Consider the following 72,089-nt stretch of genomic DNA (forward strand, 5'->3'; position numbering starts at 1 on the left):
TTGGTAGGCTGGTTTTGGGGAGAGCATATCTTCAAGAAGATCCGCGGCGGTACCAGCAACAAGAGGATGATCACTAGCAAGATTAATTGTGGCGGCGGCGACGAAGACGGTAATGACAAGCATGGTGCTGATAGCCAAGGCATTGATGATGATTTGGGTGGTGGTGGCGGCGGCGGCGGCGGCGGCGGCGGCAGTAGTATTAATATGTTAATGGACGACATTATGTTGCAGATCCTTGGTAGATTTCCTCCTGAAACTCTCATCAAATACAAGTGTGTTTCCAGATCTTGGCGCCGCTTGATCATTGAACTCTGCAATCACCAGCTGATTCCTAACGATGGTGGATATCCTTTTTCCGGGTTCGTCTTCTCCCTAAGAGGGCTCTATCCTACCCCACTAGGCATGTGGTCCTCCCAGCAGCAAAAACAACTTCTTCTGGGTGCCGAGGATCAATTGAAGATGGTTGACAACACAGAATTCCTGGATTGCTGCAATGGGTTGTTGCTATTTCGCCACTTGACTCTACACCCAATAAGAACCCACTTCTCTCTATACAAAACAAGAGGCGACTTGACTCTACACACAACACCAACAACTCCTCTCAACTACAACTACATTGTTTGCAATCCCACCACAAGTGAGTATGTGGAAATTCCTGGGCACACCAAATCGTCGTGTGATACCCCTATTGAAATTGGTGCACTTGCTTTCAATCCTTGCGAATCCAATCACTATAAGCTCGTCATCATCCCAAACCTGCGTTTCTTTTCTCAATTGAATATCTTTTCTTCCGAGACAGGGAGCTGGACTACATCCCACTTTCGTCTCCAAAATAAGTTTGATCTTCTAAAAGGGATTGGGACACAATCTGTCTACCTAAAAGGGCAACTGTTCAAACTCTCTGCCACAAGCCACATTATTAGGATTTTCATAAACATGGAGGTAAGCAAATTCGATCGGATTCAATCCATTGATCTTCCTCTTTATCGATTAAATCTTGAATCACCTTTCAAAAGAGATTGTATTGGACTCCACAATGGGCATACTCTACAGTATGCTCTGTATAATGGTCATCGTCTGCTGATTTTTACACTTGAGAACACGAGTGGTAACATCTACGCCTCTCTGAATAAAGATGACTTCTCTTGGACACTAAAACACAATATTACCGTCAGAATTGCTTATAATTTTTTCCAACCTAATGTGGAAGATCCATTCATGTGGCCTGAGATGAGAAATTATTGCCAGTCTACACATCCATCCTTGTGGTGTTACCTTCATGCTTTTTATCCTGATTTAGATGTTATTGTTTTGAGTTATAGAAAAGTGAATACTCAATTCTGTATATATTTCTACAATTACAAGCTTCAGAGGATCGAGGAGGAGCGTACCAATATGCTAAACTTCAAACTCACAGAAGAAGAAGATGACAATCTAGTGGTGTTCCCTTTTGCTCGTTGCTTTCTTTCATTGCCCAAGCCCAAATGCACATCACAATTTTGATTCCATTTTTTCATCTACAGAGATTACCAATAAATTCATTTGAGTTGGTCCGATCAATTGTCATTGCTTGTTTTAAATATTGTTTATGCACAATGGACTTGGTTTTATAGAGGCAACACAACCCATATTAGTACATATATTTGGTACTTTTATGATTTGTTTTGGCAAGTTTATTTCGGGGTCTATTATGCTATGTTTTTTTCAATGGTAGAGAGAGTATATATACAGGTTATTCTCTGAGGTCCTTGTTCTGGTTTTAAGTGGAAGTGGGCGTTCATGCTGGGCTTGGCTCGACTCATCACAGCCACAGAGATGATTGAGATTTGACTGCCCATGATTGAGTTCATATACAATCTGAGGTATATATAAATTTGTGTCTATAGAGCTACCCGTATCTTCGACTTTCATATCAATGTTCTCTCGTTTTGACGTCTAATAATTTTGTTTGAGCGTGATTAAATTAGTATAGACACGAATCAACCTTATATCAAATTGAGTCTAAATAGTTTGGGAATGACTCGACTCATTTGCAATTCTTTCGCTGCACATTTCATATCATAGTTTTGTGGCCTAAAAGGTGAGGAATGAACGTATTTTTGTTGATATTATGTTGATCTAAAGAAGAACGAACCATGATGATAAACATGGATTTTTAATTATTTTTTTTGGTACCTTTTTTTTCAAGTTTATTTTTGAATTAGCATTTGCCTACTAAGTAAGGGATTGTTTCTACTAACGGGCTAATGTGGTTGAATTACAAATACACACATAATCTGTAATTACAAAATCGGGAAATCAGAGAGAGGGTGACTGAATTTATTTCAAAAAATTTATTGTCCTTATTTATAACTTTCCTGATTTTATAATTATAAATTATTTGTACATTTGTGATTGAACCATATTACCAGTGGGTAGGGAGGCAAGTCTTGTCCTATCACTAAATGAAAAAATCTTATATAAATCATTGAAGATTACCCATGAAGCAATATATATATATATATATATAACTAGCTTTTGAGTTTGCAAGATTTGCCACATTTGTTGATCAAAACCCTCACAACTCATCTGCATTTGCCTTATTATATATATATATATATATATATATATATATATATATTGATGTTAAGAGCACAATCTTGTGTATTTTGCTTTTTCACTTTATTCTTTTTCAATATGAAATTATGCATATTGTGTGCGCTTCACTCTTCAATGCTTTATTTTAAAAAAATTATTTTATTTTATTTTTCATAATTATTTGTTTATTCAGAAACCCAAAATTCTCTTAAGCATCAGTATTCTTTTTACTTTTGAATCTTTGCTGTTACATTCTTTTATTCAAGTTAAGTAAAGATTCTATAAATTTCAGAAATTATGTGACCTGTATAAAATTTGTGCTTTTAATATAGGTTTACTCCTCCTAATCCCAATTGAAATATCCACCAGAAGTCCTGGAGTTTGATGGAATCTGCTTAGAAATCAAAATTGTGCGCCATAACAGTATGAGAAAATAATTAAATGGTCCATTAGGTGAAAACATTTACAAATCCAGGGCATGGACAATGCCAACTTAATTGTAATGCCTCTTAACAAATGAAGGTCCAACCAGACATTGTCAGAATTTCATTTTACAGTTCAAATTACATGAATTACAAGAGCTAGATTTTGAAGGTAAATATTATACATAAGGTGCACTCTTATATATCTTCAAATCATCAGGTTTCCACCCTCCCTCTTTTGCCTTCTAGTCTCTGTTGAGATTGGATGTAAAACATTCCTTTTGAGCCCCGAAAAAGCGTTCTTATCTTTGCATACAAAGGCTGCTTCAGCTGAAACACGCTGATTAATTAGAGATCATGATGCAGAAGGTCCTCTCGGTGGTGGAGCTAACAATAGCCTTCGACCAGCGCGGCTGACCATCTGATCACTTTTGGGGGAGCTAGAAACAGTCTTACCATACATCATCGTTGTAGAACCCAAGATGTCATCCCCAAATCCGCATGCTTCGAAGAATGAGCTGACGAAAATATAATAGAATCACAATCAGCACCAAAGTTATTTCATAACTGGGATCTATGCATAAAATTATCTAATGTAGAGGACAAAAATATAAAATCACTATCCTTATTTATCTCTAAAAGGACAAATTTAGCGGTGCCCAACCAGGAAAATCACCTAAAACAATCCTGAACCGAAAAGCTCAGCCATTCCATAACTCAAGTTTCAAGTTCTTTGAGCTAAAGTCTCTGGAGATAGGGTACTTGGTCGACCTTTTGATGTTTACAAAGTCAACAAGAATTAGCTGCATTGTTGTAGGTCATAAATATAATTTATCTGCATGCATTTGCAGAAATACCAAAGGGCCTATAGTTTAATGGTATGATCTCTTCTTTACAAGCGAGGAGGTTGAGAGTTTGAGTCTTACTAAGGACATATTATGAATAAAGGGTGTGTGTTTGCATTAATTTTGTGCGCCGGTTAGGAAAAGTGGCATAGTCCACATTGAGCGTAATGCTAGGGGAAAAGGAAGACCAAAGTTAACGTGGGAAGAGTTACTAAAGAAAGATATGATAGGATGTGGATTGACTGAGGCTGGCTATAAATAGAACGGAATGGAAACATAGGATTCATGTAACCAATCCCGAGCAATTGGAAAAAGGCTTGTCGTGGTTGTTGGAGTATGCATTAGCAGAAATGGTGGATACAACAAATTGATAAATAATCCGAGCAATTAGGAATAAAAATAATTCAACCAAAGTTTTGAGCCCAAGAGTTGAGGTTTACATTGGTTACAAGCAAGATTTAGCAAGTTTACCTCTCCTTGTCTGAGCAGAGGGCTGCTATGTCATAAATGTCTCTACTTGTGAGCACTCTGCACGGGAATTTGAAAATATCAGGTGCTAGAAGAAGTGAGCTTCCGAGTGTCTAAACTATAAAAATGCATATCAAAGTACAACGCTAACCACGTATACAATTTCAATACAGATACTCAAAAAAAAAAAGTGTTATCACAAATGATACGAACTTCAATGTTCGGACTTGAGTCACGTCAAATGATGCAGGTTATACTGCATGTTGAAGCACATTGAAGACAAATTAAAAAATTTACTGAACAAACTAGTCTTTAATGTATTATTTACTCTTAAACTGCAACTTCAATTGATTTCAAAATGAGTATCAACAGACCTTATAATCCTTTTAACTACCATCCAGCCAATTCCCATGCCTCGTAATGCAGGAATAACCTGGAAGGCACTGAAACACAATTACATGAATGCATGCAAGATATCTATCTGTTCCGAGCTAAATACAGTATATTCAAGAAACCAATTGGCAATACTAAGGATGCGTTTTGAAATCGAATGACATTTTTACTTTATTTTTTCACATTACATGCATAGACTTTAGATGTGGAGAGAGAAAAGTAGATAGAGAATTGTGGAATTGGAGAGAAAAATAAACAAATCCAAAATCTTCACCTGCAATGTTGATGATTAAAAAGCAAGCTCCAGTGGTTCATTTGCTTCGTTTTTTTTTTTTTTAAATGGCGATTTACTTACATAGAACAGAGCAATATAAGTAATATTTGAAGTAAATAATACCTTAAACAAGTAGAGGTAATAATAATTAGCAATAAATCACTATACAATTGCTACTCCAAATCAAAAGACACCCTAATAATAATATGCATATAACAAAAATTGGAAGCTTGGAAGCACAAATTGTATTGCAGTCAATTTGAGATGATCAAATTATTCCCAATATACCTAATTGAGTCCAATGAAAAACTGGTTTATCATCATTACATTAAATCACTATACTAAAATTCTAACACACGGTGTAGACATACACATCACATTTCAACGCATTGAACCAAGTATATACATATTATATTATAATATATACTGTGTGTGTGTGTATATATATATATATGAGGAATATTGTTGGATAATTGGTGTCTGACGACTCTCACCATGACATCTTAGATTGAAGCAGTCAATCCACAATCGGTAACGGCTCGGCCAAAGCCCACCAACCGACCGTTTGACGGCGTCACAGGCATCACTCTCTGGAACCAATCAATGCCCACAAGACTCGAAATTTCCGACGATGACGACTTTTTTTGTGAATCTGGAGAAGATGAAGAGTAAGATGAAACGACCTCGGGTTTGGCGAAGACGGAGACGACGACTGAGCTGTGGGAGAGGGCGATACGGAGCTTGTCGAGGTCGACGGGTTCGCCTCGGCCGGCCGAGTCGAGGTTGGGGAATCGGTGGCAAGAGTGGTTGGAGAGGCTGCAGAGGTCTCTGAGGTGGTTAGGGTTTACGTGAGTTGGGTTTGTGGATATGAATATTGGAGGCGGTGGCGGTGGTCTTCGTGTCACTCTCTTCCGGTCGCTCTTGCTAATTGTTGTCGATAGTTCCCGGAATTTAGAGGGGAGGTAGCCGCCGTGCACGGCAGTTGCAGCTGCCATATCTCACCCTCTCCTCTCTCTCTATAATTTGTATATTTTTATTTATGTGATAATCCTCACTGTCTAGGCCCACTTAATCCGTAAAATTGGACCACGGTCCAACGGTTATGGGCTCATCCCCCCGTTACAATGTAATAGAAACAAATCATGTTTACAAGTAGCGTGTTTGTGTTGTTTATTTAAAAACGATAACAATAATAATATATAATAAATAAATGCTACATGTACTTGATAAACTCAATGCTTTATTGAGACACTAATAATTTTTATTTTTTATTTTTATTTTTTACTTTCTAAAGTAAAGGTTTGAGAATTCAAATTTTTATAAGAACAAGTTGAAGACTGAGTTTCATTTTTATTTTTCTTTTGTCGGCAAGAAACACACTCCCAAACTCATTTTTGCCCCTAAAACTAAAATAAGTGAAATAAGCTAAGACAATATCTTACAATATTTGCAATTTACTAAAACTAAGAGGTAGTTCTTCAGTCCCAAAATTCTTATTCATCTTTCTATTTTGAGATGTCTCAAAATACATGTTTTATTATAAAGTATTATTTTGTCTTTTAATAAGGATAAATTTAAAAAAGAACTCTTATTAATACAATAAAAAAAATATTAAAAACACAATAACATAAAAACTTAAATTCTCCAAAAATCCCAAAAAAATTTAAGACAGACGGAGTATTTTATTTATTTATTTATTTATTATTATTACTCCGTATTTTTATTTTGACAAATTCACTCACAAACCTACTTTGCCTTTAAAGAAGAAACTTTGGAAGGCCCAAGGACGGACCCAAGAAATTATACCTAGCATATATGCTTAGGTTCAAGTCAGCCCACACGTCCACACAATTGCTGGTAAACAAAATGGTATTTTATCGATATTTTGTATGTATGAGATGACAATTATGAGCGTTTGAGTTCCACGATTAGAGATTCACCTAATCTAATGTCAATTCACTAGTAAATTATGAACTATGATGTGCTACAGAATTGAAAAGTTTAGGGCCAACATGCTCAAATGCAGGAACTTATATAGCAAAACAAGCCTTTATTGGAGATGGCTTGTGAAGAGATTTAAATTTGAAGAATATCTCCGTACCTTTGTAAATAAAGAGAATCCTAAAACAAATCCTTGAGATGACACACTCCTCCAAATTTCTTCCATTCTCATCCACCATCTTGGCTTCAACACACAGTTCACCCATTTTCTCATTAATGGCTTTGTCTCTAGTAGTAGACCCTATTCCCTGTCAATTAATTAAAGGTCACAATCATATGTTTCTTTTAGTAAGAATGTGTATGGCAAAATATACTCACACTAGATGAATTAATGAATTATGGTATGGATTTTTAAAATGTTTAAAACATGGTCTTAACCTATGGGGTATATCCTATAAATGTTTATATATGTTAAAGAATCACTCTTATGACATGAAGTCATTTATACAAAAGACTTTGATCTTTTTCACTTGGTTGATCTTGATTTGACACTATTATCATCTTTTTAAATGGATCACTGTGTTGTGTGCATCAAGTGTGACACAATACTATTATATCAAAGTCGTGACACAATAATTTTTTGAATAAATAAATAAATAAAGGCGTCTCAAAGTTGTATCGAATATGTAATACCGATGCAAAATTTTTTACATTATTGTGTTTGGATATAATTTATCATTTGAGTATTGGGCTATCAAATAAAATGTACATTGCATGATTTGTTGCATGGGTGTTACATTTCTCGATGTAGCGTGTTACTTCCTCAATTTAATTTTGGTGATCGATAGAGGATTACTTTTTTTATTTAAATTAGGGATACCAATTAGTTAGACTTTCTGACTTAATGGTTTGGTTTTGATTAAAAAAAAATAATGAAATGGTTAGAACTAGTTTGGTTCACGATTTAGAAGAAAAAGAACAAAAAAGAAACTAGAATTAGTAAATATACACTTTTTATTTTTGTCCCAATAATTGGATTAAACAAGCCTTGATTTACACTTACACAAAGAGTAAACTCCCTGTGCCCCTATGAGCTGGTTAGAACTAGTTTGGTACGCTCCACAATATCCGTTTTTCAAAATCTTTTTCCACAAACATGGAAAATCAACACACTCACCTTATGCAACAATGCAGGGTGAGTTGTGAATGATATGATCATGCTTTAGCTCATTATAATCATCATCAAATGATCAAGAATTATAAGATAGTACAAACTCTGTTATACACAATAACAAGAATAGGTTCTAATAGGCATTTTATAAAACAAAAGCATGCTAGGGATCTAAGGAATTTGAAGTGATTAAGGCTCCTTTTGTTTGGATGTAAAATATTTTTTAGAAATATATATTTTGGTGCTTGGTGGTTGTAAAATATTTACAAAGAAAAAAATATTGAAATTTAACTAAAATAACTTACCCATTAATTTTTGGCAAATTATTTTACACAGCCTGCCCGATGGATTAGACTTAAATCTCGACCTAAATCTTTGCCAAACACCTCAAAAGTAAATACATATACATATATATATATTACGTGATAAAAGCATGCTAGTGAGATCCCCTAGGTCATGAGTCATTGACAATGTCATACAATTGGCAAATTACTTCGAGAAGTTAGTTCACAATTCTACATTAAAGCATATGCAAGTATTCACGTATCACCTCAAAAGTATAAGAATTAACAATTTGCAATAATTATCACTAGTATAAGCTAGAATTAGGCATATTTTCATACATAGAGCAACTCTAATAAGATATTAGACATCAAATGGCAACATTTAGACATGAATCAAGCTAGAGTAATCACACACAAGCATAATCACATATGCTCCATGTAAAATTAAGTAGATAGACTACGTTAAATTTATGGAAAAACACACAATTTACTCACCAAGCCAAAGAACTCCCTTGTTAAACACCCCTACCTTAATTAGATGAGAAAACCCTAAATGTTCCAAATATGAAGATGCACCAATTTGTAAATCAATACCACTGGAACGTAGCTCTTGAAGCGATCTCTCACTTTCCTAACTATCACTCCTTCAAATTCTCACTCTTTTTTTTTTTTTTTTATATATATAAGTAATAATTGAAATAAAAAGGCGTTCAAGAGGGGAACGCATCCCTTATACAAAACTGGAACTAGGGATTAAGATCCCAAAGAAGCCAAAAAAATAATTAAATCTTCGGAAGAAGAACATAACTTCCTCTTCACATAACTGAAAAGAGAGCGTATGATATGAAGTTTCAGAATCGGCGTGGACGATTCTTTTCCTTCGAACAATCTATTATTCCTCTCCTTCCAAATGCACCACCAAACACAATGTGGTACAACTCTCCAATAATCGCGAACAACGCTACTCACACGACATCATTTTCATATACGAATCAAATCCTTAGGATAACGAGGCATAACCCAACACATACCAAACAGACAAAAGATAAGATTTCAACAATCCCTCACCATAGGACAATGCATGAGAATGTGAGCAACTGACTCACCATCTTGTTTGCACAGGCAACACCAGTTAACAAGACAATTACCCCTTTTCCTTAGATTATCAATCATAAGGATCTTACCCCAAACAGCGGTCCAAATAAAGAATGACACTCTAGTTGGAGCCATAGAACACCAAATAGTCTTCCATGAAAAATCAAAAATATCGAAATCATAAAGACATAAGAATAAGGAACGAACTTCAAAGCGACCATAGGAAGAGGAAATCCATGTCATATCATCACAACCTCTGCCAATTGCCTCCTGTCGATACAACAAATTTAGGAAAACACATACCTCGTCCACCTCCCAATCCTAAAAAGAGCGTCGAAAGTGCACATCCGACGTAATCCCTCTGTTATCAAGTTGATAAAAGTTGGCTACGTAGGCATGTCTATCAACTGCAATACTGTATAACCTGGGAAATAAACAAGATAAAGGCTGGTCTCCACACCAAAGATCCTCCCAAAAGCGTACAAATCTGCTATCACGAACTTTGAATCTGATATGAGTAGAAAAAATGTCCCATCCCTTCCTTATGAATTTCCACGCCCCAACTCCTCTCACGAGAGAAACCGGAGGAGTAGACCAGCCACCACTTTCTTCCCCATATCGACATAAAATAAGCCTTCGCCAAGGGCGATGTCTTTACCTTCTGTACCTCCATAGCCATTTTCCCAGAAGAGCTTGGTTAAAGGGGAACAGTCTTTGTGATACCCCTCGATTCTAGAGCCACGGGTGATCAAGTCCGAGCACAGAATACAAGGGATATCAAACAATTAATATTTAAACAAGCATTGGAATACAAGATGAATTAAAAATAAACAGATAAGCTGAAAGGAAAACTAAATAATAAATTCTTATTTAAAAATCCTCAAATAAATAATGATTAAAATTCCATAATAAAATCCTCCAATCTTCTGATACCAGTAATTAATTAAACTACAACTCGGGAATCCATACTGTGGACCCCTAATAATATCCTAACTGACATAACTGAATCAAAAAAATAATAAGTTACTAATGAAGAAAAGTCCTACGTAGAGTCGGAAGAATGAATGGCTGTCTCTGCTCGGCACGAACAATCTCTAAGACTGGAACTGACGAACACCTGAAAAATAATGGTGGGTCAGGCCCACATACAAGTTCTAATCTACTACATCCCAAACAGAGACCCGATACACGTACACATCCTAATTAATTCAACAATAACTAAGTAGTCCATATATAGATATATACACACACTAAAGGAACCTCACTAGACTATAGAGTTGTCTCAACCTGAATAGTAGGCAACATGCAAAACGCACATATAGTGGGCATGAGTACCTAGACCTACCAGGGTACACAACTACGCTATATCTAGCTACACATCCCTGGCAATATACGCACCCTAACCACTGATCCTGAGACTCAAGCTCATATCATGGTGTATAATTATATATTTAAAATCCGTCCTATCCAACCATCAAAAATAATCTATCCAATTATTATTTCAATACTATGTCATCCAACTATTCCGTTGACCTGACACGAATAAGTAGGACTTAACACTATGGTTAATCCGTTCCCTTATTAAAAATAGGTAGGACTTAACTCGTAAGTTAATCCGTCCCTAATATGCCCCCATCCCATAATGGTGCATTAATCCATAACATATCCAAATAACAGTTTCCAACCCAAGGATAATGTAAATATATATATATTTTTACATCTAATAAACCAAATAAATATGATATAAATCTTATACACGTCCTTTGCATTTATTTCAGCAAAAATATCAATTCTAATTAGCATGCATTTAATTTACATCACAAGAATTTAACATGCATCTCAATTAAATTGCACATCCCCATGTACTCATTAAATTAATTTAAATCTAAACAATTGATTAAACTAATTTAATCCAACAATATTTAATTAATTTATCCTTTCTAAAATTAATTAAACTCCATACTTAGCATGTACACTTAAAACATGCATTCCAACTCTTAATGAATCTAATTAAATTAACTAAATATTTAATTCAGATTCAATCAAAAATATATTAAACTGACTTATACTTTATACAAATTTCGTTCTGCGTGTACACTTTATGAATAAAACAAATTTCAATTATAATTATATAATAAACTAGTTTATGTTAAAGTCATATCTTGCTACAAACAGATTGTTGCTTACAATTAATGCTTAGAATTCTAGAATGCAAAAGTGACCAAAACTAATGGTTACTTCCTTTTTCGGCGTGCCAAATTTACAAAGAAAATTTAGTTTTGAATTCTTATATACTTCATTCATAAACTGATTAATGGAAACATATATAGTTGACCTCGTTCGGCGTGTATACAAGGAACCACACTGATTCGTATCTATATATATAACTGGTGCATGCCAATTTGATTCATGCTAATGCTAAAAGAAATTTCTCGTGACGCGTGCATGAAGTAAACAAACAGAAATTCTAATTAACATTAAATTACAATCTGTTTGTTTGTTTTTTTTTTTCAAAAACAACTATCAATGGCTTCCTTGTTCGGCGCGTGTGAATCAAATCTAATTCCATCTGAATTATATAAATTACTCTATACTAAACCCATAATATATTACAACATAATTAAAACCCAAACTATAATACAACACATGAAAATTTAATTTATCAAAATATGAAAATTATTTCAAACCCATTAGTAACACATGAACTGAATTTTTCAAATAAATTTATATAATTAGATTCAATTAATTTATTTAAAGAACCTAGAATTAATCGAGCATGCATAGGGTACGAATCAAAGGAGAAGAGTTAGAAAAGAACTTGCCTTTAGGGATTAGATAAAAAAACCCTAACCTCCTTCTTCCTTTTCTCTTCCTTCCTCTTCCTTCTTTCTCTCTCTAAAATATAGTACGTAATATATTTTCTAACCTCTGTCACAACCCTATAATTATATATTTATAGTCAAATAAAATAACACTAATCCTTTTCCCAATCCAAGCCAAACTAATAATAAAAATAAAATAAAATCTAAATACTAAAAAGGTAACTAAAATATATGGTACGTATAATCTATGTGTAATCCTTTTTATATGTAATATATAAATATATATGACTTTCCTTATATATATATATATATTTAAATTCCTAAATAAATACACATCATCACACACAATTTCATTTAAACAATTAAATCAATTAACACATTTAACAAATAATTAAATCAATTAAACAAGTAAACAATTAGCCAATCAATTAAACAAGTAAACAATTAGCCAAGAAATCAACTAAATAATTAAATGCAATTAAAAAAAATACCGAGACTATCCTTTTTAAAATCAGGGGTATTACATTCTTCCCCCCTAACAAAAGGAATTCCGTCCTCGGAATTCGCCCTTACCTTCTTCCATTATATTTGGAAACTGTGAGCGAATGACATCCTCTTGCTCCCAAGTAGACTCAGCCTCATTATGGTGACTCCACTGGACACGCACTAACGATATGACTTTATTGCGAAGAACATGATCCTTACGGTCTATAATGCGACACGGTGGCTCCACATAAGTTGCATCCGGTTGCAACTCAATCTCACCCACATCTATGTGCTGATACCTATCCTCATCGCGCAGAAATTTCCGCAACATGGAAACATGAAACACGTTGTGGATGCGATCCAAATGATCCGGAAGTGCCAACCGATAAGCTACAGCTCCCACGCGATCGGTAATCATGAATGGACCCACAAACCGTGGTGATAACTTCCCTTTCTTTCCAAAGCGCATTAAACCTTTCATAGGAGACACTTTGAGTAGAACTTGATCCCCAACCTGAAACTCCAAAACACGAGTACGACGATCCGCATAACTCTTCTGCCTACTCTGGGCAGTGCGCATGCGATCCCTAATAAGAGCAATCTTCTCAGAAGTATCCTTAATGAACTCAGGACCCAAAAAACGACTCTCGCCAACCTCCATCCAACAAACAGGAGATCTACATGGTCGTCCATATAATGCCTCAAACGGTGCCATACCAATAGTCTTCTGAAAATTATTGTTATATGCGAACTCCACAAGTGACAAATACTCCTCCCAATGGCCCTTAAAGTCAAGGACACAAGAACGAAGCATATCCTCCATTATCTGATTAACCCTCTCGGTCTGTCCATCAGTTTGAGGATGATAAGCAGTGCTAAGATGCAACTCTGTACCCAAAGCCGGCTGAAAACTCTTCCAAAACCCTGATACAAAGCTCGAATCCCTATCCGATATAATAGATAACGGAATGCCATGCAACTTCACAATTTCTGTAATGTAAAGTTTCGCCAACTGTTCCGAAGTGTAATCAGTGCGAATAGGCAAGAAATGAGCAGATTTAGTCAACCTATCAACGATGACCCAAATGGAATTGTGATTCTTAAACGAGTTAGGTAATCCCTCCACAAAATCCATAGAAATGCTCTCCCATTTCCACTCCGGTATCGGCAGTGGCTGTAAAGCTCCTGGCGGCCTCTGATGATCAATCTTGACCATCTGACAAGTACTACATCGTGAGACAAATAGAGCAATGTCCCTCTTCATACCTGCCCACCAAAACTGCCGCTTCATATCCTGATACATTTTGTCACCTCCAGGATGAACCGAAAACTCAGAGTGGTGAGTCTCAGTCATCACATCCTTCCTCAACTCATCAGCAGAAGGTACCACTAACCGTCCCTTGTACCTCAAACCTCCATCAGCCCCAACATAGTAGAATGGAACCTCTCCGGAAGCTATCTCTGCAACTTTATTAATGCACTGCTGATCCGTGAGTTGTGCCTTCAAAACTTTGTGAATGATAGAAGGTGTAACTACCATGCAAGCCAAGAAAGTATCCGACAATTCATCCACCCTCTTCAACGCATTCCACTCAGTAATGAACAGAGTGGAAAGACTACCAACAGGTCGACGACTGAGTGCATCTGCCACCACATTCGCTTTCCCTGGATGATACTGGATAGAGAAATGATAGTCTTTCACAAACTCCAACCATCGGCGCTGTCTCATATTCAGCTCTCGCTGAGTGAACAAGTACTGCAGACTCTTGTGATCACTAAATAATCTGAAGGATTCACCCAACAGATAATGCCTCCAAATACGTAAGGCAAAGACCACCGCTGCCAACTCCAAATCATGTGTTGGATAATTAAGCTCATGAGGCTTAAGTTTCCGAGATCCATACGAAATTGGTCGTTCCTCCTGCATCAAGACACATCCCAGACCCTGCAAAGAAGCATCTGTGTAGACAAGATACTCAATCCCGCTCTGTGGGGTAGACAAAACCGGTGCAGAAGTCAACTTAGTCTTCAGTTCATCAAAAGCTTTTTGACAATGTTCATCCCACACGAACCGTACACCCTTCTTAGTCAGATGAGTGAGTGGTCCCGCTATCTTTGAGAACCCCTGGATGAACCTTCTATAATAACCTGCCAAACCGAGAAAACTCCGAATCTCGGTAGGTGATGTAGGCTGTCCCCACTCAACCACCGCTGAAACCTTGGCTGGATCCACCGCTATTCCCCTTTCTGACACCACGTGACCCAGAAATTTCACTTCCCGCTGCCAAAATTCACACTTCTCAAACTTGGCATACAACTGATGCTCACGAAGCGTCTGTAAGACTATCCGAAGATGTCTAGCATGATCGTCCTCTGACCTCGAGTAAATTAAAATGTCATCTATGAAGACAATGACAAATTGATCCAAGTAAGCTCTGAAGACTCTATTCATTAAATCCATGAAAACCGCTGGTGCATTAGTCAACCCGAATGGCATCACCCGAAACTCATAAGATCCATATCTAGTGAGAAACGCTGTCCTCGGGACATCCTGCTCCCGAACCCGAAGTTGATGATATCCAGACCGCAGATCAATCTTAGAGAAATAAGTAGCTCCCTTCAACTGATCAAACAAGTCATTAATCCTGGGCAAAGGATACTTGTTACGAATAGTAACCTTGTTCAACTCCCTGTAATCTATACATAAGCGGAGCGAACCATCCTTCTTCTTCACAAATAAAACCGGTGCTCCCCAGGGTGAAGTACTCCTGCGAATGAAACCCTGGCTGAGTAGCTGCTGAATCTGATCCCTCAGCTCGCGCATCTCCACTGGTGCCATCCTATATGGTGCCCTAGCAATAGGCGTAGTGCCTGGAGCTAAGTCTATCACAAAGTCGATCTCGCGACTAGGCGGCAACCCTGGAATCTCCTGAAAGACATCCGGGTAATCCTGTACAATTGGTATGTTATCCAATAATACAGTAGTCCCCTCATCCGTTTCCTCCTCCATATGAAACAAATAGGTGCTAGTGATCCCCTTAGAACGCGGCATAGCGACGACGTACATGTCCTGACCAGGTGTAGTGAAAATAACTGATCTATCATAACAATTAACTTGGGCATGGTAATGCGATAACCAATCCATCCCAAGTATCACGTCATAAGTGTGCATGTCCAGGACCAATAGATTGGCTAGAAATCTGAGTCTACCAATATCTAGTGTCACAGGCCCATCACTCTCATGTAAAATGGCTGTATCGCCCAATGGTGTAGAAATACCTTGAGGTTTAGTGCATACCCTCGTCCTCATCCCAGATAAAGCAACAAAAGTCCTAGCTACAAATGAGTGTGTAGCACCAGTATCAAATAAAACACGTCCATGTAAACAATAAATAGGAAACTTACCCTCAATAGCCTGAGGTGCCCGAACATCCTGTGGCATGAGGTTGTACACCCTGCCATAATGTAACTGCTGCGATGCCTGTCCCTGAGGCTGCGGCGGCTCTGGTAAAGCTGGATATGTCTGTTCCTGAATCCGTGGAACCTGTGGAGCTGGTAAAGGCACTGGTGCCCTCTGCCCCTGCTGCACATGTTGTCCCTGTCTCAGTCCCTGTCTTACTGTAGGACACTGCCTGGAAGTGTGACCATACTCTCCACAAGTATAGCAACTACCCTGGAAAGTACCAAATGGCCTCCTCTGTCGGTTAGCCTGTGGCTGACCCTGTCCTGCCTGTGGTCCCCCATTCTGCTGCCTCTGAATAGGTGCCCCATTCTGCTGAGCATCTGAACCACCCTTGTGCTTCTTCCAAGGCTGATGTCCCTGGAATTTGCCCTTGTCATTCTGTCGGTGTCCGTTCCCATTCCCTTTCTCAGCTGACTGATTAGCAGAGTCTCGATCACCCCGCTTCTCACCCTTGGCCTGTCTAAAATCCACGGTCAACTGATACTGCTGTAGAGCGGCGTCTACCACCTGAGCATAAGTAGTATAGGCTGGACTACCCGTAATAGCTCTCTTGATAGACCACATCAGTCCCTTGACGAAACTGTTGCGCTTCTTCTCCTCTGTATCCACCTTCTCCGGTGCAAAGAGAGACAAGCGTGTGAACTGCTGCTCATACTCCGCTACTGTCATGTTCCCCTGCTGCAGATTAAGAAACTCAGTCTTCATGGCTGCCCTGATTGCATAAGGGAAATACTTTTCATCAAAGCGTGCACTGAACTGATCGTAAGTCAATGCCATCCTCTCCGCTACGGTGGTAACTGACTCCCACCACTGTAGTGCATCCCCAACTAGCTTGAAAGTAGCAAGCATCTGCTTCTGAACCTCCGTGCACTGAACCAAGCGAAGATGTCGCTCGATATCCTGTTTCCACTGATGAGCTGCTCTCGCATCGGTGGAGCCTGTGAACTCAGGTGGGCTCCCCTTTGTGAAAGAACTCCTAGCCTTCTCCCAAGTATCAATCCGAACAACCGGTGCCGGTAACGGTGCCGGCTGTACTTGAGGCTGATTCCGAAGTGCAGCGGTTACCCCCGCTTCTATAGCCCGAGCAATAAGGTCATTGATGTGAGGAGGAAACTCTGGATCTCCTCCCTGATCCCGAGTCTGCTGAACTTCCTCATGCTCCTCATAAAACTGACCCTCATCCTCCTGACGCTGCCTACGAGCCGCCTCCCTTCGTTGCCTGTTTCTCTGATTGTCGCGTCTTCTTCTAGCGTTAACCATTCTGTTAACATAGAAAGACAGACATTAGTACGATTTAACCGAACCGTAAAGAATACAACGAATCCTAATCTTAGGCTCTAAATAAAAGAATACGCTACGCGGAAGTCTTAAAACGATAGATCCCTAGAGACACTTGAACCTGGAGTGCTCTGATACCAACTGTGATACCCCTCGATTCTAGAGCCACGGGTGATCAAGTCCGAGCACAGAATACAAGGGATATCAAACAATTAATATTTAAACAAGCATTGGAATACAAGATGAATTAAAAATAAACAGATAAGCTGAAAGGAAAACTAAATAATAAATTCTTATTTAAAAATCCTCAAATAAATAATGATTAAAATTCCATAATAAAATCCTCCAATCTTCTGATACCAGTAATTAATTAAACTACAACTCGGGAATCCATACTGTGGACCCCTAATAATATCCTAACTGACATAACTGAATCAAAAAAATAATAAGTTACTAATGAAGAAAAGTCCTACGTAGAGTCGGAAGAATGAATGGCTGTCTCTGCTCGGCACGAACAATCTCTAAGACTGGAACTGACGAACACCTGAAAAATAATGGTGGGTCAGGCCCACATACAAGTTCTAATCTACTACATCCCAAACAGAGACCCGATACACGTACACATCCTAATTAATTCAACAATAACTAAGTAGTCCATATATAGATATATACACACACTAAAGGAACCTCACTAGACTATAGAGTTGTCTCAACCTGAATAGTAGGCAACATGCAAAACGCACATATAGTGGGCATGAGTACCTAGACCTACCAGGGTACACAACTACGCTATATCTAGCTACACATCCCTGGCAATATACGCACCCTAACCACTGATCCTGAGACTCAAGCTCATATCATGGTGTATAATTATATATTTAAAATCCGTCCTATCCAACCATCAAAAATAATCTATCCAATTATTATTTCAATACTATGTCATCCAACTATTCCGTTGACCTGACACGAATAAGTAGGACTTAACACTATGGTTAATCCGTTCCCTTATTAAAAATAGGTAGGACTTAACTCGTAAGTTAATCCGTCCCTAATATGCCCCCATCCCATAATGGTGCATTAATCCATAACATATCCAAATAACAGTTTCCAACCCAAGGATAATGTAAATATATATATATTTTTACATCTAATAAACCAAATAAATATGATATAAATCTTATACACGTCCTTTGCATTTATTTCAGCAAAAATATCAATTCTAATTAGCATGCATTTAATTTACATCACAAGAATTTAACATGCATCTCAATTAAATTGCACATCCCCATGTACTCATTAAATTAATTTAAATCTAAACAATTGATTAAACTAATTTAATCCAACAATATTTAATTAATTTATCCTTTCTAAAATTAATTAAACTCCATACTTAGCATGTACACTTAAAACATGCATTCCAACTCTTAATGAATCTAATTAAATTAACTAAATATTTAATTCAGATTCAATCAAAAATATATTAAACTGACTTATACTTTATACAAATTTCGTTCTGCGTGTACACTTTATGAATAAAACAAATTTCAATTATAATTATATAATAAACTAGTTTATGTTAAAGTCATATCTTGCTACAAACAGATTGTTGCTTACAATTAATGCTTAGAATTCTAGAATGCAAAAGTGACCAAAACTAATGGTTACTTCCTTTTTCGGCGTGCCAAATTTACAAAGAAAATTTAGTTTTGAATTCTTATATACTTCATTCATAAACTGATTAATGGAAACATATATAGTTGACCTCGTTCGGCGTGTATACAAGGAACCACACTGATTCGTATCTATATATATAACTGGTGCATGCCAATTTGATTCATGCTAATGCTAAAAGAAATTTCTCGTGACGCGTGCATGAAGTAAACAAACAGAAATTCTAATTAACATTAAATTACAATCTGTTTGTTTTTTTTTTTTTTCAAAAACAACTATCAATGGCTTCCTTGTTCGGCGCGTGTGAATCAAATCTAATTCCATCTGAATTATATAAATTACTCTATACTAAACCCATAATATATTACAACATAATTAAAACCCAAACTATAATACAACACATGAAAATTTAATTTATCAAAATATGAAAATTATTTCAAACCCATTAGTAACACATGAACTGAATTTTTCAAATAAATTTATATAATTAGATTCAATTAATTTATTTAAAGAACCTAGAATTAATCGAGCATGCATAGGGTACGAATCAAAGGAGAAGAGTTAGAAAAGAACTTGCCTTTAGGGATTAGATAAAAAACCCTAACCTCCTTCTTCCTTTTCTCTTCCTTCCTCTTCCTTCTTTCTCTCTCTAAAATATAGTACGTAATATATTTTCTAACCTCTGTCACAACCCTATAATTATATATTTATAGTCAAATAAAATAACACTAATCCTTTTCCCAATCCAAGCCAAACTAATAATAAAAATAAAATAAAATCTAAATACTAAAAAGGTAACTAAAATATATGGTACGTATAATCTATGTGTAATCCTTTTTATATGTAATATATAAAATATATAAATATATATGACTTTCCCTATATATATATATATATTTAAATTCCTAAATAAATACACATCATCACACACAATTTCATTTAAACAATTAAATCAATTAACACATTTAACAAATAATTAAATCAATTAAACAAGTAAACAATTAGCCAATCAATTAAACAAGTAAACAATTAGCCAAGAAATCAACTAAATAATTAAAGGCAATTAAAAAAAATACCGAGACTATCCTTTTTAAAATCAGGGGTATTACAGTCTTCTAATACCAAGACCACTAAACTTCATTGGCTTGCAAACTTGTTCCCAATTGACAAGGTGATACTTAAATTCATCACCTCTACCACCCTAAAGGAAATCCCTTTGAATTTTTCCAATCTTATCAGCAACAGAGCATGAAATTTGGAACATAGATAAAAAAAAATATATGTGGGAAGGCTCGATAAAGTGCTCTTTATAAACGTAACTTTCCCTCCCTTAAATAAGTATTGTTTTTTCCATCTTACTAATCTCTTCGCATACTTATCAATCACAGGGTCCCAACTCCACAACGTTCTAGATGAAACCCCTAAAGGCAAGCCCAAATACAGAATTGGAAAAGAACTCGCCCTACACCCAAGGACTTCCGCTAAAGATGAAATATCCTGAACATCTCCAACTGGAACAAGCACATTTTTAGCCATATTAACTTTCAGACCAGAGACAGCCTAAAAACAGGCCCAAATGCAACTCAGATATCTAAGTTGAGACACATTAGCATCACAGAAAACTAAGGTGTCATCCGCAAAAAGTAAATGAGAGACCTCTATCTGATGGATAGGATCTCTTCCCACCATAAAGCCCTTGATCAGATCAAGATCCTATGCTCTTTGCATAAGTCTACTTAATCCCTTCATAACAATAAGAAAGAGGAAAGATGATAAGGGATCTCCTTGTCTTAAACCTCGAGAACACCCAAGGAAACCAGTAGGAGACCCGTTCCCAAGAACAGAGAATTTGACAGACAAAAGGCATGTCTCAATCCATTTCCTCCATTTACTTCCAAACCCCATTCTCTGAAGCATATAAAGCTGAAAATTCCAATTCACATGATCATACGTTTTCTCAATGTCAAGTTTGTACAAGACTCCGTGAACACCACTTCTCAATCTGGAGTCCACATATTCACCTGCAATAGGAACTGAATCAAGAATTTGTCTTCCTCCAACAAAAGCATTCTTGGAGTCCGAAATAATCTTATCCATCACTCCCCTCAACCTAAGAGCAAGGACATTAGCCATAAGCTTATAGATACGTCCCACTAAGCTGATAAGACAGAAGGCTTTAATGTCAAAAACACCTCCCTTCTTAAGGATAAGGGTAATGAATGTTGCATTAAGCGACTTCTCAAAGGCACCAGTAGAATAAAACTCCTGAAAAGTGCCCATCACATCATTTTTCACAACTGCCCAACTTTCCAAAAGAAACCGCATAGTGAACCCATCTGGCCCCGGAGCTTTGTCCCCATTACAACTAGATAAGGCCTTTAGAACTTCTTCAGTAAAACGAATCTCAAGCCCTTCCCTATCGATCTCGAAAATGGCTTCAAAATGAAGACCATCAAGTTTAAGTCTCTAAGCAAGTGGTTTGGTATAAAGCTTCTGATAAAAGAAGCAATCCTATTACGCACATCTTCCTCTATCCACCTCCATCCACATCTCTACACCTTCCACCCGAATACGTCCTATATGATTACTTATTCTATAAGCGTTAGCGAGTTTGTGAAAAAAATTTGTATTGCGATCTCCCGCTTTTAGCCAAAGAGCCCGAGATTTTTGTTGCCAAGATATCTCCTCCATACTGGCAATTTCCGCAAAAGCTGCCTGACAAGAAGCTCTTCTAGAACGCAAAAACTCCACATCCCCACCCTTCTTTTCTAAGCGATCAATCTCATAAAAATCAGCAAGAACTCTATTCTTCTTCCGTTCAAGATTCCCAAAAACGTCTTTATTCCACTTCTTAAGATCGAATTTGAGAGCCTTCAACTTTGTTGTTAACATGAAGTTAGATGAGCCTATGACAAGAACGCCCTCCCACCAAGACTGAACTTTCTCTTGGAAGTCCTCCGCTCTTAACCACATATTCTCAAATCGAAACGGAGACCTTTGAGAACTCAATATCAAAAGAAAAAAAAGGAAGAGAAAGAGGGGGTACGGCTGGTAGCAAATGGGGGACTAAAATTGTCTCTCTCTTATATATCCATTAGTTCCACTATAATATCAACAAATTCTCTACACATAAACATACACAACTTAAGGCCTCACAACATCAAATCCAATTGTCCCAACAATAATACTAATAATATTGATATAAGGGAAAATTCTCGAACACGGAAACCAATCTAGACCCACAAACCTAAAATGACTAGAGTGGCTCTAAATGCATTTATAAGAGTCAGTTCCTCGAATAAATGTCTCTATCGAATCCCGGAACCCTCGTGGAATGTATCCCAACATATAAAATATGCAAGGCACAAAAAATGAAACATGCGGTAAAACGGAAAAATAGTACCCTGTCCTCACACGAGTTGCCTCAATCCATCTCTTCCATCTCTCCTCGAAGCCGAGCCTCTACAACAAATACAACAGAAACTCCAACTAACATGATCATAAGCTTTCTCAACATCAAGCTTACTCAAAACGGAACACCAGGGACACCACTTCTCATCCTAGAATTCACACACTCGCTGGCAATCAAAACGGAATCTAGGTTTTGCCGGCCTCTAATGAAAGCATTATGGGACTTTGAAATAACTCCATCCAAAACACCCCTCTTTCTCTAAGTAAGGACTTTAGCTATAAGCTTGTAAATACATCTCACTAAACTAATAGGTCTATAATTCTTAACATCGGACGCTCCACTCTTCTTAGGGATGATATGGGCAATAAAAGATGCATTCAACGACTTCTCGAACCGCCATGAGCATGGAATTCCTTAAAGGTACCCATCACCTCACCCTTAACCATATCCCAACTCTCCAACAAAAACCTCATAGTGAATCCATCCGAACTCAGAAACTTATCACCATTATAGCTCTTCAGAGCTGTCAACACTTCCTCTTCAACTCTAAAATCAAATCAAAGTCAAGTCTGCCTACCCCTACTCACCTTTTCCGCCCTACACAACTCCATCCCATTAACACGAATCCTCCCAATATGATTACCACTCCTGTGAGCATTTACAAGCCTATGAAAGAATGGTCACCCTCTTTAAACCATAGAGTCCTAGATTTTTGTCACCATCAAATCTCCTCCAAAATAGCGATCTCAACAATCTCCGTTTGACAATCTGCTCTACAGACTTTCTGAACCTCAACAATACTATTCATCTCTTCCATCTAATCAATCTCAGCAATATCAGAAAAGGGCCCTGTTTTTCCTCCATTCTAAATTCCCAAACACCTCTTTATTCCATCTTTTAAGCTCCGTCTCCAAGAACCAAAGCTTCGCAGCCAAAACAAAACTCGAGTTACCAACCACCATAGCCTCCTCCCACCAAAACCGAATCCTCCCCTGGAAGTGCTCCGCTCCGAGCCACGTATTCTCAAATCTGAAAGGAGTACACCGAAATCTCAAACCACCACAATCCAGGACCAACGAAATATGGTCCGATGTCACCCTGGCCAAAGCTGCCTAAACAACATCCGGAAATCTCTCCTCCTAGTCCCCGAAAATCAAAAATCTGTTCGATCGGGAGAGAGTGGGGGACTCCCTACCGCCAGACCAGTTGAAGGCCATACCCTGCAACGGAAGGTCAAAAAGGTGATGGCCATCAATAAACTCCGAGAATTGCAATACAGCCAAAGATCACATGCCACCTATAGATCTCTCTGACGGGGATCTAACCACATTGATGTCCCCACCCACGCACTAAGGAAGGGACCACATCCCCCTCACAAGACTGAGCTCCTCCCACAGCAAGTGTCTCTCTCTATCCTCTACCGGCCCATAAAACTCCGTAAGAGCCCATCTAAAGCCATCCCCTATCACAAAAGCGCATGAAATAGAAAACCTCCCTTTCCAACTGTCCTTATTCTATCCCACATAACGAGATTGCCCCTAGAAGACCCCAAAGCATCCAACGCCTCCCGCTATACAAACCTTCCTCCCCAAAGACTCCTTGCCACCCTATCCGTCATTCAAGCAACCTTTGATTCCTGCAAACGAACCACATGCACCCCCCACTTCCTCACCCCTAACTTCACCACCTTCCTTTTATTCGAATCATTGAGACCCTGGACATTCCAAGAATTAATTCGGAGCTTCATGATGAAACACTATCATTGCCCTCCTCCCCTACTCCTCCCTCTGCCCCTCTCACTTCCCCTCTCCCTCACCAACCTTTCCTTCCCCTTATAGTTGACATAAGAGATGAGATTCCTCACCTCCCTCTCTTCTCTCCACAAAGAAGGATTCATCTTCCTCCTCCCCCCTCTCTGTCGTCGCAAGAAGAATCTCCAAAGCCTGCTCCATGTTTCCCTCCCAACAATTCACTTTTCTCACCAGTATTATCCTTCACCCACCCCTTATCTAAATCAGCAACTCCCTGCCCCGTAGTACCCATCCCATCCCTTCCGGATGCACCACAGCCAAAGGATCAACCACTCCCAAGTTTGAGTGACCCATTCCCTCCACACCATTAAGTCAAGAGACCCATCCCTCTTGTCCCGCAACTCATTTCCCTCACCTCTGTCTAGCCCCTTCTTCGTCTCTTTATAAGACAGCCAGTCATTGGAGCTATCCCATCCACAATCCGACCAATCAGACTGGGCATCCTGAGCCTTGCTTGGCAACTCATCAGACAAAGGTCTATGTTTTTATAGTTCCTATATCAACAGAGCTGCAGACTCATCACTAAGAGTGATATGGATATTGCTACCAACGCAAACAGCCATCTTCTCAAAGTGACCAATCTCACCATCAGCCTGAATGCTCAACACTCTCTGCTCAGCAGCCTTGCATACATCAGGACCCTTGTCCCTTTGAATCTGAACCTCTTACAAGCTCCCCATATCCCTACCATAAGAAGCAAATGGAGAACAAGAAATATCTGGAAGCGAGCCAGCTTCCCCCCTGCAGCTCATATCATCACCTCATTCAGAGTTGAGCCCAGTCGTAACAGATATAGTCACACCCCTTTTTGACTTCTCCGAATCCGGATGCTGAGTTGAATCCAGATATTGCTTTTTTGATCAGCCCTTTCAAATTTCAGCCATTTACCAAACTGGAGTTCTGCTTCACCGTTTGGATTTGCCAAGCGCCTTTTCATAAAATGCCCAAAGCAGCCACAATGAAAGCATATCTTCGGGAGACATTCATAACAAAGTGGGAGCTCATCATCTTACCTCCATAGTTAAGTTTTGCAAATCTTCTAATAGGTTTTGTTGTAGGAATATTTACTTGCATCCGAATGTATTGGTCCCTATGTTCCCCAGCATCCCTGATCTCTATCATTTCAGCCGCTTCGAAACTCACTGTAATTTTCTGTCTGACTTCCTGTGTGATACAATCGATTAGTAAATGAGTAATATGAACCCAACACTTTACTGAACAAAAGTCCATCTCGTGAAGTTGCAGACCTTTCTTCCATGGAATCAAACATAATTGATGGTTATTGAAAGTTCCATGGACTGGATCTTTGAACGTTCAGGACATCTTCAGGCGTCAATAAGATAAAATGGTATATCTTATATGTTGCCATCGATACTCTGAAGATCATTACAGCACCCCCACCATGAACCCATAACATTCCTGGGTACAAAGATGCTAATAGGTTTCTTACCAACATAAATCCCCTGTTTCTTAGTTGCATGATTCTAGGTCCAAATTTTGGAAAGTGTTCTTTTGATTTTTTTCTAGCATTTTAACTTCATTTTTGGTCATAATGCTTCTAAAGAGCATGCCAAGTGCATTTGCCAAGTGTCCCATTATTATTATTTTTTGAACTTTGTTTATTGCAGGTTGGGCTGATGAACCGGCATGAGTTATGATGCTGGTTTTTGCAGTCTGGGTGATGTACCCTCCTCAGCCGATGTAATTAGGGTGTTGTACCCTCACCCCCCCTCCCTTGATATATACATTACTCTATGGTCTATACCATATATATACAGGGTGTGATTGAGATCTGATATATACATTGCTATGGATTGTTTTTCTTTACTAAAATTTGATATAAAATTTTGATTGACGTGAGATAGAGATTTGATATATAGATTGCTATAGGTTGTTTTTATTTACTGTTGTGATGTTTTAATTTTTGTTTTTCTAAAATTTGAAAATTTTAGCAATTTTGATTGATTTGAGATTGAGATTGAGATTGAGATTTGATATATGGCTATCGGTTGTTTTTCTTTACTGCTGTGATGTTGAAGTGGTTCTTTTAAAATTTTAGCAATTTTGATAGATGTCAATTTTTGCTGAAATAAGACATTTAACCACTATTGGAGAAGGCGATGGTAGAGAGGAGTATGAGGTTTTCACGGTCATTAGACCTGCACATTTTTGGAAATATACTATTATTCAAAACATTTGACAACTCAGATGCATCTTGAGATTTAGCAATCTACAGTTTCTTCGTTTGCACCATGCCTTTTATAAGTTGCATTATTTATGAAAGGTTATTTGTCGTGGGGACTGCCAGACAAAAAATTGGATTTTTATATGGGAATTGGTCTTCCAAATATCTTCGACTTTTTATGGTATTATGACGAGGCATTACTATTTTTATTGTTATTGGTTAAAATTTATTAGTTATCATATGCAATTATAGGGTCCTGGCCCGTTGATCACTAATGTGTTTTGGAAGATTTTTAAAAGAGAATTTTGAAATGTGAATAAATGTATTAATTATTAACGAATCTGCGTATGCTAAAGAAAAAAAGATCAAGTTGGAAATAAATTAGATAAAGTGGTTCATTCTTTGTCTTGATGATTAGTACTAGATTTGTGTGCTAGTTTGAGACCGGTTGAACTTATTTTATTGATTTACTAAGATAGCAACATATTTGATTTCGGTTTATTCAAAAAGGATGCTAAAGTTGTTTTGATTTGCATGATTATCTTGCTTGATGTGTGGAGGACCATATTTGTTTGCTTGTTTTTAAAATTTTTGGAAATTGCTTAAAGGTGGTTGAAAAATGACATACTTGAGGTAGTTTTTATTCGATACTTGTTTGGAATGTTGGTACCTCTCTAGTGAGAAATAGCTTAATATTTGTGTGTATCATTCCTGTAACCCTCACGTGACTTCACTCGTCTACTAGAGGTAACTTAGTGATTTAAAAGACTTGTTACATATGCTAAATGCAATCGTGACCCCTACGAAAACGGTGTTATTCTTTTATTACTTTTTAGTTCGTAATTATATAGTTCATTTCATTTTTTTTTTTGTTTCAGAGTTCATTGCTATGGATCAGTAAATATCTAAGTTTGGACATTTTTGTACAACCGTATCCTATCAGTTACAAAGTCAAGTTGTTGCTAGAAACAAAAGGAAACTAGGAATTGGTGGGTCATCTTATTATGATAAGAATATAGTCAATCAGGCCATCTGTATTAGCCTCTCCGGATTTTGGCTCTCTAAAAATGTCATTTCAGCTTTTTCAAGAGTTACGTCAGCAATTCCAAGAGCCACGTCAGCAACTTTCGCTCTCCAGAAACATGCACTCCATTAGGCTCTTCGAATTTTCGCTTTCAAAAAAAAAAAAAAATTAAATTAAATTTTAACATTAAAAATAATGAATTAGAATAAGAAAATAAGAATTACAAAACCCTATGGGAATAAGAAAATGAAATTTTAATTTTAATTATTATTTTTTTAAAAGTTTTACAAAATTGAATTTTTAAAAAAAAAATTTAACATATTATAACCTTTAAGGCACTGTTTGTGTCAGCCAAACAGTGCCTTAACGGCCAAATGCATTGTTTATGGCAGTAATTTAAAATTTAAAGCAAAAATTTTTTTAAAAAAATCAAATTTTAAGGAAAAAAAAAAGGTTTTTTAATTTATTTTTGGGACAAATAATTTATTTTTTGGACAAACAATATATTTTTTATTTACTGAATTTTATTTTATTTTATTTTTTAAAAAATAAGCTCAAAATAACATATTTTGGGTTTTTTCAAAAAAATATTCTACGATCGGGCTCGGGCTTGCGGTATTCCACGAGCCGGGCCGCAAGCTGCTGTGGGCCCCGCCCAGTTATGCAAGGCTACTAGAGTGAGTTTGGTCCGTTTGGCTCTGGGAAAGGGCCTTCCGCGAGCCCACTGTAGCTGCTCTCATAACACAATCCAAATCTTTCCCATTCATTTCACTATATTTGTCATTATATATATATATATATATATATATATATATATATATATATATATATATATAAACACTGCGCCTTACACATTGTGAGACTTTGCTTGATCAAAATCATTCATAACTCAATTAACAGTGCTCACACGAGTATTAAAGTTGAGGCCAAATTTATGTGCCTACATAATGAATAAATGTTGATGTCTCTATCTCTCGAACCATTTTTTCTGTGAGACATAGCTTGATCAAAATCATTCAAAACTCAATAAACCTGCACTTCAAAGAAAGAGTATCTAACAACCAACTCGATAAAAACATCAAATACTTATGACCGGTAATACCTCTAATTTTTATAATATTTATTTATTTATATTTAATTTAAGAGTTAATTACAATGACACCCTATGAAATTTGTCATAATGACAGTCATATATAAATTAGTCTCTTTTTTAACAATGAGACCCCTTCAAGTTTGATAAAGTTAATAAAGACATCCCTGTCATCTTTGACATAAGTTAAAAAGACCTTAATACCCTTTCACATGTGAATTAATTCATTTGAATTATAAAATTACATTTTTAACCTTTATAATCATTTCAATGGACCAATTTAGCCCTCACACCACCACTACAGCAACTGAGAAGCCATACCAAAGGAGAAATTATTAGGTAGTCTTCGGACCACCAATCTATGGTCCCATTCAATCCTAGCCACACATCTAAGAAAATATGTCCAAGAAGATTATAGTTCAGCAACAACCATTACACGTTAGCCTTCTGTCTTCTCTCTCCTCCCAATTTTCTCTCTCTACACTTTCATTGGGTTCGAGACTCTGATTCAATCAACTCTGTGATAATGGATTCTTCGTCAGATAGATCACATTTCTACGACATCAGCCTTCCATAATCTCTATCGTCCAAAAACCCCTCAAACAGCTCCTTCTCAATCGCCGCCCCAACTGCCTCTTCACCGACACATTCCACCGTTGGTCCAGTGGTTCCCTGACATTTAGGGGTGTTGGCGGCAGCGGTGAATGCCCAAATTGAGGCGTGGATGCCCATGGCAGATCACGAGGTCATCGTCGTTGACGGAGATGAAATTTGTCGCTATGAGATTTGGTGAGTCAAAGAACAAGATACATTCGTCGGAGAATCGACGACCAAACCTACGTATGGCGACATGGACGGCGAAATCTGACCCACCGATCCTTCCCGATGCCGACCTAGCACTGGCTGCAACAACTCTAACGGTTTTTTATCCTGCAACACTGGCGGCCGCCTCGAGTGCAACAGCCTCGGCGGCGCCACCCTCGCCCATGCCTCAGGTGCATCAAGTGAGCAAAATAAAATTTTCCCTTTCCACAACCAGGGCGGAGCCAGAAATTTGGTTCCTGCGGGCGGACGGAGAAATATAATAGTGTAACAACTGTACATTAAAATAAGTAAATAAAAAATAAATTAGAAGAGAAAAAATAAAAAAAAAATAGAAGAAGTTATTGCATATAAATTATGCATGAGTGTAAGGGAAAAGAAATTTTTAAGAAGAATAATGAATTTTTTAAGAAGAAAATGAAATAAAAAGAAATAACTAAAGACATTTTTAGAAATAGATAATTTTATGGCATATTTTAAAATTTTATGAGGGTGTTTTATAAATATTTACAAATTATAAGCATAAAATAAAATATAATTTAGTGGATTTAGGGGCAGAAGGGCCATTTTATTAATTTTAGGGGGGGCATTGTGTCAATTTTTATAAATTTACATATAAAAAAATAAAAATTTCTAATAGGACAGCATGGGCAGGGGGCAGCTGCCCCCCTGGGCACATGTTGCCTCATGTTGCCTCCGCCCTTGACCACAACCACAACCACCATTTCTTTTTCTATATATATATATAACCCTAGTTGTCGTCGACGTCGCAACTGCATCACCGCCGTGTCATACAGAAGGTGACGAGGAAATAAAAAATGGGTCGCTGGTATTGATCTCACACAAAGGGTAATTTGGTCTTTAAAGAGTTTTAATATTTTACCATTAAAAGTAATAAAATATTAAAGGATAATTTCGACTTTTCATAACCTTTTAGGGGTTGCTTGGATGCAATTTTTGACAAGAGGGTGTCATTGTTCAAAAAAGTTTCAACTTGTGTATAGCTGTTAATATGGCAAACCGCAAACCTCAGGGGGTGTCATTGTAATTAACCCTTAATTTAATTATGTAATTATTTGTTTATGTACATTATTTTAATTGTTAATGTTTTAATTATTATTTAATTGATCATGTGATGTGATGATGTGCTTATTTGTCATGAGTTTAATTGTCTAATTTTTAAATGATCATTGTTAGTTTTAAAATGTTTATTTGTTTAGTTAAATGTTTAATAAATTATTTGTTTAGTTAAATATTTAATTATTTTATTTTAAGCATGGGTTGAGCTTGTAGTGTGCGGACCAATTAAATAGGTCTTAGGCTACTTGGAAGGAAGCCTAGATGAATGTGGGCTATAGAAGCAAAACAATAGTAACTGTAGAAGCAAAACAGATAAAATGAATTAAAAATTGATAAATCAAAAATTAAAAAATTCAAGTTACATAAAAATATAAATACTTTCATGATATGGAAAAATTAAAAATAAATGACAATGCAAACTATATTTACAAGATCAACCATTGTCGTCACCAATCAAACATTAAACAAAGAATAAAAAATAAAATACTTTCATGTTGTTTCTGAGAAAAAATTAAAATTAAAATTAAAGAAGAAAAACATAATCTTACCAGATGGAGCACAATTGCCGCCTTCTAAGGAAAAATCTAAACACCAATTACAAAGAGAAAACGAGCTGATGTAGTGAAGGTAAAATATAGAATTAAAAAAAAAAAAAAACTTTCATAATACTTTTGAAATAATAAAAAAATAAATCACAAGCAAACTAACATTGTTGTCACCAACCAAATATAAAACATATAATAAAAAATAAAATATTTTCATGATGCTTTTGAAAAAATAAAACACAAAGAGAAAATGGGCAGGTATTGCAGAAGTAAAAGTAAAACATATAATAAAAAATCAATTTCTTCTTTCTAATTGTGTTCCCTTATTAAATATTTTGAATTCAAGTATATAATATCTCTAGACTTTTAAGTTTTTTTGGTAATACGGAGTATTATTTATTGGAAAAAGCTTGCCTTAAGCCGCATCAGTAAGCCTCTTCTTCTGATGCTGATATGGACCAACAATAACATGACATGTGTCCAAAAAAATTAAACTTCAATCATACAAATCTTTTCATAGGTCATCCAAAAAGAAAGAAGAATTTTTTTTTCTCCACAAATGAATTTCCTTACAAGGAAATTTATACACCAAAGCATTAGATCACCCAACTCTTAAAATAGAAAGAAAAACCTTCATATTGCAATTCGTTACTTTAAGAAACTAAACAAATAGTCCAAATAAAAAAAATGGTAAATCAACCCCCAATTGATTTTATAGAAATTTTAAAGAAGTCAATTCTCCTTCAGATGAATAGTTGTTGTCTTGTGTCATTTTAGAGATGGAATTGTAATAGATATGGCAGGCAATGAATAATCTCTAAACTCTAAAGCTTGCAATTAAAATATTAGGGTAAGTTTGAGAATGGAGGAGTTCCGCAAGCAATGGGGCGGAACAAATGATAAATATTTGAGTTTCAGAATTGGGGAGATGGTGGGCATCAATGGCAATTTGGTGTGAATATATAATACATGTATTATCATTTCTATATATAATTAAAATTAATAAGTTTTAATTTTGAAACATATTTCTACGTATAATGTTATATTGAATTGGTAACTTGTTTTAGCCTTCAAGAATTCCGAGTATAATATGATATATTTTAATTGGTAACTTATTTTGTTATTTGGTATATTATTATATTTAAAAGTTTTTTTCATTTCTATAAATAATTAAAATTAATAAGTTTTAATTTTTAGAACACATTTTTATATATAATATTATATTTAATTGGTATATTATTATTCCAAGTATAATTGATAACTTTGATTACCTAATTTATTTTAATTGGTAATTTATTTTAGCCTTGAAGAATTCAGAGTATAATTGGTAACTTTTAATTAATAATTTATTTTATTATTTATTTATTTTTAATAATAATTTTAAAATTTTGGCACCTTTGTACTTTTAATTTAAAATAATAGTACATATAGTATAGATTAATATTATTTTATTTTATTTATATATTTTTGCAAAGGTGCTGTGAAGTCTTTTCGGTATTGCAGAAGGAGTCTATTAGGAATGACAATTTGTACTTTGAAAGGTCAATCCGCACGAGGGATATTATAAATAAAAATAGGACGGGCACAGGCGCCTCATTCTTTAGAGTATTCAGTATTGAATAAGTGGCTGAAAACTCTTCAACCCAATTCATCGTCAAAACTGTGTATAGGGCTTACAGCCCAGGCACCACTCATGGAATTAATTGAAACATCTTCTGCTTTGATTTTATTGGTAGGCTGGTTTTGGGGAGAGCATATCTTCAAGAAGATCCGCGGCGGTACCAGCAACAAGAGGATGATCGCTAGCAAGATTAATTGTGGCGGCGGCGACGAAGACGGTAATGACAAGCATGGTGCTGATAGCCAAGGCAATGATTTGGGTGGTGGTGGCGGCGGCGGCGGCGGCAGTAGTATTAATATGCTAATGGACGACATTATGTTGCAGATCCTTGGTAGATTTCCTCCTGAAACTCTCATCAAATACAAGTGTGTTTCCAGATCTTGGCGCCGCTTGATCATTGAACTCTGCAATCACCAGCTGATTCCTAAAGATGGTGGATATCCTTTTTCCGGGTTCATCTTCTCCCTAAGAGGGCTCTATCCTACCCCACTAGGCATGTGGTCCTCCCAGCAGCAAAAACAACTTCTTCTGGGTGCCGAGGATGAATTGAAGATGGTTGACAACACAAAGTTCCTGGATTGCTGCAATGGGTTGTTGCTATTTCGCCACTGGACTCTACACCCAAGAACAATCCACTTCTCTCTATGCAAAAAAACAAGAGGCCACTTGACTCTACACACAACACCAACAACTCTTGTCAATTCCAACTACATTGTTTGCAATCCCACCACAAGTGAGTGTGTGGAAATTCCTGGGCACACCAACTCGTCGTTTGATACCCCTATTGAAATTGCTGCACTTGCTTTCAATCCTTGTGAATCCAATCACTATAAGCTCGTCATCATCCCAAACCTGCGTTTCTTTTCTCAATTGAATATCTTTTCTTCGGAGACAGGGAGCTGGACTACATCCCACTTTCGTCTCCAAAAAAAGTTTTATCTTCTAAAAGGGATTGGGACACAATCTGTCTACTTAAAAGGGCAACTGTTCAAACTCTCTGCGACAGGCCACATTATAAGGATTCTCATAAACATGGAGGTAAGCAAATTCGATCGGATTCAATCCATTGATCTTCCTCTTTATCGATTAAATCTTGAATCACCTTTCAAAAGAGATTGTATTGGACTCCACAATGGGAATACTCTACAGTATGCTCTGTATACTGGTGAACGTCTGCTGATTTTTACACTAGAGCACACGAGTGGTGACATCTATGGCTCTCTCAATAAAGATGATGACTTCTCTTGGACACTAAAACACAATATTACCGTCAGAATTGCTTATAATTTTTTCCAACCTAATGTGGAAAATCCATTCATGTGGCCTGAGATGGAAAATTATTACCAGTCTACACATCCATCCTTGTGGTGTTACATTCATGCTTTTTATCCTGATTTAGATGTTATTGTATTGAGTTATAGAAAAGTGAATACTCAATTCTGTATATATTTCTACAATTACAAGCTTCAGAGGATTGAGGAGGAGCGTACCAATATGCTAAACTTCAAACTCACAGAAGAAGATGACAATCTAGTGGTGTTCCCTTTTGCTCGTTGCTTTCTTTCATTGCCCAAGCCCAAATGCACATCCCAATTTTGATACCATATTTTTTCATCTACAGAGATTACCAATAAATTCATTTGAGTTTGTCTGATCAATTGTCATTGCTTGTTTTAAATATTATTTATGCACAAAGTCCACAATGGACTTTGTTTTATAGAGGCTGGTTTTGGGGAGAGCGTGTCATTTCTTTGGTTCTTTTATGATTTGTTTTGGCAAGGTTATTTCGGGGTCTATTATGCTATGTTTTTTTCAATGGCAGAGAGAGTATATATACAGGTTATTCTCTGAGGTCCTTGTTCTGGTTTTAAGTGGAAGTGGGCGATCATGCTGGGCTTGGCTCGACTCATCGTAGCCACAGAGGTGATTCAGCTCCGCCCGAACTTGATTGAGATTTGACTGCCCATGATTGAGCTCATATACAATCTGCATATATAAATTTGTGTCTATAGAGCTACCCGTATCTTCGACTTTCATATCAATGTTCTCTTGTTTTAAGTCTAATAATTTTGTTTGAGCGTGATTCATTTAGTATAGACACGAACCAACCTTATATCAAATTGAATCTAAATAGTTTGCGACTCATTTGCAATTCATTAGCTGCACATTTCTATCATAGTTTTGTGGCCTAAAAGGTGAGGAATGAACGTATTTTTGTTGATATTGTGTTGATCAAAAGAAGAACCGAACCATGATGATAAACATGGATTTTTTTTTTTTTTTTTTTTTTTGGTACCTTTTTTTTCTAGTTTATTTTTGAAATTAGCATTTGCCTAGTAAGTAGTGGATTGTTTCTACTAACCCGCTAATGTGGTTCAATTACAAATACACACATAATAATTTGTAATTACAAAATCAGGAAAGTGATAAATAAGGAAATCAAATAAAGGATGACTGAATTTATTTCAAAAAAAATTATTGTCCTTATTTATAACTTTCCTGATTTTATAATTATAAACTATTTATATATTTGTGATTGGACCATATTACTAGTGACTACATTTGTGATTGGACCATATTACTAGTGACTACATTTGTGATTGGACCGTATTACCAGTGAGTAGGGAGGCAAGTCTTGTCCTATCACTAAACCAAAAAATCTTATATAAATCATTGAAGATTACCCACGAAGTAATATATATATATATATATATATATTTCCAGTTATATAACTAGCTTTTGAGTTTGCAAGATTTGCCACATTTGTTGATCAAAACCCTCACAACTCATCTTCATTTGCCTTATATATATATAATATAGGTTTACTCCTCCTAATCCCAATTGAAATATCCACCAGAAGTCCTGGAGTTTGATGGAATCTGCTTAGAAATCAAAATTGTGCGCCATAACAGTATGAGAAAATAATTAAATGGTCATTTACAAATCCAGGGCATGGACAATGCCAACTTAATTGTAATGCCTCTTAACAAATGAAGGTCCAACCAGACATTTTCAGAATTTCATTTTACAGTTCAAATTACATGAATTACAAGAGCTAGATTTTGAAGGTAAATATTATACATCAGGTGCACTCTTATATATCTTCAAATCATCAGGTTTCCACCCTCCCTCTTTTGCCTTCTAGTTTCTGTTGAGAGTGGATGTAAAACATTCCTTTTGAGCCCCGAAAAAGCGTTCTTATCTTTGCATACAAAGGCTGCTTCAGCTGAAACACGCTGATTAATTAGAGATCATGATGCAGAAGGTCCTCTCGGTGGTGGAGCTAACAATAGCCTTCGACCAGCGCGGCTGACCATCTGATCACTTTTGGGGGAGCTAGAAACAGTCTTACCATACATCATCGTTGTAGAACCCAAGATGTCATCCCCAAATCCGCATGCTTCGAAGAATGAGCTGACGAAAATATAATAGAATCACAATCAGCACCAAAGTTATTTCATAACTGGGATCTATGCATAAAATTATCTAATGTAGAGGACAAAAACTATAAAATCACTATCCTTATTTATCTCTATATGGACAAATTTAGCGGTGCCCAACCAGGAAAATCACCTAAAACAATCCTGAACCGAAAAGCTCAGCCATTCCATAACTCAAGTTTCAAGTTCTTTGAGCTAAAGTCTCTGGAGATAGGGTACTTGGTCGGCCTTTTGATGTTTACAAAGTCAACAAGAATTAGCTGCATTGTTGTAGGTCATAAATATAATTTATCTGCATGCATTTGCAGAAATACCAAAGGGCCTATAGTTTAATGGTATGATCTCTTCTTTACAAGCGAGGAGGTTGAGAGTTTGAGTCCTACTAAGGACATATTATGAATAAAGGGTGTGTGTTTGCATTAATTTTGTGCACCGGTTAGGAAAAGTGGCATAGTCCACATTGAGCGTAATGCTAGGGGAAAAGGAAGACCAAAGTTAACGTGGGAAGAGTTACTAAAGAAAGATATGATAGGATGTGGATTGACTGAGGCTGGCTATACATAGAACGGAATGGAAACATAGGATTCATGTAACCAATCCCGAGCAATTGGAAAAAGGCTTGTCGTGGTTGTTGGAGTATGCATTAGCAGAAATGGATACAACAAATTGATAAATAATCCGAGCAATTAGGAATAAAAATAATTCAACCAAAGTTTTGAGCCCAAGAGTTGAGGTTTACATTGGTTACAAGCAAGATTTAGCAAGTTTACCTCTCCTTGTCTGAGCAGAGGGCTGCTATGTCATAAATGTCTCTACTTGTGAGCACTCTGCACGGGAATTTGAAAATATCAGGTGCTAGAAGAAGTGAGCTTCCGAGTGTCTAAACTATAAAAATGCATATCAAAGTACAACACTAACCACGTATACAATTTCAATACAGATACTTAAAAAAAAAAAAAGTGTTATCACAAATGATACGAACTTCAATGTTCGGACTCATGTCACGTCAAATGATGCAGGTTATACTGCATTTTGAAGCACATTGAAGGCAAATTAAAAAATTTAGTGAACAAACTAGTCTTTAATGTATTATTTACTCTTAAACTGCAACTTCAATTGATTTCAAAATGAGTATCAACAGACCTTATAATCCTTTTAACTACCATCCGGCCAATTCCCATGCCTCGTAATGCAGGAATAACCTGGAAGGCACTGAAACACAATTACATGAATGCATGCAAGATATCTATCTGTTCCGAGCTAAATACAGTATATTCAAGAAACCAATTGGCAATACTAAGGATGCATTTTGAAATCGAATGACGTTTTTACTTTATTTTTTCACATTACATGCATAGACTTTAGATGTGGAGAGAGAAAAGTAGATAGAGAATTGTGAAATTGGAAAGAAAAATAAACAAATCCAAAATCTTCACCGGCGATGTTGATGATTAAAAAGCAAGCTCCAGTGGTTCATTTGCTTCGTTTTTGTTTTTTTTTTAAATGGCGATTTACTTACATAGAACAGAGCAATATAAGTAATATTTGAAGTAAATAATACCTTAAACAAGTAGAGGTAATAATAATTAGCAAGAAATCACTATACAATTGCTACTCCAAATCAAAAGACACCCTAATAATAATATGCATATAACAAAAATTGGAAGCTTGGAAGCACAAATTGTATTGCAGTCAATTTGAGATGATCAAATTATTCCCAATATACCTAATTGAGTCCAATGAAAAACTGGTTTATCATCATTACATTAAATCACTATACTAAAATTCTAACATACGGTGTAGACATACACATCACATTTCAACGCATTGAACCAAGTATATACATATTATATTATAATATATACTGTGTGTATATATATATATATATATATGAGGAATATTTTTGGATAATTGGTGTCTGACGACTCTCACCATGACATCGTAGATTGAAGCAGTCAATCCACAATCGGAAACGGCTCGGCCAAAGCCCACCAACCGACCGTTTGACGGCGTCACAGGCATCACTCTCTGGAACCAATCAATGCCCACAAGATTCGAAATTTCCGACGATGACGACTTTTTTTGTGAATCCGGAGAAGATGAAGAGTAAGATGAAACGACCTCGGGTTTGGCGAAGACGGAGACGACGACGGAGCTGTGGGAGAGGGCGATACGGAGCTTGTCGAGGTCGACGGGTTCGACTCGGCCGGCCGAGTCGAGGTTGGGGAATCGGTGGCAAGAGTGGTTGGAGAGGCTGCAGAGGTCTCTGAGGTGGTTAGGGTTTACGTGAGTTGGGTTTGTGGATATGAATATTGGAGGTGGTGGTGGTGGTCTTCGTGTCACTCTCTTCCGGTCGCTCTTGCTAATTGTTGCCGATAGTTCCCGGAATTTAGAGGGGAGGTAGCCGCCGTGCACGGCAGCTGCAGCTGCCATATCTCACTCTCTCCTCTCTCCTCTCTCTCTCTCTCTCTCTAATTTGTATATTTTTATTTATGTGATAATCCTCACTGTCTAGGCCCACTTAATCCGTAAATTGGGCCACGGTCCAACGGTTATGGGCTGATCACCCCGTTACAATGTAAGAGAAACAAATCATGTTACAAGAAGCGTGTTTGTGTTGTTTATTTAAAAACAATAACAATAATAATATATAATAAATAAATGCTACATGTACCTGATAAACTCAATGCTTTATTGAGACACTAATAATTTTTTTTTTTTTTTTTCAAACTTTTTAAAGTAAAGTTTGAGAATTCAAATTATTATAAGAACAAATTGATGAATGAGTTTCATTTTTATTTTTCTTTTCTCGACAAGAAACATACTCTCAAACTCATTTTGTCCCTAAAACTAAAATAAGTGAGACAAGTTAAGACAATATCTTACAATATTTACAATAATTAAAACTAAGAGGTAGTTCCTCCGTCCCAAAATTCTTATCCGTCTTTCTATTTTGAGATGTCCCAAAATATATGTTTTATTATAAAGTATTATTTTGTCTTTTAATAAGGATAAATTTAAAAAATAACTCTTATCAATACAATAAAAAAAAATATTAAAAACACAATAACATAAAAACTTAAATTCTCCAAAAATCCCAAAAAAATTTAAGACAAACAGAGTATTTTACTTATTTATTATTATTACTCCATATTTTTATTTTGACAAGTTCACAAACAAACCTACTTTGCCTTTAAAGAAGAAACTTTGGAAGGCCCAAGGACAGACCCAAGAAATTATACCCAGCATATATACTTTGGTTCATGTCAGCCCACATGTCCACGCAATTGCTGGTAAACAAAATGGTATTTTATCGATATTTTGTATGTATGAGATGACAATTATAAGCGTTTGAGTTTCACTTTGTGAGATTCACTGATCTGACGTCAATTCACTAATAAATTATGAAATAGAAAAGAACTAGATGAGCTACAAAGCTCAAATGCAGGAACATATATAGCAAAACCAGCCTTTATTGGAGATGGTTTGTGAAGAGATTTAAATTTGAAGAATATCTCCGTACCTTTGTAAATAAAGAGAATCCTAAAACAAATCCTTGAGATGACACACTCCTCCAAATTTCTTCCATTCTTATCCACCGTCTTAGCTTCAACACACAGTTCACCCATTTACTCATTAATGGCTTTGTCTCTAGCAGTAGACCCCATTCCCTGTCAATTAATTAAAGGTCACAATCATATGTTCCTTTTAGTAAGAATACGTATGGCAAAATATACTCACACTAGATGAATTAATGAATTATGGTATGGATTTTTAAAATGTTTAAGAACTTGACCTTTGTAAAATTTTTAAAATGTTTAAAACATGGTCTTAACCTATAGGGTATATCAATGTTTATATATGTTAAAGAATCACTCTTATGACATGAACTCATTTATACAAAACACTTTGATCTTTTTCACTTGGTTGATCTTGATCTGACACCATTATCATTTCTTAAATGGATTACTGTGTTGTGTGCATCAAGTGTGACACAATACTGTTATATCAAAGCCGTAACACAATAACTTTTCAAAAAAAAAAATAAATAAATAAAGGCATCTCACAATTGTATCGAATATGTAATACCGATGGAAATTTTTTTACATTATTGTGTTTGGATATAATTTATCGTGTGAGTATTGGGCCATCAAATAAAATGTACATTCCATGATTTGTTGCATGGGTGTTATGTTTCTCGATGTAGCGTGTTACTTCCTCGATTTAATTTTGGTGATCCATAGAGGATTACTTTCTTTATTTAAATTAGGGATACCAATTAGTTAGACTTTGTGGCTTAATGGTTTGGTTTTGATTAAAAAAAGATAATGAAACAATTAGAACTAGTTTGGTTCACGATTTAGAAGAAAAAGAACAAAAAAGAAACTAGAATTAGTAAATATACACTTTTTATTTTAGTCCCAATAATTGGATTAAACAAGGCTTGATTTAGACTTAAATATAGTTCATATTAAATTATATTTTTATGTGAGCCCAATTTATAAAATCGAACCAATTTAAACCGTTCTTCAACGAAACATTTCAATCTGGTTGATTTGATTGAATTTTAAATTTTTCATAACGTCAAGATCAATTTGGTTCTAATTTATACTTTAAACTAGATCAAATCAAATTATGTCTACTCTTAATTTAAATCATTAAAATTAAAGACTAAAATTTATTTTTTATATTTATTTTTTCATGACAAGAAACACGCACATCAAATTTATATTCTTTAGGGGGGCTTTGAAGTCTTGAACCTTGTTTGGCACAAAATAAAATGGAAGGGAAGATTATATATTTATTGTAACATCCATTACATCCATTCACAACTGAAAAAATAAAAGTTCTAAGAGGATGAAATGTAAAAAGCAAAAATACATTACGCTAGGCCTCCCTTTTCCTTTCCTCTTTCCTTCGTTAATTTCCTCTCTGCCAAACATACCATTAACCCTTTCCACAAATTACCCCGCCTCCCTCAAAATGTTTAAACACTGTCAATTGTCGATCATGAATCATGATCTAAAGGGAAAAAAGAAGATCGGACGCCAAACACTCTCTAAAATCCGACATATAATTTCTCTCTGCCCGGACAGAGTTTTACTCCTGCCCTGAAGAGAAAGAGCGAGAAAGAGAGAGGAGATATATATATATATATATATAGATATATATATGCATATAGAGTGAGAGAGAGGGAGATTCAAGTTTCTCTCTCCTTCGGAGTTTGAACAAAATCAGTCGAAACTAAGAGCAACTGGGGAAGAAAGCCCTAATTTTTTTTGGGTTATGAGATTTGGGGTTTAAGAAAGTGAGGAACCGTAGCTCAAGATCGTGTGTCTGAACAGCATAGATGATAGGCTTTCGTGTAATACCTTCTTAATTTGATGCTGATTTATGCAATTACATGTAATATCTGCACACACACACACACACACACACACATATAGTGGAATTTAACTTGGTAGTGGTAATATAAGTGGTTCTGAGATGGACGGAAGGAGAATCAGCGCCAGTCCTAGGCCGTGCTGTGGTCGCCGTGTCGTGGCCAAGAAACGGCCTCGCGGCGGCGTTGATGGGTTCGTCAACAGCGTTAAGAAGCTCCAGAGAAGAGAGATATGTTCGAAGCGTGATCGTGCTTTCAGTATGAGCGATGCCCAAGAGAGGTTCAGGAACATTCGATTGCAGGTTCGTGGATTTGATTTTTGGGTTTCATTTAGTTTCTGTGCCATTATTGTTCATGCCTACCGGCTATTAAAACATAGGGAACATAAAAATGGATTTTTAGATTAATAATTTGAGGTACGCCTTTTTTTTATTATTTTTAAGTAAGGGTTTTGATGCTTAATTGATGTTTTCGGGGGTAGTGTTCAGCAACCAAAGTGCAAATTTGTCAATTTCCAAAGTTCTTCAATTGATTTAAGATATTTGTCTAGAAATGTATACGATTGTATATGGAACCATATCTATATAAAGTATGTACTTGGGAATAGGATTGCTCTAAAAGAAGTGTGCTGTCCGATCTATCAAGTTATTGACTTTCCCTTTTAAAGCATTCTGTTTTTGATGTGAAGCTCAAGATTGATATTAAACCATTCTTTGCTTTTGAAATTTGCATACACTAAAGGATCATCATTCTCGAACGTGGTCCTATGTTTCTAGGGTTCTGTTCACACTTCCATTTAAACATAGATCTAAATGTCATTTATAGGATGCACGTTTAGGTTTGTGTGCACTCCATATATAGGCTGTGTACACACATACATAGATTACAGTTATAAACATCAGGTGTTACCTTAGTCATCACTTATTGGTCGATAATCGATATTTGCCACTCCCCCACCCGACCCGAAAACAATTCTGCTTCTAAACCTAACAAAAACACAATGAAGTACTTGTGACATTTCATTCAATTGGCAATTTTATTTTTTTTTCACCTGATTTTGGTAAGTCACCTATATATAATTAAATATTAGATTTCCAAATATTTTTGCTGGAATTTGTTCCAATTTGCACGATCAACAGTTGATAGAGGAGGCTGCAGTAAACTATAGTTGGAGCATTTTTTAAGATGGAATGAACTTTAGTAGTGGTGTTCATATCCTACTTGTGTAGGGATTTGACGTCTGTCTTGTGTGTTCGCGTCTACGCTACTTAAGAGTTGAAACTCCATGTATGTACCAAAAACATGATACTCGTGTTGTCAATAACCAAATATAGTGGAGCCAAGGCTGTGTTCTCACGTTGAGGAAGAGAGTTTTGGGGCAAAGTTTTTAGGAATTGATAGTGAAATCTTCTCAGGAAAAATACTTAAGGTTTGATGCAAGTATCAGTACACTTTGGGGGAATTAAAAGCTGCTAAATACGGTTTATTCCATTTTGGAGGGAGTATTTACAAATAGGTGTTGGACTCATATGCTTGCATGCTACAGAAATGTATTTTGATAGTTCAGTTGTATTTGTTGGAGTTAGATGTGGCGGGAGAGGTGGTAAGGGAATCTTTGGCGGGATGTGGCATGAGAATATGCCTTCTTTTGTGCAGTTTTTTTTGGCAGCTGTGGTTCTTTGGATTGATTGGTGCGGAAGCATTTAGAATTTCAGGCAAGAAGGGTGAAATAGTCTTTTGCTTTCTTGTAGTAATATGCAGTGCTGGCAGCTAGGCAATGCGGAACAGTTGCTTCATGGTTTTTTATTCATCATCTGGCCTACAGTAGAAGGTGATGAAAGGTTTGGAGCTCCTTTCCATTTTGGTTATAATTGTGGAGTTATTATATATATGTGTGTGTGTGTGGAGGGAGATGATTTTCACAGTTTTCACTGAAGAATGTTTGAAAGTTATTCTTTACATGGTTGGTGATATGGATAAGATCCCGAGAGCTGATAAACTATCATCCATGTATAAAAATGGCCTAATAGGGAGTTTAATACTAATCTGAATTGCTTAAATACTGGTTGCTTCGTTTTCCTTCTACTTTTGTTTTGCGGGATGCTGTTTTGCTAGACTGGGAAATATTGATGCCTGGAACAGCACTGTTATTGAAGAAAAAAAATTAATAAAAAAAAATTGAATTGAGTAACAGTTTTACTTGGTTCATATATAAATCTAAGGATCAGAAGAAATGTCATAGGTTTTTTTTTTTTTTTTTCTTCATAAGTTCCATAGAATTATGTGGAGATAATATGTAGTTCTCCTGACTCCATGTCGAAGTGGTTCATGTGAATGATCCTTTGGTGTACAGTGCTTTAGGCATGCTCAATCTGGAGTTCTGGATTAGTTGAGAGTGCTAGTTCCTAAGAAGAAGAAGTGGTATCAATTATTTTATTTCACTTTGCTAGTCCCTACGAAGAAGAAAGTGGTTTCAATTATTTTATATTACTTTGTTATGAAGCTGAATAAGTGCATTTAAATAGGAGAAAATGGTGCGAATTTTGGAATGTTTCTGAGGGGTGGTTGTCTTCCTATATCATTTCCTATTCACTTTGCATCTGCTGACAAGATTTGGTGATGCTGCAGCAATTGAAATCCGGATTACATTGGGAAGATGTGGTGATGCATTGCATCCAACCGGGCATTAAGTTGTGTACTGAATTCAAAACTTCATGAAAGCACATGACTGAAATTATACTTGTCTTCATCAATTTTCACGCACTATCTCTGACTTCAGAGTTCTTCAAGCCCGAATTTGTCTTTGGGTGCAAGAATGTGTGTACTTAAAGAATAATGTAATTATTTTCCTCCTGTATTATGGTTGGGATGCAGTGCCATCTTATTTTTCGTTTTGTGAGCAATATTGGTTTAATGCATGCATATTTGAACTTTTGCTTATGTATGATGATGTGTTGCATGGATATGTGCATCAGGAGGAATATGATACCCATGATCCAAAAGGACACTGTGCCATGGTTCTACCATTTCTTAAAAAGAGGTCAAAAATAATTGAGATAGTTGCTGCCCGTGACATTGTCTTTGCTCTTGCGCAATCTGGTGTTTGTGCAGCATTTAGTCGAGGTAGAGCCACTATGTATATGTTTATATTCATATTAAGGGTATGCTGTCGTACTTAGAGTACATTTCTCAAACTGTAAAGAAATACCACATAACATGTTCATTGTTGGATGCAGAGACTAACCAGAGGATATGCTTTCTGAATGTCAGTCCTGATGAAGTTATACGAAGCTTGTTTTACAACAAGAACAATGATTCACTTATTACTGTTTCTGTTTATGCTTCAGACAGTTTTAGTTCTTTAAAATGCAGAACTACAAGGATTGAGTATGCAAATTGTTTCTTTCATTTTGCTTCGAGTTTCTAAAATTATCTTGTGTTTTCCTCACTGAAAGATAATGGTGTTAAATGGCCATAGGTACATACGGCGGGGCAAACCAGATGCAGGTTTTAGTCTTTTTGAGTCTGAGTCATTAAAATGGCCTGGATTTGTGGAGTTTGATGATGTCAATGGGAAGGTGCTTACTTATTCTGCACAAGATAGGTAAAATATGCAACTATTTTGCATTTTTATTTGCTAGTTTATGACCATCTTTTCCGCGCAATATACTTCCTGATTAAAATATACACTTCTTGTTTTAACAGCATATACAAGGTGTTTGACTTGAAGAACTATACAATGTTATACTCCATATCAGATAGAAATGTTCAAGAGATCAAAATCAGGTAAGCATACATACCTGCACAAGTACATGCATATATACACACCAGTTTGGGCAGTATAGTTAAAATTTGCATGCTTATAGGCATTCACATGTAGGTTCATGTATGATCTCCTATAGGTATTGTGAGATTTATTTGACTTTCATTTCCCTGAACTGAATTATTACTCTTATCAGTTCATTTTTGCAAAACATAGTAATTGATTAAGAATGTGTGTTGTTTTATGACGATTATCCATCACATTGTTTAAATCTTACATGTAGCTTGAGCTGGTGGTTGAGAGCCTGGGTTATTACACATAGCAACCAGCACCGTGCTATAAACAAGCACTGCTGAGGCAGCCTTGATCCTTAAAATTTTTCGGGTGTGTTGTGGTACCTGAAGAGGTTGTAGTTGGGACTTGGGGAAGGGCATCTGGGATGAGGCCTGGTGGCATGCTTAGGGAGGAGTTCTAACTTCTACCTAGGCCTTGATGGATGTAGAAACGACATGCATATTGATTTCCTTGCTTGAATCACAAATCAATCAATTAGCTTAATAAAAGACTCTTCGTCTGGGTGAAATAACTAGTTGGTTTGTGTAGGTGAAAGTACATTTCCGTTAGTTCCAGTATACACATTGCAAAAAATATCCATAAAATGCAGTTGAACTTTGTACAGTTTGTAGTTGGCTAGGTGTTATTAGTCTAGGAGCAGTGCTGTAACGCCTCTAGGTGCAGTACAGTAACTCCAGTTTGGTCGATACAGACACCATTCTGAAATTGTTTGGCACTTCAACTGTGAACCTGTGCCCTATCTTTGAAGTGGTTGGGTGTTTGGCGACTTTGATGCATTAATTAGACAATTTTTGTCACTTGACATTTTTTTGTGCATGCTTTGTGCTTTTTATCTGAATTGTAGCTTTTGAATTCTGTATTTCTTCTTGGTTGTTTGAGATTTTTAAAAGTTACAGTTAAGAATTGGTTGTATCTCTTCATATGGCTTAATGTTGCTTTGACTACTTTTTGTTTTTCCCAAAAAAACAGTCCAGGCATCATGTTGTTGATTTTTACCAAAGCTAGTGGTCATGTTCCTCTCAAGATTCTCTCGATAGAGGATGGTACTGTTCTCAAAACTTTCAACCACCTTCTTCATCGGAATAAGAAGGTGGATTTCATCGAACAGTTCAATGAAAAGCTTCTTGTCAAGCAAGAAAATGAGAATCTCCAGATTCTCGATGTAAGAATCTTTAATATCCTACTATTGCAATATACTCATGTTAATTTGCATCTAAAATCTGACTATTATTTGTTTGTAGGTCCGCAATTCTGAGCTAACAGAAGTTAGTAGAACTGAATTTATGACCCCATCAGCATTTATATTTCTGTATGAGAATCAGTTGTTCCTGACATTTAGGAATCGAACGGTGGCTGTTTGGAACTTCCGTGGGGAGCTTGTAACTTCATTTGAGGATCATCTTTTGTGGCATCCTGACTGCAACACAAACAACATATATATTACAAGTGATCAGGATCTTATCATTTCTTATTGTAAAGCTGATTCTGATGATCCTTTGTCTGAAGGAAATGGTAAATTACTCTGAGAAAATTTTTAATATGTTATTTATTTTATTTAATACATTTACTATACAACATATGTGTTTCACAATATACTAGTTTGGTTGAACTCTAGTTCCAACTTCCGAAGCATCATAAAAAGAAAAGAAAAAGAATACACGTAATATGCCCTCAAAATTAATGACATTTGGTTCACGTCATTCACTTATCAGTGACACACTCACCATGTGTACAGTATTGGGTTCTAATTCCTGATTGCTTTTGTGAGCATTATTGCCTTTTGGAGTTACGTTGGCTTTATTGTTTGGTTGTTAATGGGTGTTAGAGAGAAGATTTGCATCTTTACATTCCCCATGCGCACAGTATGATTGTTGACAGGTATTATGTTGACAGACGTGTTAATAATCTTAGGTTGAGAATTTTTACCATGACCTAGAATGTATATTGTTGTTTGCTTTCTTCTTATTCTTTGTCGTAAAATTAATTTTAGTTTTCTTGATGGATCCCACAATGGAGTTGTCATTTTGCAAGTTTGGTCGATTGTATAAATCCGTAGTTGATATTTTGTTCTAAATTTAAATAACAGTGGTTTTATTGGTCATGCAGCAGGATCTATTAACATCAGCAATATATTGACTGGCAAATGCCTAGCGAAAATAAGAGCAAACAACAGCCTTCCAATAGACGAATGCAGTTGCAGTGGCAGTTATGGTGGCCGGAGTTTCAAATCAAAGAAGCAAATCCAAGCTTCCCGGATTAGAAGCACTGTTGCAGAAGCTCTGGAAGACATCACTGCTCTCTTCTATGATGAAGAACGCAATGAGATCTATACTGGTAATAGGCACGGTCTGGTCCATGTATGGTCTAACTGAAGGTTATATCTTGCCGCCTCATTTCCTTCCAGATTCTATGATTGTTCCCAAATGGTAGATATCATTCTGCATCCCACTGCGAGGTCTACCTGGAACTGTACCATTAAATGCTCTTCTACTAATTTGTTCTTTATTTTCTTTTCATTCGTTATTGAGTGTTTCTTTCTTTTGTTTTATTGCCCTTTTTCTTTTACCAGGGTGGTATTTTTTCTTCGGCCCCCTATTAGTATTTGTTATTTTGTTTTGTTGGGGTTTGGACCGTTACAAGTTAGAATGATATTTCCTGTTGTAGATGTGCTTTTTGTAACTTCAGGCTGTCTATATATGAGCTGCAGGCAGAATCATTTGAAAGTAACAAGCAGGCTTGCAGGCACTTCACATATACATGTTGCAATTCTTTGATTGGTTCGTCTACTAGTTGCTATATTTGCATACAACTCTGCATAACCCATCCCTTGGTAGATAGTTGCACACGCTATTTGCTCGAACTTACCATTTGATTGACCCTGTCGATTTAATCCTTGGCCAAGAAAATGTAACATTCACCATCGTAGGCAGCCTTCATTTCTCCCCTTCTGCGAGTCACCGGTGTCCACATTCTTTCATCTGCCGCCCTCCAGCATGCATATTTTGGTCAAAATATTTTATTTTTCCAGCTTATAAGGCCATTGAAATCACTAACAATTTGACAATTTGATTTGTATTGTTCAAGCTGAGGGTGGTGATCATAGTTAAAAAAAAAAAAATGCAAAATCTGGTTTATTTATGTGTATACGTATGTATGTAACATTGCTCATTCTCTTAATAATAGTATTAGAATTGTCAGCAGTCATCTCCTTGTGGCCTTAGATTTGTCACGGCCAAGTCCATGGGACTCCCAATTTCTTGTCACAAAATCATATTAATAAAGTGTGTAAGTTGAGATATATTTGTTAAGGCATTGTTATTTGTTGCGATAGGCCACTATTGCAACGCAGGTTGTGAGGGTTTTAGTGTTAATGTTTTTTACTAAATGCAATTATTTGAAAGAAGAAAATGATGAGAGGTGAACAGAGAGAGAAAAAATGGTTTAGCGTATCAGGTTTTTACTTTCTAAAGGGAGGTTAGAAAGTTAAGCCTGATAAAGAGAATGTGTGTATGAGTACCAATTAAGAAGAAGAAAAAAAAAAAAAAATAGGTACAATTCTCGGGGTGGGTCGATTTGTTTGGTGGACCCATTGCTCTTGCTTGGTGTGTGAGTGTGAAATTGTCAAAATTTGTGTATCACATGGTATGATGATTGATGATGATGGCCACATGATATGATGACTTTGATGGCATGAATGAACTCTGTTGCTTCACGATTTTCCAACCTATCTTTGTTCGTGTCCTTGTAAGCCAAGACCTACTCCTTTTGAACTGGAACAATCTTCTCTTGTTGAGTCATCCATTTTTTTGTCTTTCAATTAGTGACACTATAATTCAATCATCATTAGGACTTAATGTCCATTGACTTTACTTTTTAAGAGCATAGGAGGGGTCGGAACAATTAATATTTAGGAATTCGATTCTAATAAGAATGGGATAGATGAGAGGAGTCACAAACAATTATTTCTCTTTCATCCATATGTAAAACAAGATGAAATGTGTTTGGGATTTCGATTCTAGTAAGAAATGGGAAGAGTTAGATACTTAGATCAGAGTTGAAACTTGAAATGTGATGGCAAAAAGAAAAGTGAAAGAAAAAAGAAAAAAAGAAAAAAGTGAAATTATATGGGAATTCACCGATTGAATCCAGATGTTGATTTGTACAAGGCTCCATTGAGGACTACTACTAGCCAATTGTGACACGACACTTGCCCTCCAAAAGCCCCTCAGGAAAGCATATTATTAATGTAAAATGTGCCAAGTGTGATATTTTTGTGAATACACATGTGAGGGTCAGCTTTGCAATAATAACATATCTAACCACCCAAAAAGAAACAATTATGTTGAAATAATTGTTGTTTGAGACACCCCTCTTTTAGAGCCACTGGTTTGAGGTTTTTTATTTTTTTTTTAATTTTATTTATTTTTTAAATAAATTACATTGATCTCTCTCATTTAATACTTAAATAATAAGGACTTTTCTTCTACTTAAAAAATAATATTGTCATTTGCTATAGTTCTAATTCGAGTAACACTAACCTCTCATATTATAAAATGTTATGTTTGAATTTTCTAAAAATCTAATTTTAATCTTAAAAAAAATGAAAAGACATTTTTCTATGTATATTATTATTTAATACCTTCTACTCAAAGTTAACACTAACTGGGAAGGTAGTGTTTTTTTAAAATTAGGGGGTGATTATAAATTTTTTTTCTTATGTACTTAAAAAAAATTCAAAAAAGGTAAAAAAGAAAAGAAAAAAGTTTGAATAATATTCTTTTATTATGGAATAATTAAATACTGGTAACTAAATCTAGGAGTAGCACGTGAAACGACGCTCCTCAGCGGTCGAGTTGATTTATAACTACTACTCCGTATATATCTGTGTCTGTTTTATTGTAGGATTGTAAACGCAATCAACGCGCTGGAGGCCTAGCGTTGCTTTACCCTTTTATCTTCCTTCCTTCCTTCTCTCACACTCTCTTCATTCTCTCTCTCTCAGCTCTCCCTGTCTCTCTCTCTCTCCACATTCTCTCTCTCTCTCTCTCAAAAAGAAAAAAGCGAACCAGAAAAGGAAAGGAGAAGACACTTGTTTCTCACAGCTTGCCTTTGAGATCTCTAGCTCATCTACCGAGGTAAACATTTCTCTCTCTCATTCTCATTCCGTTTTATTTTTCAAAGCATTTATATTCTATTTTTCGATTTCTCTCTACTTCTTCAATATATCAAAGACATCGCATTTCCTTGTTCACACACACATTCATATAGATATTTTTGTGTGTAGATTGCGCTCCTACTTGACCAATGCTTGAGATTTGAACTCATCTTCTTCAGGTAATGTAATAAGCCCTGCAATATATCAGTCGGTGACTTCACGTTTTTGCTGCATTTTCTCCAAAATTTGGCTTTTCTTTTACTAGATCTGATAGTGAAAGGTAGGTATACCATTTAATGGTTCTTCTTGACTTTGTTTTTACTCGCCGACACTTCACCCGAATCTATCTATTTTAAAAAGCTATTTTTTAAAATTATTATTTTTAATTTTGTAGTCTCACAATTAAGGTGTATAGCTTGCAGAATTTTTGGTGGTTTTTTTTTTTCCCTGATATTTTGTGCATCAATGAGTCTGAAATACGTCATTTTGATCATATATTAAGGTACTGTAGTTTTACCATTTTGAAAATTCTTGCTAATTTTGAGTCAAAACTTAAAGTAAATGGTACTATCAGAAGAGATAAATTTACTTACAGAATAACTTTATAGTATCACAATTGGGCGTATAGTTTGCATAATTGTGTGTGCATGTGCATAGAATTTTTGGTATTTTTTTTTTCCTAGGTATGGGATAATTAATTTCATCATATATCAAGTATTGTAGTTTTAGCATTTCCAAATAGGCTGTCTTGCTAAATTTGAGTCAAAATTTAAAGTAAACGGTACTATCAGAAGAGATAAAAATGCTTACAGAATAACTTTGTAGTATCATAATTGAGGTGTATAATTTGCATAATTGTGTGTGCAGATTAATAAAAATTTTAGTATTTTTTTTCCTGATATTGTGTGCATCAATGGGTTTGGGATACTTAATTTCCATCATATGTTAAAGTATTGTAGTTTTATCATTTTCAAAATAGGCTGTCTTGCTAAATTTGAGTCAAAATTTAAAGTTAATGGTACTATCAGAAGAGAGAAAAATTCTTACAGAATGCTAATTAAGAATTGTCTTAATTAAATTACTTTCTGTTGTTGGTGCTTCGTCTTTTTGTGTTCTCTTGTGCTTCTCCACCCCTAGGAATGCGATATGCTGCACACATGTATTATTTTTATCTACATCATGTCTGCTGTTTGAATTCTGGTTAAGTGGTTAAATTCTGATAGAGGTCAATATAGTATCAGATTGGATTATCTTTAAATGCAATTGAAGAGGAAATTTGGTCTTGTGCAATAATAAGTAAGATTAAGGTAAACCTGCTTCGTCTTTATACATATGTAATTTTGTTGTTGTTAGTTTTAACTTAATTAGATATAATGGGTTACATATGAATCATTGCTGAGGAACTCTCAGATTCGTAGGTTTTGTTTTTCTTCCTTCAGATCCCTCTGACTTTGAGATAAGCTGGTTGAAATGGAGGGAGCTATTGGTGCCAATGTGCTACTTGATTATGCTGAATTTCGTACTTTTCCAAGCCAAAACAGGTACCTAATATCCTTAGACTATTATATGATTACATAAACTCAAGGGTTTATTTCCTACCTTTTTTCTTTCTCAATTTTCAGCATTCAAATATGATTTTGAGTCTTTTTGAAAGTTTGACTAATTTTGAACCTAAATTGGAAATTGTTTTTATTGAAACTTGGGAAAGACTCGAAAGAGTGATGCTGAAAATCTACCTTCATAATCAATCAAGAAATTAATTGATAAATTATTATCATTGTCATTGATGGCATTAAAATTAGACCTCTAAATGGATTAGACTTGGAATTATCTAAGAATGGTTGATTCAGTCGGAATAAGATTCCAAGTGATTCTGATTGTCTCTGGTTATTTAAAAAATCTTCCAAATCCAGGTTGATCTTGTTAAAACAACACTGGTTGTGATTTTGATTATTTTCTAAAAGTTCCCAAGCCCTTGTGCATTTTAATGAAATTTGACTTAAGAAATTTACACATGGAAACTGATTATTCAATATATGGTGGAGACTTAGTCATTTTAGCTCGGGAATAAATACTAGAAATCAGTGTTGCTATGACACTACTACTACTACTACTACTAATAATAATCATAGTAGTAGTAACAACAACAACAACAGCTGCAGCAACAACAATAGTTTCCTTCACAATCACCATTTTTATGATTCTCTCTACTGTAGCATTGTCATCGGCCAAGCTCTTAAGATTTGCTTATCATTTCTAATTATCGTACTAGAACTCTTTGAAATGGTATACGGTGTCCTTTGCTTTGTTATAGGTACGAGGCATGTGCATGCAGTGGCAACAAAGTAGAAACACTAGCATCTGGGCTTCTGGAGCAACTATTGCAGCATTTGCCCAAAGTAAGAGATTTGTGTTCAAAAGGATCAAATGCTAATTTCAGATTTCAACCACCTGAAAATCTTAATGGTGCCAAATGGTTCACAAAGTCCACATTTACAAGGTTCAATTCATTAAAACATTTCCTGATATATCCTTTTTTTTCCTGAATGATTTATCCCTTTCCTTTATCTCTGTTATGGACAAGGTATTGGATTCTAACTTTTTTTGCTCTGTAATCTTTAAATTTCTTCTCAGATTTCTGCAAATTGTTGGTTCACCAGACATGCTAAATACCACCAATGCTATTGAAAATGAGATATCTCAACTGGAGGAATCGAGAAGATTTCATCTTTCTTTATATGCCAAGGTAATAGCTTTAAATCCTTCATTTTCCTTTGTTTTGATAAGTGGAATGTCTTACATCCTTCTTTAAGAATTAATCCTTGAAACTTGTATTGAGCTCATCAGTAACATTTTTTCCTTTCAGGATCATCAAAACAATTTTGGAAGTGGGAAAACAGGTTTGTCCCACGAAGTTTTACTCTTTATAGACTCGATAGCACCAAGTACAGAATCACATTATCGTTTTCTACCACAAATACAAATGCAACTTGATCTGGTTCTAACTAAAACCTGAGTGAACTATATGATAATAGGTTTGTTTATATTGGCTTTCAATGACGGTCACTTTAAAGTGTATGTATGTGTGTCATTAATTGTTATGTTGCATTAATTTTTATGTGCACTGTTTCCTAAATTGCCAGCCCTAATCTGTCCCAAGCTAAGCTGAATGTACATTTTGGGTGGGTCTGTTTGCCTCGATTATATTGTTCTAGAGTTTGGGTCATTTAGTTTTCAGTTGATCTTGAATCAAACTCAGTTTTGGCCATTGGTTTTATTTGATGTCAGACCAACCTACCAGACCCCTAGCTTTGGGGATCTGGGGCTCAAAAGGTTGGTCCTCCTATTGATTTTAAGGATATGATGTAAAAGAGGGACCATTGCATCTACTTGTTAGATATACTCTGATAGTCAAACATGTAAACATAATGCATTTAATGTTGTCTTTCTTTCCTTTGCTTGTTTCCTTCATCTTTATTGTGATAAAGGTTCTTTTTTTTTTTTCTTTTTTTTTTCTTTTTTTTTTTTCAATTTTATTTTGTTTTGTATATTATATATTTGCTTCTTAGAAAATGCTTATGGTTGTTGCTTTCCGTTTATAACAGATGATGGCAACTCTAATGGCGTGGCGCCGATGCTGAAAGTAACCCCTTCTCTCCTTTCTTTTTCCATTTTGTATATGGCATATTATGCATTTAGTGACTAATTTGATTGATGGTTTATCAACAGGCTGAAGATGAGATTTTGGCATCAGATTCGTCAAAGTACGTTCTGTTGAATTTTTTTTTCCCCCCTTTTTCCATTTACAAATTTTAATGTTCAACATTTCCACTAAACCATAGAGTAAATACTGCCAGGAATGAATTGGTACGAGCAATGGACTTGAGAATCACAACATTAAAGGGGGAATTAGCCACTGCTTTTAAAGCTGCTGGTGCAATGAGTTCTCTGGAGGATTTCACTGAATTAGAAAAATTCTCTCAACATGTTGGTGCTATAGAATTAAGGTACCTCAGATGCAAGACTAATTTTCCGAATGTCCTAAGACTAAGGCACAGCTAACGAGATTTTTCATTTGTTAATGTCTACTTCAGAAACTCTTTGTCCAAGTTTCTAGAACTGAGCCAAAAGAGCCCGATTGTTGATTTCCCTAGAGATGAGAAGTCCCATCTCACACATGCTTCAAGTAATGACACTATCAGCAAGACAGAAAAGGATACCAAGATACCTAAATCATCACACTCAGTTTCACAAGTAAAATATGGTGTCTCCCCTGCAAAAGTGGCACAGGTTGAGCGGCAGAGCTCTACAGAAAGTGAAGAATCTTCTTGCTCAAGCGAGGATGATCAACCATCTGTGGAAAGAAGTCGTCCTCTTATTAGATCTGCTTCACCTAGAAGGTCAGCATCTCCAATGCGGAGGGTCCAAATAGGGCGATCTGGGTCACGCAGGGCGGCTGCACTAACCATTAAGAGCCTCAATTATTTTCCTGCCAGAGAAAGGACGTTCTCCCATGGAGATGCAGCTGCAAACAGCAGTGAAGAGGAAGGGTCCGAGCAAGCCCCTAAAAAATCTGAGAGTAACATACGTCGAATGAGCGTGCAAGATGCAATCAATCTCTTTGAAAGCAAACAGAGAGATCAAATTGTTGATACTCAAAAGAAGAGGTCACTTTTAGATACCTCCATCAATGCAAATAAATCTGTCCTAAGAAGATGGAGTGCAGGTATGGGGGAAGGTTCCGTCCAATCCCTCCCAGAAATTGTTTCTGAAAATTCTGTTCCAATCACCCCTAATAACTTAGAGGGTGGAGAAATTCCAAACAGTTCAATAGAAGTAAAACCAGAATCTGATGGAGGTTACAATCTTATTGAGAGCTCTGAAGTAGAAATAAAATTAGACACATCTGAAAAAGGAGCATCTTTTCCGATAGGTATTCAATCAGATAATCTCGTAACCCCCACAGAGGAAAGTAGTGAAAAATTGACTGCCTCAGCTGAATGGAATCGGCAGAAGGAAGCAGAGTTGAACCAGATGCTGATGAAAATGATGGAAAGTAAACCTGTAAAATATAGGAATACAGTGCCTGATAATTGCAGAAGACAAAGTATTCCCTCTGAGCATAGGGGTGGATTCTATGATCACTACAAGGAAAAGAGGAATGAAAAACTTCAAGGAGAAGCAGCTGGAAAGCGTGCAGAGAAAGAAGCACAACTTAAAGCGATGCAGCAAATTCTTGATGAAAGAAAAGCTGAAATGGCCTCTGCGAATAGAACTGATGTCAGTAAAAAACAGTCTCTGGGTAAGCCCCAAAAACCACTTAAGAATATATCTCAATTGGCAAATCCCAAAAAGGAAACGGTGAAACCTGCTGTTGTGAAGAAAGCTTCATCTAAAGCAACACCCTTGCCTGCTACCCGGAAGTCATGGCCATCTACACCATCGCCAAGAGCCACTGGGGTATCACCAGCTAAAACTCCTGGTGGGACCCCTTCTGCTGGCACTACACCTACTCGTCGGAAACCCCAGCCAGTGTCATCAGTTCCTCGGTCAAGCCCCAAAGTGGAAAAACCCCAGCAGCGGCCAAAAAATGTGAAAGCAACCCAGAGTTATGCTAACAAGAGCGTAAAAGGTGTGAATGAGAAGAAGCAGCAAACAGTGACAAAAAGTGGGAAACCAACAAAAACAAAAGCTCAGACAAATTCTGGAGATCAGTCTTCCATGGTTTCGGCAAAGCCTAGTTTCTATAGCAAGGCAACCAAGAAGAGCAGTGTGGTACCTCTGGAGGCGAAACCTTTTCTTCGTAAAGGTTCAAGAACTGGTCCTGGTGTTGGTGCCACTGTTGCTAAGACAAAAGTCTCTTCTCAGCCTGAGGAATCATTTAAAAGTTCTGAAAATCTGATCCAACCCCAGGACCATGAGGTGCTTGCTGACACTTCTGTTCTGATCAATCAGCAGCAGGATAGGGACCTTGAAGCACTTGAAATTCATGCTGATTCAGAATCGGAAACTCAAGTAAATAGCCAACAGAAGTTTGATGACACACAGAGCTCAGATCAAGTTATTGCCAATGATGATGACAGCTTTAAAGGGAGGGCAGAGTCTGCATTAAGAACTGAAGCGGAAGAAGAATCAATCATTTCCCCAGCAGCATGGGTTGAAATAGAAGAGCATCACGAGCTGCCTATTCCATGTGACAATAGCACATGCCAAAATTCATCTCCAACCAATGTTGCTCCTATGACAATGTCAAGTCCACGTGTTCGACACTCGCTATCGCAAATGCTGCTGGAGGAGAGCAGTGAACCGGATGTTACTGAGTGGGGAAACGCTGAGAATCCTCCTGCCATCATCTACCAAAAAGATGCACCCAAAGGATTGAAGAGGTTGTTGAAGTTTGCTCGAAAGAGTAGGGCAGATGCAAATTTAACTGGTCTGTCTAGCCCATCTGCCTTTTCCGAAGGAGAGGATGATGCCGAGGAATCTAAAGCTGTTAATAAGAAAAATGCTGACAATCTACTCAGACGGGCCGCCCTTCATTCGAAGAACTATGGACAACAACAAACTTCACTAAGTGAAAGTTATGTGAGAAATTCAGCTACAGATGAAGTATTTTCTGGTACATTTACTTCCATTGCTTTACTTCCTTGCTGGCTACAATTATTGAACTTAAGAGTTCCCTTGAACGCTTTGTCATATTGTTAGTTAATAGCTAATAAAAGGTGATATAAATTTCAAATATAGAAAACACAAAAGCACCTATACTATCGTAGTGGCACTTTTCTCATTTTCCTCTTTTCGGTGTCTACTGCAATAGCATATTGCTAGTTTTCATGCATGTTACTAGAGAGATTGTAGTCTTGTATATTTAATTTGATACGTTATTGGAAGCCTGAGACTGATAATAATCATGGAATGCATACAGCTCAGTCAAATATGGGTAAATTCGCGGCTCAGAGTTCTTCTCACAAGTTTCAGGATGCCGCCGCCACAACTAAAGGTTAGATTTATTATCCTGTTCCCAGTCTTTAGTTTCTTTTCGTGTTTTCAGTTCCTTATTATGGTCTTATAATGGATGTGATTTGATTCCTTTTTTGTAAGTGAAGCTTTTCTTAATCTCTGTAGATTCCAATGCTGTCTACTATTTTTGTGTTTCAGCAACGAGGTCATTCTTCTCTCTTTCAGCATTTAGGGGCAGCAAACCGAATGAGACAAAGCTTCGCTAATGCTAAGGAAGAACTTACAAGTACGGAGAGTTGTAGCATATGCCCTTCCCTCCGTGGCCTTATACCAGTAGAGCTCGGCTCAAGGCAAATGTTTCTCTCTTCCTCTTCCATTCACTCTGTAATTTTACTTCAGAGGTCAGGGAGCATTCACTGTACTTCTGCATGTTGTTTCAGTGAAGATGATTTTTGTTTGTTTTTAAACACATTTATGATCAGAACAACAAATTTATATTATAATGTCTAGTCAGCTGACCTTTTTGTTTATATGTTTTTATGAACCCAGTGCATAATGTTAACTTCTAAATATATAAACTTCCCATACCTTTGGAGATATATATTCTTACAACTTTGACAGTTTGCTTTGAAGATTTGAGTGTAATTGACATGGTCCACAAGATGATTGTGGAATACCAGTAATTTGACTCGTATATCAAATTTCAGCTTTTTTTATGCTTTAACTTAAAAAATTTAGCTTTCATATTGTATCCAGCCAAGGCAAGCTTCTGTATCAGGTCACACCAAAGAAAATAACTAAACAGATAACAAAATCCTCCTATAGTACTCTGAAAAACTAAAGCCCTAATTTCACGAAAGCCTCTGCAATTCTCAATATTTCAGTCACACAACCCTCTAAAAATATCAAACACGTTCCCCACCTGTTAAACTATCCTTTTTCTTTTTTTAGCTTGGGATAGAAATATATTTATACACTTTTTGTTTACACCCTCGCTCTCCTCTTTCAGAATGTGAAAGTTATATTATTGGACTAGAGTCAACAAAATGACAAATGACAAAAAAAATAAAAATAAAAATAAAAAAATCCTTCTCTAGTTTATTAAAATTAATAAAAAAATAAATATAAAATTACAGTTTTGTCCATTTATCATATACGTACTATAAACCAAGGGTGTGATTAACTTGCATCGTACTACACTTTATACCCTTAGGATGAATTATATATATATATATAGATGAATCAACGTGCAATGTAAATTATCTGTAATTATTTTTATTCTTTTGCAAATATCACATATCACCCTATGACTTCAATATGAAAACAAATTATTTTTCCCCCACAAGAAATAAAAAATAAAACAGATATCCATATGAAGTTTAATAAAATAACAATGAATTTGGTTTATTTTCAGTGCATAAATCAAAATACTTTGTACACGTGTATTTTGATAAATCTATATACTTTTAGCAATTTTAAAAGTTTTTTGCAATTATATAAGCATAAAAGACCACCAGTTATAATTTGTTTCCGAAACAATTGAAATATGTCTCAAAAGGTGAATATGGAAGAGAGTATTTGATTTTTCTAAGAATAAATAGTCATAAGAGAGTAAAAATCCTTGCTCAAGGGGAATAAATAGAGTCAATGTTGCTATTTATTATTTTTAAATAATAATTTATAATTATGATCTAATTTTAGTGTTTCTAACCATCTGTTTTGTTTTGTTTTTTTAGTATGAAATATTGTACAAGAGGTGCTTTAATTTAAAATGTAACTGTTCCATTTTACATTGTTTCACATGAGTGAATAGTTACAACAAATCTGAAATTAATCATTAATTTAAGTCACAACGATCATTTAAAATTTTTAGAGTAAGAAGTTTATGAAAATTATAATTCATTAACATTTTATGATATTGAATTTCAATGCATCAACTATCAAACAAAGTTAAAAAACAAAATTTCTTTTTCTTTTAATAAACACCCAAAACGTAAACACAATGTTAAAATAAGTGTTTAAATTGAAAAAGGTCTCTAACTCATAAATCTTTCATATGTAAAATAACTAAAATTATAATCTAAACACTGATAAAGTACTCAAACACTGACCACGTAGATAGAGAAAAGTGACTTTTAAAATTTAATTATTTTTGTGATGAATCATCTCTTTTGGAAATTTTAAAAATAGACTTGTAGAAAGAGAAATAATGCCACTTTTGGATGAAACTAATTTTTTGGAATTGATTTACAAAAATGAGAAAGGAACTTGGAGCATTAGAGATTTTATAAATCATGAATCATCTAATAATGTTGTGTATCAAATCTCGCAAATGTAATGATTTAATCTATAAAATTTTGAGAAGGAATATAATTCATCAGTTAATCAATTAATTAACCACAAAATTTGATCCTACCAAGTATCTTGAAAACAGCCTTGAAGAAGAACGTATATAATTTTTTAGATTAATTCAAAAATCTTTCCCAAAGTGTGGCACTGCATTCACAACAATTGAAACATACCTTTCAAAAAATTTAGGATTTTGAGATTTGATTTGATGCACACAAACCAAAGGTATGTTCCCTTCTAAAATGGTTCGAAGTTGTCTATGGAAGAAGAAAACCTCCAGCATTTTTTTCTTATGGGTTCTAGGGTCGGCCCTGAGATTGCAAAAATCTTGAGAGGCCTTAGGCGAATTTTAAATATGAGGCCCTCTATACATAAGTTTCATAGGCGCCAAACAAAAAAAAAAAATTATAAAAATGCAAAATTTTTATTAAAGTAAATGTGACTGTCTTGCATTTTGAACCGCAAAATCATCAATTAAAGTGCTCAAATCAACTTTCTCCAACACATCTTTTTCAATAGACAAGATAGCCAATCCAATCAATCTCTCGTGTCAATTGATTTGCTGGCTTTTTTTTTTTTTTTTTTTTTTTGAGGCCCCATAAATAATTTGTTGGGTTACAAATTTTTTTTTTTTTTTTGTGGCCCATCATTCATGAGCCTATAAATTTTTAGGCCATTTGCTACATCTGGTTAATTTTTTTTTTTTTTTGGTGGCCCATCATGCTTTTGAGGCCCCTTAAAATCTGAGGCCCTAGGCAACCGCCTTGGCCAGGGCCTGCCCTGATAGGTTCACGTTGGAGGGATTGTGGAAATCAAGAGACTCTCTTTTGGAAATTAAATAAAATAGACTTGTAGAAAGAGAAATAATGTCACTTTTGGATGAATCTAATTTTTTGGAATTGATTTACAAATGAGAAAGTAACTTAGAGCATTAGAGATTTTATAAATCATGAATATAAGAATCATCTAAAAATGTTGTGTATCAAATACTGCAAATGTAATAATTAATCTATAAAATTTTGAGAAGGAATATAATTCATCAGTTAATCAATTAATTGGCCACAAAATTTGATACTACTAAGGGCCTGTTCGGAGGCCTATATCTGATATTGTTTTGGTGTTTTGGTTTTGGTTTTAGGCCAATATCATGTTTGGAGCGGGCTGATATGGTATTTAACAGTGCCAAAACATTATCATTTTTGGGCCAAAACCCATATCAACATTTTGGTGATATTAGACTGATATGGCACTGTAGCGGTGAATTGTTCTTAAACCAAAACCAAACCAACCCTCGTTTTTACTGTAGCGGTGATATCACGTATATAAAGGTCGCATATCAGATTTAGGGCATTTTTCAGCGTCGTTTCTCTCTCTTCGCGTAGCTCTTTGGAGGCGACTTCAGTGGCGATCCAACCTTTTCCATCACCGATCTGGCAGAGCTCCTCCACCAGGTACCTCATTTTGTGTCTCTGTTTGTATCTATAGATCACATATATCTTCGCTTTTAAGATTTACATTTGGGAGGTCCTCGTGTTCACTTTCTCTCTCTAAAATATTGTGACAATCACTTTCTCTCTCGCGTTTCCAAGTTTTGATCTTTATTCCAATCATGTTGTGAGTGTTGTAATTTAGGGCTTTGTGTCCAGATCTCAAGTTTCATGAGGCTGTGACGGAGATCTAGGGTTTGATTTTAGCCCTTTTCTAGGTTGTTTCTTCTATCAACCATGGTTCTGATTTAAGGGTTTATGTGTCATCCATCGATTGCATGTGTTGCAATTTCATATAATTTAGTTTTTGAATGACAGTCTCATCAATTTTACTCTTTTCTTTGAAGGCCTCTCGGACCTCAGCTTGTGCCTTTTCCAATCTCTATTACTCTTGGGTTCTTTAGTAGTTCTGACATTGCCCATTCTATGGTTGTTGCAGAAGTCTCACTCCCTGCCGCAAAATGTCCTGAAATTAAAAAATGATTGAGCTACCATGAAATAAAAAAGACCATGAATGTCAGTTAATTTGTTAGCATTACTGAATTTCCATATTATGCCATGTCTATTTAAACTAAATCAGTACTACTTCTAATTAATTTGTAGTCCAAATTAATGGTATTACATGAAATGAATATTGCCAGTTATGCTAGCTGTATAATACTTTCAAATGCTGGTCAATTCATGTTCAACTCATGAGTCCTGACTTATATTCTCTCTCATTATCCTCGTGTAACATGAACACATGAGAGCAATCTTCGTGAGTGCTTTTTCAGTTCAGATAAGTCTCATCCAGTGTGTTATACTGTTATGTACCACTTTCCTTCACCTTGCTCTTAGATATGCTAAACTAGTAGTTAGCGTACAAACTGGAACAAAGAGCTAGCCTCAAATACTAAATTTCGACTACGCTAAACTAGTAATTAGTGTACAAACTGTAACAAAGAGCTAGCCTCAAATACTAAATTTTGACTACAATTTTTGTTTTATTTCTGCAAAAAACAATTTTAAAATGTTGAAAATTGTTTTGTATCTTAATCTTTGCAGTGCTTCATGTATACATGTATTATGTGTGGATATAAATATTTACATGAAACATTGTAAAATTGTATGAATATATACATACCAAAATCACAGTTTTGATGTTGTCAGTTGTGAAAGAGAAGTTGAGATCACTGCTCTTCTCAACCTTTAGGAGAACATCAACTAGAGAAATGGAAACTTATCCAATTTGAATCACCTAGCTTATATAGAAAATGACTTTGAAATTGAGGAATGAGACTAATTTTTAAGAAAATCATGTGGTTGATTTAATTGATTTTGACAAATAGAATTTGAACTGAAGAAAATGAAGAAAATTGTGAGAATTTGAACTAAAGAAAATGGAAGGAGACTGATTTTTATCACATTTTTACTTCATTTTTTCTTCTTTTTTGCCCTTTATTGAAGTGTTTTATAGACAATACCTTCTTTACATATCATTGACGTGTTGAATTATGAGTCAAAACACAATTTAATGTACTAAACTGTTTAATTACTTAATAATAATCAGATGGACATGAACAATGACACTGTTGAGCAATACTTATCAAGAGACATTCATTCTCTTGATGGTGAGAATGGTGAGGATGTTGTAGTTATTGAACAGGCCAATACCGCTATTTGGTGTGATGCCCATCAAGAGAAATTCATGCTCTTGATGGAGGAAGAGGTTGGAAAAGGAAATCGTACAGGCACGACTTTTAATCCAAATGGGTGGACACCTATTGTGGACGCAATGTTATTGGAAACTGGAAAGAAGTACACGAAGGACCAATGTAGACAAAAATTCAATAATATAAGAGCACTGTACAAAGATTGCAAACAAATATTATCTGAGACTGGTGGAGGGTACAACAGTGAAACTGGGATGATTGAGTTGGAAGCTGAAAGATGGGTTCGATTGTGCAAGGTTAGTATTTCAATACGTGTCTATTTACCATACATATAGTTAATAATTAGTGATTTAGTAATTAGGGTTTGATGAACAATAATTCCTACCGTATGTTTTTTTTGTTTTTCTTTAATGTTGTTTATGTGTTTTGTTTTGCATGAGGTCATTTACACTCCAAATTTTCAGTTTAGCCTGAAAGAAGGTTAGATATATCTTGCTGGAAAAGGAAATTTGTGGACGGTGTCCCTTGTTAATTAAATTTTGTGGGCGGTGTCCCTTGTTAATTGAATTTTGTGGGCGGTGTCCCTTGTTGAAATAATTTTGTGGGCGGTATCCCTTATTAAATGAATTTTGTGGGCGGTGTTCCTTGTTGAATTAATTTTGTGGGCGGTGTCCCTTGTGTTTTGAAATTTTGAAAATGTCCATTTTTAAGGGGAAATCATGCCGGAATTTTTAAAAATAAAATAAAAAAATTGAATTTAACTCTGCTTTATATTTTGCTACTATAGGTAATGTCTTGTTTTATTTTCAAATTCATTTTTTGCTACTACATTGAAGGACATGGCATTAAGTTGTAGGCAGTGGCACCAGTGGGATTGATTGGAAGCATTCTCCAGTTGTTGCAACTCCAGGAAGCTCGTGATCTCTAAGTTAATCAAATGGAGGCCTATGCAAGTATAAAGAAGTAGGTGTACATTTTATGGAATGAATATTAGTGATCTCCAGTTGTGTGTACATTTTATGTAAGTGTAATGAAGTGTGTGTGTACACACATACTATTTTTAAGGAATGTCTAGCTCCTTATATGTGGAAGTATATATGTGAATGGTGCAATACTCAAGTTCTTAAGATTGTGATGTACAAAGCAAAACTATACGTGGAAGTATATATGTGAATGTTGTTCAGTCTTGTAAGAGATGGATCTTCCTCAATTGCTTGCTTTTAATCTTTATTCATATTTATCAATTCTGCTTATGGTTGGATATTGTATGAAATATTCACAAGTCGGTTATCAAAATAAATACCCAAGAAAAGGGGAAATGGTCTCATGACTAAACAAAAAAAATATTACCAATTTAAAGAACCTCCACTACAAAATTTTAAACTAATCTAAGTGAAGTAAAACTATTCACAAGCTTCAATGTCCACCAAATCTCAACTCTGACCAATTCAAGAAAATCAACATTTTGGCTTTGTTTATTGTTAGTTTCAACTACAAGGATCTCTCTCTCTCTCTCACATTCATCATGAATTTATAATATATATATATATATATATATATATATATATATGAAACAAAACAAAGTTAAATGGAATGCAAGCCAAAAGAAAAAGATAAATGGAGTGCAAAGATCTGCTCTCATTGAAAGATTATTACAAAGTTAGATTTGTAATTTGGTTGTCATTAATCATGTTTATGCAGATTTATTCATTATTACAAAGTTTAAGATTTGTAGTTTGGTTGCCACTATACATGTAAATTTATTCATAATTTTTTTTCCCAACTCTAATGCAGAATATTTTTATTTATTTATTTTTTAAAATTTTAACAAATTATCTCAAATCATAAAGAAAAATGGACCATTTACATATAAACTTACAATTGTTTTCATATATATAATTTTTCAAAACAAAAACAAAACAGTCTTTACCAAACAGGTATTCTGTTATTGATTCAGAATTTTTGATAACAAAACTAACTTCCCAAACGTGTTTTATTTTCAGATTCCTTAAAATGCATGACAATACCAAACGCGTTATCATGTTTCTGATATACAATTATCAAAAACAAAACAATCGTTATCAAACATGGATCCGATTTCTACTAAAAACATACCAATACCAAAACGGTTGTTTTCATATCATACCAAACCATAACATATAACATTGTCGCCATCCAAACGGACCCTAAGTATCTTAAAAATAGCCTTGAAGAAGAACATATATAATTTTTTTTAATTAATTCAAAAATCTTTCCCAAAGTGTGGCACTGCATTCACAACAACTTAAACACACCTTTCCAAAAAGTCAGATTTTGAGATTTGATTTGATGCACACAAACCAAAGATGTGTTCCCTCTAAAATGGTTCGAAGTTGTCTTAAACCTCTAACATTTTTTTCTTATAGGTTCACGCTGGAAGGATTGTGGAAATCAAGAGACTCTTTTAGATTTGAAACTCTTTTAAGGTTGTTTTAGAGTGATACAACTCTTTGATAATATAACGGATAAGTAACGAAAAGCTACATGAATTAATTAAGACACATGTTTTAATAAAACATGAAAAGTCATTTTTTAAAATAATTAAAAGCGTTAAAATCCTAGAAGGAAGAAACTCTTCATGAATGAAAACAACTTAAAATATATAAATTACGTATTTATTTTAGACTGGGAGTCTGTAAGTATCTTAAAAGGTGTGATGTTTAGGAATATAAAAACATAAACTGAAATGTCACAAATCATGTAATAATATTTTTGTTAATTAAATTAAGTGTTTTAAAATGTATATAAATATTATAAATTGAATACACTTTTTATAGCGTAATAATAATAATAATAATATAAAAGTGGCACTACATTCACAACAACTGAAACATACATTTCCAAAAAGTTAAGATTTTGAGATTTGATTTGATGCACACAAACCAAAGATGTGTTCCCTCTAAAATGGTTTGAAGTTGTCTGTGGAAAAAGAAAACTTCTAACATTTGTTTCTTATGGGTTCACGCTGGAGGGATTGTGAAAATTAAGAGACTCTTTTTAGATTTGAAACTCTTTTAAGGTTGTTTTGGAGTGATGCAACTCTTTGATAATATAACGAAAAGTTTCGTGAATTAATGAAGACACATGTTTTAATAAAACATGAAAAGTTATTTTTTAAAATAATAAAATTTTAAATAATTAAAAGCTTTAAAATCCTACAAGGAAGAAACTCTTCATGAATGAAAGCAACTTAAAATATATAAACTGCGTAACGTTTAGGAATATAAAAACATATGCTGAAACGTCACAAGTCATGTAATAATATTTTTGTTAATTAAATTAAGTGTTTTAAAAATGTATATAAATATTATAAATTGATTACACTTTTATAGGGTGTATAGATATGCATGCATGAATTTAAGAGCTATAAGCCTATGTATAAGTTGGAGATTTTGTATCGAATTTTTTTTTGAAGATGTTATCTTATATATATGGCTTATAATTAATATATGAAAATTATTATTATTATATATTATGGCATTAAAAATGAATTTTGAAGGAAACAAATTAGGAGTAGAAGAAAAAAAAAAAGTTTTAAAAATTTTTGGAAACAAATAATTTTAGGGAAGGCGCTACTCAGCTTTTTAAATACATTTTTCTATTATTGGAAACAACGTCAACTAATCCTTGTTTTACCAAATTTGTTCATTATGTATGGTGGAATGTTGGCTATTTATAGCTTATCTTCAATAAAATCTAGAAATATATTATTGGATAAAGTGCATTAAACCCCCCTGAACTATTGGGGTATATGCAAGAAACCCCCCTGAATTATAAAAGTTTCAAAAAAACCCCCTTAACTATTGGGGTATATGCAAGAAACCCCCCTAAACTATAAAAATTGCAAAAAAAACCCCCCCTAAACTATTGGGGTATGTGCAAGAAACCCCCTTGAACTATATTTTTTTTTGCAATTTACCCCATTCGTGCGAATTGATTGACCGAAAGGGACGATGAAGTCGAGGAATTTGTTATTGGGATCGTTGGGTCTCCTGTCATAGCTCCATCATAGTCGTTGCACCACCCGCCAGATCTGTCGTCCATATATATCGCACTTCTCTGCATCGTTGCGTCAGCCCATCGCCGTCACCACCTTGCCCGCCGTTCAGCTCACCTTGCTCGCCGGTCTATTCCACCGTCCATTCCAAGCTCGCCCGGCCCATTCCGCCATCTCCATAGCTGAGCACACAGCCGTCCACAATTCACCGTCGAGCCCCCTTGAGCTCGCTGTCGCTTCCACAGTTCACGGCCGAGTCAACCGAGCTTTCATCATAGCCGAGTCCTCCGCGAATAAGCCGCCATCATCCGAGACCGAGCCATCCCGCTGACCTCGGATTTCTTTGGTCTCTTTTCTCTCTTTTCCTCTAGCTCTCTGTTTTGGGTTATGTTGGGTGAAAAACATCTTTTGGCAGAAAAAAAAAAAAAAATGTAAGAAGTGTATAAGTTAAAATGACATAGTGTGTTATAAGGGTAAACTGGTCTTTCAAAATTTTCGGTGCCAAAAGCTGATGTCATGGGGGTAAATTGCAACAAAATCATAGTTCAGGGGGGTAAATTGCAACAAAATCATAGTTCAAGGGGGTTTTTTGTAATTCAAGAGGGTTTCTTACAAATGACCAAAAGTTCAAGGAGGTAAATTGTAACAAAATCATAGTTCAGGGGGGTTTTTTTGTAGTTAAGGGGGGTTTATTGCAAATAACCAATAATTCAAGGGGGTTTAATGCACTTTACCCTATATTATTACATATCTTTTGAGATATTTTTTCAAGATTTCTTTCAAGGAAGTTCTAAAAAAGCCTATCAAATTTTATTATTTTTTTATTGAAGTGGAACCAAGTGGAAGCCATAGTCTGTAGAAGAAATCTTGTAGAGGATTAGTGTTACAGGGAAGATTCATTGGGTTGCTCCTTTTGCTCTTTGCCTACCCTTCGTCACATTAGTTACTACTGCATGTCTTTATTGGTTTCCGTTCTCAAAGCTCAGATTGATGTGCATGTATTCTATAAGCTACTAGACTTCATGGACTTAAACATCAAAATAATGTTTTCAGCAGAACGAAGTATTCTGCTGAAAAAATAAATAAAACATAAAAAAAATTAACAAGGTAGCCAAAAAGAAATGAAGAAAAAGGTCGCCAAAATTTAAGGAAGTACTTTCAATAGTTTTTTATTTTTATTTTTATTTTTTAGTGCTGGTGGGGAATTTTTATCTTTTATTCAATATTTGTCACACAATACACAAATACTTAACAATTCATAAAATGACATTTAGAGATACAACATTAACATGAACATTAAAATACAAATAACAAGTTTCACATTTTATGCAACAATGAAAACATTTATAACATAATTTCAATAAGTAAAATGATTAACACATAAATAAAATGTAGGGTAAATTACACCGACCTCCCCTATGATTTGTCATAACTATAGGGACCTCCCTTATGGTTTGAAAAATTACTCAAACCTCCCCTAAAAATGAAACAAACTTACATAGACCATCTTTTTTAGTGACGGACCGTCAAATAGTCTAACAAACCTATCTAAATTATTAAAATACTCTCAAATTACTGACTTTAATATATATAGGGGGGGGGGGGGGCCCTTCTCCATTAATATATATATATATGGGGTATTTACTGCTAAAATTTCTCCATAGGGGGGGGCGCTTCTAAAATTTCTCCATTAATATATATATATATATATATATATATATATATATATATATATATAAGAGGGGGGGCTTCTCCATGAATATATATATATAGGGGGTATTTACTGCTAAAATTTCTCCATTATTATATATATATATTCATGGAGAAGCCCCCCCTTTTATATATATATATATATATTAATGGAGAAATTTTAGAAGCGCCCCCCCCCCCCCCCCCCCCCCCCCACACACACACAGACAGAATCCAAAATCATTTATTATTAAGTTTTTCTCTTACACACATATACCATACACTAGAGTTTCTTGTATACCATTCTTTAAATCAACCACATCCAAATGAAGGAAGAACGGAAGGAATTATATGTGTATAAAATATATACATATGCAATTGATTCCTCAAAGACCCGACCATGAAAACTATTAGAACCAACAAATGGTATGGATAAAGGTATTATGAATATTTTACCTAATTTAGTACATGATATTAGCACAATTCGTCATTGACTGATGTTGACTCTAACATTAGGGAGGTCCGTGTAGGTTAGTTTTAATTTATAAGGGAAATTCGTATAATTTATCCTAAAATGTATACTTGATAAAAGTAAGATCCCTGGCCTTTAATGTTGAGAGACGTGTTCAACACTGTCTTAAAGTTGATACTTTAGACGCGAGGTCTTGTGAGGTAAATTTGTTTGTTCTACTAACTAGTTATTTAATCTTATGGAGTTGGACTGAAAAGTAAGTGGTATGACCGTATGACTGATAAATATGAGAACAAGTGGCATGCCTAATTTACCGGGAAAAAAAAAGTGGTATGCCTACACTCGTACGACGACTGATGATTCACTACATATCTAATTATCTATCGAGTAGTGATACTTGTACCGATTTGTTACAGTGAATTACCTAATAGAAAGTTTCTGATTGGTTATTTATTGTGATACCCCGAGATTTTCGAATGCGAGTTGGCCAGGCCCACGCCCGAATACTCGAGGATATCAAAACAAATTGATAAAAACGAATACAGAGTATAAAAAAATAAAGAAGAATAAATAAAATGCTGACAAGAAACTAAAATGATAATCAAATAATAAATCTCAGAATATATTTCCATCAATTAATAAACTCTTCTGATACAATCGATCCTCCAAAATACAACTCGGGAATCCATATTGTGTGGACTCCTAGAAAATCCAAACTAAACAAATGACAGCAATAACTGTCTAAATCAGGAAACTGAATCATAAAGGAACTCCTATGTAGCATCGGAAGAATGAAGTAGACTGATCCTCGCTCAGCACGTACAACCTCTACTCCTGACGAACACCTGAAAAATAATAGTGGGTCAGGTCCATAAACAAGTTATACTCTACTACAGTCCAAGCAGAAATCTGATACACGTATACATCCTAGTCAATCCAACAGTAACTAGTAGTCCGTATATATATATATACATACTAAAGGAACCTCACTAGACTATAGGGTTGTCTCAACCTGAATAGTAGGCAACATGCAAAACGCACATATAGTAGGCATAAGTACCTAGACCTACCAGGGTACACAACTACACTATATCTAGCTACACATCCCTGGCGATATACGCACCCTAACAACTGATCCTAAGACTCAAGCTCATATCATGGCACCATACTTATATATATATAATCTAGTAACCATCCTATTCAGTATAAATTAATCCTCCATAAGTCATTCAACTTGTTCAGCTGACCTGACTTGAATATAAGTAGGACTTAACATTTTAGTTAATCCATTCCCTTATATAATAAATTAATCCTTCATAAGTCACTCAACTTGTTCAGCTGACCTGACTTGAATATAAGTAGGACTTAACATTTTAGTTAATCCATTCCCTTATATAAAATAGGTAGGACTTAACTGATAAGTTAATCCGTCCCTAAAATGCCACCGTCCCATACCGGTGCATTAAATCACATAATCTAACAATTAATGTAATGATTAAGGAAATACATCAAATAATCCAGAAATAACTATGATAATATGATATCAAGTTATCACAAAATATGAATGACTTATTATTTATTTAAGCTTTCTATAACATATATCCTACATAAACTGAATCTTATACATATGATGATATTTTATTATATCGTCAAATAAGTATTCTCCATATCCAATTCATCATACACATTTAATCTCAATTGGTAAAACATATTTAAAGATTAAATCCATTCGTTTGTTTAAAACATTTAAATAGCAAACATCATTATGATTGAGTATATTTAAATTTATTTAAACCAAAACCTAGTTCCTATTTAAATTTCAGGAATCTTAGGCATGTTTCTATGTTCCGTCATTCCACAGATATGAAAAATACATAATTTAAACATGTAAAAATTCACACCGAAAATCAAATCAAAATCATGCATTTATCAATTCATAACACAAGAACAGATATGAAACAAATTCATAAAACCTATGTTCTAATCCAATTAAACATGCATAATTATTTAATTTTATGTGTTTAATAAATCCTGGAATTTCCCAGGCATGTACAGAAACACGAATCAAAGGGAAAGAGATAGAAGAAGAACTTGCCTTAAACTTTCGGATCGAAAGTTAAACTTCTTCTTTCTTAATCTTCTCTCTACAGGATTTTTTTCCTCCTTCCTTCATTTTCTTCCTTACCTCTCTAACTCTCTCTCTCTAAAATATATCACATGAATATTTCTAACCCCTTTTTACAACCTATAGTTATATATTTATAGGTTAAATAAAATAACCCTAACCCTTTTCCCAATCCAAGTCAACTTAAAAAAATATATATATATTAAAATATTAAAAAGGTAAGTAAAATATGTTACGTATATAATTTATGTATATATTTATTAAATAAATAAATTATACACATCCCATTATTTATTAATGAATTATCCAATAATACTTAAGTTACCACAATATTATAAAGTAACTTAAAACATAACACGTATCAAATCTATGTATATTTTTATTATTTAAATATAAAACTTATACATCAGATTAAATATTATTACCCAAGTTACTATAAAAGTAATTAATAAATTATTTTTTCTTTTATATATATTAAAAAGATGAGTAAAATATGTTACGTATATAATTTATGTATATGTTGATTAAATAAATAAATTATACACATTCGATTATTTATTAGTGGATTATTCAATAATACTTAAGTTACCATAATATTATAAGGTAACTTAAAATATAACACGTATCAAATCTATGTATATTTTTATTATTTAAATATAAAACATATACATTAGATCAAATATTACTACCCAAGTTACCATAAAAGTAATTAATAAATTACTT

At 35.3% G+C, this 72,089-nt stretch overlaps 4 protein-coding genes and 1 pseudogene across 12 annotated transcripts; 2 read left to right on the forward strand and 3 right to left on the reverse strand.

Annotated features, from left to right (window-relative positions):
• Positions 1–3,003: 3,003 nt before the first annotated feature.
• Positions 3,004–6,017, reverse strand: LOC132312513 (GCN5-related N-acetyltransferase 3, chloroplastic-like; annotated as a pseudogene).
• A 14,278-nt stretch (positions 6,018–20,295) lies between these two features.
• Positions 20,296–24,554, reverse strand: LOC132314484 (uncharacterized). Its single transcript, XM_059813346.1, has 8 exons — positions 24,467–24,554; positions 23,965–24,064; positions 23,190–23,250; positions 22,594–22,652; positions 21,713–22,185; positions 21,132–21,625; positions 20,550–20,750; positions 20,296–20,391 (listed from the first exon to the last, which is right to left on the reverse strand). The coding sequence occupies exons 1-8, from the start codon at positions 24,552–24,554 to the stop codon at positions 20,296–20,298; spliced, it is 1,572 nt and encodes a 523-aa protein (XP_059669329.1).
• Positions 24,555–35,663: 11,109 nt separating this feature from the next.
• Positions 35,664–38,697, reverse strand: LOC132312512 (GCN5-related N-acetyltransferase 3, chloroplastic-like). Its single transcript, XM_059810894.1, has 4 exons — positions 38,153–38,697; positions 37,364–37,422; positions 36,991–37,047; positions 35,664–36,194 (listed from the first exon to the last, which is right to left on the reverse strand). Exons 1-4 carry the CDS (start codon positions 38,651–38,653, stop codon positions 36,032–36,034), a joined length of 780 nt encoding a protein of 259 aa, XP_059666877.1. The 5' UTR covers positions 38,654–38,697; the 3' UTR covers positions 35,664–36,031.
• Positions 38,698–41,188: 2,491 nt separating this feature from the next.
• On the forward strand, positions 41,189–48,171 carry LOC132312515 (uncharacterized). Of its 3 annotated transcripts, XM_059810904.1 has the most exons (9): positions 41,768–41,905; positions 44,232–44,440; positions 44,579–44,726; positions 44,840–44,990; positions 45,082–45,207; positions 45,309–45,389; positions 46,411–46,603; positions 46,683–46,953; positions 47,548–48,171. In XM_059810904.1, exons 3-9 carry the CDS (start codon positions 44,618–44,620, stop codon positions 47,811–47,813), a joined length of 1,197 nt encoding a protein of 398 aa, XP_059666887.1. In that variant the 5' UTR covers positions 41,768–41,905; positions 44,232–44,440; positions 44,579–44,617; the 3' UTR covers positions 47,814–48,171. The 3 variants fall into 3 exon arrangements, with proteins under 3 accessions (XP_059666886.1, XP_059666885.1, XP_059666887.1); XM_059810903.1 differs by lacking the exon at positions 44,232–44,440 and having other exon boundaries at positions 41,189–41,905; positions 47,551–48,171; XM_059810902.1 differs by lacking the exon at positions 44,232–44,440 and having other exon boundaries at positions 41,193–41,905.
• Positions 48,172–50,350: 2,179 nt separating this feature from the next.
• On the forward strand, positions 50,351–58,153 carry LOC132312514 (uncharacterized). Of its 7 annotated transcripts, XM_059810896.1 has the most exons (13): positions 50,351–50,576; positions 50,726–50,775; positions 51,838–51,903; positions 52,036–52,137; positions 52,911–53,096; positions 53,231–53,342; positions 53,463–53,496; positions 54,202–54,239; positions 54,326–54,360; positions 54,439–54,603; positions 54,691–57,215; positions 57,522–57,596; positions 57,722–58,153. In XM_059810896.1, exons 4-13 carry the CDS (start codon positions 52,067–52,069, stop codon positions 57,820–57,822), a joined length of 3,342 nt encoding a protein of 1,113 aa, XP_059666879.1. In that variant the 5' UTR covers positions 50,351–50,576; positions 50,726–50,775; positions 51,838–51,903; positions 52,036–52,066; the 3' UTR covers positions 57,823–58,153. The 7 variants fall into 7 exon arrangements, with proteins under 7 accessions (XP_059666879.1, XP_059666878.1, XP_059666884.1 ...); XM_059810895.1 differs by lacking the exon at positions 51,838–51,903; XM_059810901.1 differs by lacking the exon at positions 51,838–51,903 and having other exon boundaries at positions 57,755–58,153.
• The last annotated feature ends 13,936 nt before the right edge of the window (positions 58,154–72,089 follow it).

This window comes from Cornus florida, unplaced genomic scaffold (assembly GCF_030987335.1).
Source record: "Cornus florida cultivar Cherokee Brave unplaced genomic scaffold, ASM3098733v1 CherokeeBrave_3.0.0_Hap2_Chr06, whole genome shotgun sequence".
NCBI classification, from domain to species: Eukaryota; Viridiplantae; Streptophyta; class Magnoliopsida; order Cornales; family Cornaceae; genus Cornus; species Cornus florida.

Bases quoted from the DNA above. Each gene is read 5' to 3' on its own strand.
- LOC132314484 (XM_059813346.1), bottom strand. From the start codon at position 24,554: ATGGAGCAGGCTTTGGAGATTCTTCTTGCGACGACAGAGAGGGGGGAG. The intron at 24,065-24,466 runs GTGAGGAATCTC...CTTTTGTGATAG, and splicing joins TGTGGAGAGAAGAGAGGGAG to GGGATGGCTTTAGATGGGCT. The intron at 23,251-23,964 runs GTCCCTTCCTTA...AAATGCTCACAG, and splicing joins AGTCTTGTGAGGGGGATGTG to GAGTGGTAATCATATTGGGA.
- LOC132312512 (XM_059810894.1), bottom strand. From the start codon at position 38,653: ATGGCAGCTGCAGCTGCCGTGCACGGCGGCTACCTCCCCTCTAAATTC. The intron at 37,423-38,152 runs GTGAGAGTCGTC...AGTGCCTTCCAG, and splicing joins CTTCAATCTACGATGTCATG to GTTATTCCTGCATTACGAGG. The intron at 37,048-37,363 runs GTCTGTTGATAC...ATTCCCGTGCAG, and splicing joins GTAGTTAAAAGGATTATAAG to AGTGCTCACAAGTAGAGACA.
- LOC132312515 (XM_059810902.1), top strand. From the start codon at position 41,708: ATGGACGGAAGGAGAATCAGCGCCAGTCCTAGGCCGTGCTGTGGTCGC. The intron at 44,727-44,839 runs GTAGAGCCACTA...TGTTGGATGCAG, and splicing joins TTGTGCAGCATTTAGTCGAG to AGACTAACCAGAGGATATGC. The intron at 46,954-47,547 runs GTAAATTACTCT...TTGGTCATGCAG, and splicing joins TCCTTTGTCTGAAGGAAATG to CAGGATCTATTAACATCAGC.
- LOC132312514 (XM_059810896.1), top strand. From the start codon at position 52,067: ATGGAGGGAGCTATTGGTGCCAATGTGCTACTTGATTATGCTGAATTT. The intron at 54,361-54,438 runs GTACGTTCTGTT...ACTAAACCATAG, and splicing joins TTGGCATCAGATTCGTCAAA to AGTAAATACTGCCAGGAATG. The intron at 57,597-57,721 runs GTTAGATTTATT...TAATCTCTGTAG, and splicing joins TGCCGCCGCCACAACTAAAG to ATTCCAATGCTGTCTACTAT.